Source organism: Felis catus, chromosome A2, assembly GCF_018350175.1.
Source record: "Felis catus isolate Fca126 chromosome A2, F.catus_Fca126_mat1.0, whole genome shotgun sequence".
NCBI classification, from domain to species: Eukaryota; Metazoa; Chordata; class Mammalia; order Carnivora; family Felidae; genus Felis; species Felis catus.
The window spans coordinates 156551217-156621990 of NC_058369.1; the positions used below are offsets into that span (position 1 = coordinate 156551217).

The window sequence follows — 70774 nt, forward strand, 5'->3', positions numbered from 1 at the left end:
CAAAGCTTCACTTGTAAGCTACAAGGTGCGATGAGGTAGGTGCTTGGGAACTGGGTGCACAAGCCTCACTAGCTCAGCAAACATCTAGGGGTGCTCCTGGTTAGTGTCATACAAACTTATTTTATTTTTTAATTAAAGTTTATTTATTTATTTATTTATTTTGAGAGAGACAGAGACAGCACAAGTGGGGAAAGGGGCAGAGAGGCAGAGAGAGAATCCCAAGCAGGCTTCGCCCTGCCGGCACAGAGCCCGATGTGGGGCTCAGACCCACGAAGCCGCGAGATCATGACCTGAGCCGAAACCAAGAGTCAGACGCTTGACCAACTGAGCCACCCAGGTGCCTCAGCATCATACAATTTTAAAACTGGGAAAAGACCTGGAAATTATTTATTTCAGCTCATTGTTTTATAGATAGAGGAAATGGGAAGTCACGTGAAGGATAGTTTTTAACTGTGTTACTGCTGAATAGATTCCTAACTTCCATATGACATAGATTTTTCTATCTCTAGTCTAGAGTAGTCTGTGAATTTCTTTTTGCTCCTATCAGAGTATAAGCATCATGAGAGTGAGCATATTGCCTTACTCGGGCTTTGCACTAAGTAGCCATTCAATGACTGCAAACAAACAAAACATGCTAAAAATTCCAGGAAGGATGGTAGTTGTTTCTGTTTTGTTCACTACTGTTTCCCTGGTGCTTGTTCTGTGTTCAATGAAAAACAACAACAACAAAGGAACCACTTGTCTTGGAAGAAGTTTCACCACTAGTTGACAGTGTTGCCGGTTTGTGTGTGCGTGCGTGCGTGCGTGCGTGTGCTGCCTCTGTCGCAGTCGTAGCTCCCTGCTCCAGTGCCTGGCCCTTGCTGATTTCGGTTTCTTAAGGGCTGGCTGGAGCCTGGCCCGGGAGGGCCCTGAGGTCTGAGAAGTGTGCTTTGCTGACCACTAGGAGGCGCTGTGGCTTTTCCAGAACCCTGAAGCGGGGGTGGGGCGGAAGGAGGGAAAGAATCAAGGGGGCAGTGGTTCTCACCAGGGCAATTTGGTGACTTAGGAGACATTTTGTTGTCCCAGCTGGGGCTGGGGAGTGCTACTGGCGTGCAGTGGGTAGAGGCCAGTGCACAGGACAGCTCCCACGGCACAGAATTATACGGGGGCTGCTGAGCAAAAATCAGACATTCAAGGGAGCCAAGATTGGAGTGGGATCACCCTGAATTATTGTGAAGAAGAAGATCCAGAGAAGAGAAACTAGCCAGACTCTGAGACCAGATCTGGAGGAGGGAAAAGGCAGGGAGGCAGAGAAACATCCTTTTTTAAAAATTATTTTTATTGTTTTAGAAAGAGAGAGCATGAGCAGAGGGGCAGAGAGAGAGAGAAAGAGAGAGAGACAGAGAGACAGAGACAGAGAATCTCAAACAGGCTCCATGTTCAGTGTGGAGCCCGACTCAGGGCTCGATCCCACAACCCAGTTGGTCGAGTCTGGTGGTCTGATCCCAGACTCTGTTGCTTGAGTCTGATGCTCAACCAGCTGAGCCACCCAGGTGCCCCGGCAGAGAAAGATCCTTAAGGCAACATGCCTGCCCCATTCAAACTACCCCCAGAAATTCCCAACTCCTTTGAAAGGAGTAGGAATGAAAATGTCTTTGAAAGGAGTAGTGCAAGAAGTGAAAAACGAAGAGAGCCCAAGAATGGGGAAGTCATTCTAGGCTGTGACATCACAGGCAGGGCACCAGGAAGGGTGTGGACAACTGCAGCCTGGCTCTTACCTCTGAGGACTGGAACCCCTGGTGGGTCTCCGCCTGTCTCCACCATGGGCTCCGGCCTCCTCTGCTGTGTGGTCCTCTGCCTCCTGGGAGCAGGTGAGTCCTCGGTCCAGGTGCTGTGATGCAGCTTTGAGTCTCTAAGCCTGTGGTCACCAGGTGTCCAGCAACAGGCTACCTCCTGGGACTTGTCTGAATTCTGCTTCTTTCCTTCTCAGCCCCCCTGGACACAGCAGTTTCCCAGACTCCCAAATACCTCATCGCACAGATGGGAACTGAGAAGCTCCTACAATGTGAACAAAAGCTGAGCCATGATGCTATGTACTGGTATAAGCAGGATTCCAAGAAATTGCTGAAGATCATGTTTGCCTACAATAATAAGGAACTCGTTCACAATGAAACAGTTCCAAGTCGTTTCTCACCTAAATCTCCTGACAAAGCTCATTTAAACCTTCGTGTCAGAGCCCTGGAGACAGGTGACTCTGCCGTGTATCTCTGTGCCAGCAGCCAACACAGCGTTGCAGAGTCACTGCCTCCCTGTGCACAAACCCCCTGGCCCAGCCAGGAAGCTGCGGAAGGGGCTATGTCTTGACCCTGAGGCTCCATTCACCCCCGTGAGACCCCTAGACGGGAGTTTCCAGTCTGTAGTACAGGCTGCCCATACACCCTGTGAGGTTCTTCTTTATTTATGCCCACAGAAGTCTCCCAGAATTCTACTTATCAGCTAGAGCAGGGGTTTCCAGTAAATTCACGGAAGTACTCGGGATTTCACAAACAAGAAGATCTTAACTGGTGGAAGAAGCCCTTCCTTGAATTTCTTTGCCGGTACTTACTGTACAAACCTTGTGACTGAAAACACGCTATTCACTAAAAATGTTCCCTGAGCAAAAGCCTAGAGGAAAGTGGGGCGAAGACAAAAGTTTCTAAGACCACAGGGAACTTCAGATTATTAATGAGTGCACTGGTGAATAGAAAAATATTTGGAGAAGCATGAAAGTTCATGGCAATAGGTAAACTAGAGAGAAAGAAAGACAATATAGAATAGAAGCTCTGGATTGCTTATGTTCTCCTGAACACCCACAGGGGTAGGTTTGTGCACTACAGACTCCTCCTCCAGGAGGGCTGACCGGGGCGATTCTTCCCAAATCTGATCGAGTAGCATCTTGAAGATTCCTCCAGAGCAGGCAGTACCCAGGTGGCAGAGGACATTGAACATTGAAAGGACTTTCTACACAAATCTCTATGCGGTAGCTAGTTGCTGGCCCTACCTTAAGCGAGATAACATGAGCAAATTTGTATTTGGTACAGCACTGGTACCAGTATGGATCAGAAGAGAGATGTTTCGGGGAGGAAATAAACAACTCGGAGACTTTGAAAATATTCTACATGATGCGGCACCTGTGTGGCTCAGTCGGTTAAGTGTCCCACTTTGGCTCAGGTCATGATCTCATGGCTGGTGAGTTCGAGCCCCACGTCGGGCTCTGTGCTGACAGCTCAGAGCCTGGAGCCTGCTTCACATTCTGTGTCTCCCTCTCTCTCTGCCCCTCCTCCACTCACACTCTGTGTCTCCCTCTTTCTCTTAAAAATAAACATTAAAAAAATAAAATATTCTACCTGAAAGATTATAGACAATACAGAAGAGAAGCTCTGGCTTATTTATGTTATGATCTCCTGAAGAACGTTAGGTTTCAACCTTGCAGTTTCTAATGTAGGATTTGCTAGGATCTATTTCAGTTTTGCCCTCCCCTGTAGGGAGCCCTAGCATGCGGTCATTATTACTAGCGCCTGGCCTTTCAGCGGACTCCGTGGGCATCACAGAACATCCACCAGTGTCTCTTATCCTACCTGGGTCTGAATGCCAATGTCATCCAGCTGAGTGCCTTCTGAAATCTCTGCTCAGCTCTCCAGCCTACTACGTGCCCTCTGCTCAGCCTTCTGGAGTCCCACCCTGAGCATGCACATAAGGAAGTAGGCAAGAAAAAAAAGGATTTCCTTACACTCAGCCTTGGGGTTCCTTTTCAGTACTCTGTGCCCCGATCCAAGCTGTCTTGGGATCAGTTATGTCTTTTCTCTAGATCTTCAAGCAACATACACTATTCTACGTTATACAGATAACGTTTATTTGAATTTCCTTACATGTTTACCATTCTACTTCTTCACTGCAACTCGGATTTTCTTTACATCATTTTCCCCCTTCAGGCACATCCCTAATTCAGGTACCCGAAACTCCCCTTTCACCCACCCCTTGCTTTGGGAAATGCTTATGTTCGCTTTTGTTCTCAGGGCAACCCCGCCTTTCTCTTCCACTTATTGCTCCAGGTTTCAGTTTAAATTCTACTGTCTTTTGTAATCCTTGGGAGTTTACTTATTGGGAGCCAAACAGTCCCAAGTTTTTGCGGTTTCATTGTAGAGGAGTGTCTTCTTGCTACGGTGGATGTCCAGCGTAAGAAATACAACAGTAGCAATGCCAGCCTTTGAACTAAGTTTAATTTTAGGTTCTTGCCTAAGAATGGAATGTCTCCACCTGTATGAATTAGAGGCCCCTCATATCCGTAACCTGTTCAGGAGGAGAATATCCAACGCCTTTGCTTAAACTCTCACCCATACTACCCTTACATTTTTTGTTTTATGGGCCACCCGGAAACTCTGATAGACTTTATTCCGTTAGAAAAATGAGTAGGAATTGAATGTCCTAGGTATGCGGATGAACGGCAACGTTGCCAACCCTTTTTGTTGTTTCAGAGGCTTCTTTCGTCTTCACACTTCCGTGGATCTGGTGTCATCACAGCCCCAACCCCTCCAGCTCCCCATCTGTGGAATGAGGGATAGGGCGCCCTCTGCAGCGCCGCCACTGGTCTGGTTCGAAGCCCGCAATCTGGGAAATGTGCTGCCTTGGCCACAAGGAGGCGCTGTGGCGCCATTGAAAACTCTGAGGCTGAGGTGAAGGGAAAGGATGGGATTGAAGGGAGGCAAGGGGTCAGGAGGGAAAGAGTGCATTGGGGCTCCATCCTTGGGTCATTTGGGAGCATCAGTTGAAGGTCCCTCAAAGATACTAAACTAAAATCATTTTCAAATTGATTTCCCTTCGTCCTGCACAGGATGCCTTCTGTTGTTCTCGTTGAGCATCCTGTTTGCTCTCAGCCCAGCCAAGCTTTGTACCCTCAGTGCTGGGACAGAGGATGGCTGCTCCCTCGTCCTCCCCGCCTCCCCCCCCCCCCCCCCCCAGCCAGTGTCTGGCTCCTGACTGGCATCCAGTCCTGCCTTTTTAGTGGTGGGCACTGGGCCCAAATGGAACCACAGCCTTCCTATTTCCCTCCTCCATGAGGTGGGCAAAAGGGCTCCATGGGGCTTAGACACTGAGGGAAGCATCTGCATGACTGAGCGGAGAAGGAAGGAGATCTCTTGAAGCGGAAACGGTCTGTTGCCGAGGGGTGTCTTGGAAGGAAGCTGGATAGAGAGAGAGCCTAAAAACGAGGATGGAAGCTAATAGCAGGGGAGCATCTGTCAGAGGAATAGCTCATCCCAGTCCATTCAAATCCACCTTCTGCCAGAATCTGTACAAAGACAAGGTGTGAAGCTGGAGGAAGAAACACCCCCCTGGGTCTGGGACAGTGACATCACAGGCAAACCACCAACCAAGGCCAAGGAGACCAGAGCCTGGCTCCCTGCCCAGAACACCTGGTTACCTGGTGCTCACCTTGGCCCTGACTCCACCATGGGCTTCAGGCTGCTCTGCTGTGTGGCTCTCTGTCTCCTGGAAGCAGGTGAGTCTTGGGTCCCGATGGGCAGCCCCTGTACCCCATGCTAAGTCCCAAGGGCTGCAGCAATACTCTCTGTGTGAATTCTGCTCCTTTCTTCCAACAGTCCCCGGGGACACTGCAGTTACCCAGACACCAAAACACCTGGTCGCAGCGACAGGGAGTAAGAGGACCCTGAAGTGCGAACAACGTCTGGGACATAACGCTATGTACTGGTACAAACAGAGTGCTCAGAGGCCACCGAAGCTCATGTTTGCCTACAGCTATAAGGAACTCGCCGAAAATGACAGTGTCCCCAGTCGCTTCACACCCGAGTGCTCAGACAGCTCCCACCTGCACCTTCACGTGGCCGCCCTACAGCCAGAGGACTCCGCCCTGTATCTCTGTGCGAGCAGCGAGGACACAGCCCCGCACAGCCAACTGCTCCCCGTGCACAAACCTCCTGGGTGCAGCCGGGGAACCGTGGGGGCGACCACAGCTCAGCTCCACATCTCCGGTGGGACCCCAGACGGACAGAAACCCCAGGCCACGACGTGCCGGTCGGTTCGCTGGATGCAGCAAGGCCCAGTTCCCTGCACAGACGCCCACAGCCTGTGGCCTGGCTCTGCCCGGGGCCGGACTGTGCCCGCGGCTGTGTGCGGGACGGAAAGGGTCTACCTCAAGTTCCTCCTGTAGCTTCCGATCGGCACGCGGCCCCGGGGACTCTTTCAGGAGACGCGCTGCACTCTGGCCGCGGCGGCCCTGCCAAGCCTCTTGCCAACGGGTACCTTTCTCCGCCTGTTCCTTCCACCCAGGTGAGACCCTGGATCTCAGCCCTGGTCCCAGCTCCAGACGCGCTCCGAGCCCCTTTGCAGAACACCTGCTTGCCTCACCACAGGGCCCTGTCAGTCCCTGCCACGGAAGATAGTGGCTCCCTCGTGAGGTTCGGATCGCTGTCCTCGAGGCCACTCTCTGCTGCACACCCGGGGACTCAGCTCTGCGCAGGCTCCTCTTCGTCTCGGGCTTTGACACTTTGAGGCTGGATTCTTTTTCCTTCTGTCCCTTTAATCCTAATTCTTCAGGTCTCCACATCCTGCGTTATCAGCCAGAGAGCCTGATGGCCCTGGATCGTTGCCCACAACAGGCAGGAAGGGGAGAAGGCCCCCAGCGTTTCAGAGCAGGACCGTATACTCGGGGTTGTCTGTACTGAACCCCATATTTTCTGGCATCGCCCCTTGCAATGGCCCCAGTGCTGCACACACCTTGGGACCCCAAGGGCTGAGCGGAGCCCTGTGTCCTGGGGAGTCCAATGCTGCACTGACACAAAGGCTCCCTCCTCTCTCCTGTAGGGGGCAGTGAGGACCCCTGAGCAAAGTTTCAGACCAAAAAAACCAGGTGCCCGTTCAACTAATGTGGCAACTCTCTTATCAAGGCACATCCTTAGACTGTGGGGTTTCTTTTACCTGAATGCGACTCTTCCCTGTCAACTGGTTGAAAGAGATAAACACCTCTGGATTCGGTATTTTTTAAGGACTGTTTTATCATGAAATAAAACTAGCCTGCTGTAAAGTGCATTGTTTGGTTTAAGGTTTGACAGGGATCCTCTAAACAAACACTGTGTCCCCACAAATCATGCCCTACAGAGGACCAGAGGAGAAGAACGGGGTCCTCACGGGCAGTGTCTTGCTCCGGACCCGGCAGGCCCACGGTTTCTGAGCTGTGGTCCTCAGGAACCAAGGGGTCCCTGAGTCATGGCTGTTTGACACTCAGGGTCAGCACTGAGCTTTGGGGAATCGGAGAAGGGGCTTCCAGGTGAGGTCCCGGTGCCCAAGCCAGCTGCAAAGGGAAGGGGGAGACCAGCCTTTGGGAAATGGGTTCGAGACATAAGTGTGTGTGTGTCTTCGCCCGTTCTTTTATTCTGTAACCCAGCTGTCCTTCTCCGATTTCTCCTTTCTTCTCACTCAAGGCTCGACCTGGAGCTTCAGATCTGCAGAGACACCTGCCCTAAACCACACAGGCAGCAAACGGGCCTCTGCTGCCACCAGCTCAGAGCCAGTGGACAATGAATGGGTTGGGCACTTAGTGTCCTCGTCCATCCTCCTTCCCTTGCGCTGAAATGTCCTGTCAGGCTTCAGGTCTCTCCTCCTCACGTGCGCTCCTCTCCACACTGACGCTCCCAGGTTGTTTCTTTTTTTGGTCCCTTTATTCCCAGCGTTAAGTCGTCAGGCTCCGAAGTGCGAGTCACAGAGTCGACGCGCCACCGGACTGTGGCTGCGATGTGGCCGCGGGGAGGAGAGCGGGTCCTGCCGGACCCTTGGCCTGGTGCCCTGAGGCCCTTACTCTCGGAGGGTCCCTCTGCAGCTGCCATATTCCAGTAGAGCGTGAAGGCCAGGGGCTGAGCCCCGGGGCATCGCGTATGGGCGGCGGGGGGCACTAGGGCTTCCCACTCCCTCCTGCAGGGGTGCTCCTGAACCTGCGGGTGCCGCCCCACACTGTGACATCACAGGGTCTCCTCCCTGGGCTACTAACGTCCAGATGCCCAACGGGGAGAGGCCTCCCCTCACCCTGCCACGGGCAGCAGGATCTTCTGCTGGGTGACTTTTGATCACCTACTCCTGGGAGCAGGTGCGTCCTGGGAGTGTGGGGGACATTCCTTTCCCACCCCCTTTATCTAAGACCGGTTCCAAACTTCTGCCTCATTCTCTTTCTGGCCTCTGTCTCCACCCACAGGGCACAGAGAACCCAGAAGTCACCCAAAACCCTAGCTGCTACATCCCAGAGATGAGACAGAGCACGGCTCTGCAGTGTGAGCCCGTCTCTGGTCGCTTGTACTGCCTGTCGTACCGACAGAGCCTGCAAAGCGGAGCGGAGTTACTGATTTCCATCTGTAACAAGCCTCCTTCAGAGAAGACAGGCTTTGTGAAGAACTGATTCTCAGCTGAGACTCCTGACAGATCGTACTTGCTCCAAAGACCCTGGCCGCGCAGCTGAGAGACCCAGCCATGCACCCCTGCCCCAGCAGCTCAGCCCCGGCTTTGCAGGTGCTTCCTGCCCTTGCCCCGAACTCGAGGCTGCTCTGCCCCCAGGCTTTCCCGCAGCCCTTCCTGCCCACAGGGGCGGGGGGCCGGGCTGCAGCGTCTTCCCAGGAGCAGAGGTCAGAAGCTAACTTTAATTTGCAGAATAGGAAATTTCCACGGGGATATCCGGGGCTGTGGTATTAAGGAAATATTGTCAGGTGCCACGGAATGTGGCTGTGGACCCCAAGGGTGGGACAAGTATGGCCAAGTGAGCGACCAGATGAGGCTACAGAGGAACCTGTAAAGGACTGACTTTTCAGAAGCTAAGACCCGAGGGTTCTTGAACAAGCAGCAGGAGGGATGATGTAGGGGACACTTTATGAGGGAGATACTATGTTTCTTAGGAATAAGGCAGATAGACTTAAGTTTTCAATTAGATAAATCAACATTAGTGTTCAAGGCTAGTTGCATTTATCATATTGGTTATACACCTATTTATTCATTTACTAATTCATTCATTTATTCTTTTTTAAAGTTTTTTATTTATTTGGAGAGAGAGAGTGTGTGAGATCAGGGAGGGGCAGAGAGAGAGAGAGAGAGAGAACCCCAAGCAGGTCCCGCACTGTCAGTGCTGAGCTGGATGCAGGGCTCGAACCCACGAATTGTGAGATCATGACCTGAGCAGAAATCAAGAGCCAGACATTTAACTGAGCCACCCAGGTGCCCCCATTCAATTATTCTTTAAACAGACAATATCCTACCCCAAGATACGGAAAGTATAGTTAGTGCGCTGCAGGGACCCCATGGGCATTAGAGGAAGAGTGAGTCACAGGGCCGTGTGTGAATCAGGGCTCAGACTTCCCCAGGCAGTGAACTCTCCTTCACGCCATGAAGCAGCCAAGTCCTCTAGAAAGGGTGCTGGGGCTGCGAAGACAGAAACGCCATGGAGAGAACATGCAAAATGAAGAGGAGAACTGTAGGAGGGGGAGCCAGAGAAATGGTCCTGGGAACAGTGGCCATGGTCCCCCAGGGAATTTTGCAGGGGGATTTCCCTGGCAGGATGGCCCTGAGGATGCTGTCCCTTATTCCCTGAGGAACCACTAAGGGCTGAGCCCAAGGGCACCAGGGAGGATACCCTGCACCAGTGGTTACAAAAGCAGAGCACAGGGCAGCGGATGGTATCTTGTGGCAAACACCCCATCTCCCCCAGTCCTGACCCCCGGAAGCAGCAGACAAGGCCTTTTCCTGGTATCTGGGAAGAAATGCAAGTCCCTGGTGCAACTCAGCAGATGGAAATCTTCAGGAGTTGACCCTGGTTGGGTTCAGCCTCAGATGGAAGGTGATTCAGGAACAATAAACAGTAAATCTTGGGGCTCCCTAGGGACTTGTAGGCAATCGAGCCAGGCACACACCTGCACTTCAACATTGGTAGGTTAATGCCCAGAAGTGGTGCCTTTTGGATATGCACGAATATGTGTTCTTCCTTTGTAAGGACAGTTTAGGGAGTTCTGTGAACATCTGATAACATGTAGATTTCACAAGTAATTTTAGAAAGAATTCTGTTTGGAAGAATGATTAAAAAATATATTAACAGTTGTTGACACTGGATCGCGGGATACATCTTTTATTACACGAAGTGAAATGCATAAGATAAATGTTAGTTATATACATTTTGTCAAATGGAAAAACTAGCAACACCACCCAAGATACAGACTCGTCATCACCTCTTGGTCTCAGTCCTCTTGCCGTCGATACCCATCCGACAGGTAATCAATCACTGCTCCATGCCTATCATCATAGATCAGACGTGCTTGTTCTTGAATTCATATAAATGGAATCATATGCTCTTTTGTGACCAGCATCTTTCACCTAACACGTGCTTTTGTTATTCATCCTTATCGTTAGGTGTATTAGTAATTCATTCTTTTTTTATTCTGTGTATTTTTTTTATCGTGTGACCCTGCCACAATCTGTATATCTACTTACATGTTGATGGACCCATGGGTTGTTTCTAGATTTGGGTTATTGCATTCTGGTACGAGACTTTGGTGTGGACATATACTTTTATTTTCTGTTGGCTAAATACCCAGGAGTGAGATCGCTGGATTATATGGTAAGTACTCACTTCACTTTATAAAAAGGGGCCACACTGTTTTCCCACATGGCGATACCATTTAGCCTTCTCGTCAGAAATGGGAGTTCCATTTGCTTCCCTTGTTCGCAGTGGGGAAAAAAGTAGAATGTGGGGAAGAAGCCAATACAGTCGTTCAAAGGAGTTGGAGTCAGTACTACATTCTGCTGGGAAATACCACACAGGAAACAGGGAGGGCTCCGGGGACAATGAGGATATGGGACCCAGAGAATTTACTGGAAACCTTCCTGGCACAGCTGACAATATAAACACTTTCAGTTCATTGAAAGAAGGCACTGTGGTTCCAATGGGACACAGAAGATGCAGGAAGGCAGAAAGAGCGGGGGATGACTGGGAAAGGGGGTTAGAAAGGCTTTGTAATGTGTCAGGCGGATTAATTACTTAAGCCACTACAAGAATACGAGTGCTAAAAAATAAAATTCAACCCAAGTGAATTTGAAGGTCTAACTGGCTTTATTAAGCAGTTAATGCATGGGGCAGCATCCCATTGAGCAAGTACAGCAGTGCTCCGAGGAGTTGTACAAAATCTAAGGTTGTTCTAGAAGGAAGGGTGGGGAAAGGAAGTTATTAGCAAAAGAAAGGAGAGTGGTGTGAGTTCAGGGTACTTTCTTTTTTCTTTCTTCTTCTTTTTTTTAATTTTAATTCCAGTGTAGTGAACATACAGTGTTATATTTCTTTCAGGTATACAGTATAGTGATTCAACAGTTCTATCCACTTCTCAGTGCTCATCAAAATAAGTGGACTCTTCCTCCGAGATTCACCTGTTTCACCCGTCCCCCCACCCACCTCCCCTCCGGCAACCATCAGTTTGTTCTCTATAGTTAACAGTCTGTTTCTTGCTTTGTCTTTCTCTTTTTTTCCCTATGCTCATTTGTTTTGTTTCTTAAATTCCACGTATGAGTGAGATCATATGGTATTTGTCTTTCTCTGACTGGCTTATCTTGCTTAGCATTATACTCTCTAGATTCATCCATGTTGTTGCAAATGGCAAGATTTCATTCTGTTTTATGGCTCATATTCCAGTGTGTGTGTGTGTGTGTGTGTGTGCACGCACACACACACCATTTCTTCTTTATCCATTCATCTATCAATGGACACTCGGGCTGCTTCCATAATTTTGCTATTATAAATAATGCTGCGATAAACATAGAGATGCAGGTATTCCTTCGAGTTAGTGTTCTGCAAAGTGAAGGAAACAACCAACAAAACTAAAAGACAAACTACTAAAGGCAAGAAGATATTTGCAAATGACCTCCCCGGTAAAGGGTCGGCATCACAAATAAATAAAGACCTTCTACAACTCAACACCAAAAAATCAAATAATCCAATTAAAAATGGGCAAAAGAGGGGCGCCTGGGTGGCTCAGTCGGTTGAGCAGCCGACTTTGGCTCAGGGGATGATCTCTCGGTCCGTGAGGGCTGTGAGTTCTAGCCCCGCATCGGGCTCTGTGCTGACAGCTCAGAGCCTGGAACCTGTTTCAGATTCTGTGTCTCCCTCTCTCTGACCCTCCCCTGTTCATGCTCTGTCCCTCTCTGTCTCAAAAGTAAATAAATGTTAAAAAAAAATTTTTAAAAATGGGCAAAAGACAGGACACCTTTGGGCAGCAAGGGAAGACAGAGTTTTTATCATGCAGATGACCTCCTTCTCAGGGATCAGGACATTTCAGAGACTGTTAAAGATCATATTCCTGGGACAGGTTGAAACTGTAGTTAAGTCTTCGTTTGCTGTCCAGGGACAAATGGCTCCATTTGGGGCTTGTTTCCCTTTTTAACACGAATATAGCTTTCTGTAGGAGGTGGGGAGTCTCTCAAAACTGGAGGACAGTGAGGGAGTTCGAAGGAGCCTACTGGATCCCCAGGGGACGTGTACACAGAGGAGTAATACCCTCAAAGAAAAATCAGAGAAACTAGGGTGTGAACCTGTCCCCTGAACCCAGTTCCACTGGGCAATGCCCTATTGTGGAAATAAGAAAGAAATGAAGAATGAGCCAAATAAGGAGATTCTGGACCTAAAAAGCCTGTAGGAAGATTGGCATCCCAGGAAGACCTGGCTAACGGCTGGTGAAGAGGCTCAGAGTGCTAGCTTTTCCCTGAGAACGCCAGAGCATTGAGCTGGAGAATAGTCCCTCACTCCCTGACCTGCCATGGCTACCAGGTTTCTCAGTTTTGTGGACTTTTATCTCTTGGGAGCGGATGAGTCCAGGAAATAGAAGCACACTCCTGATGTGGGCTTTTCAATTCCAGATCCTGGACATTTCCTTCATTTGGACAACTGTCGCTTCCCTGTCTCTATCTTAGTTTATTTATTCTTCTCTGATGGAACCCGCGGATGCTCAGATACCAAGATCCTTATCATAGAGATGGAAGAGAAGCTGACCTTTGAATGTTCTTAACAAATGAAACAGTTTTCAAAGTACTGATAGCAACAAGACTGTGGACTGAACTCCAAGTCTGATTCATTAGTCAGATAGGGCTGAGCTTATGGTCAAAACAAATGTGCGGGAAGGGGTACGTGTCTCAAAAAGATACAGAGAATTTCCCCTTGACTCTCGAGTCGACCAGCACCCGCCAGACCTCTCTGTACTTCCGTGCTCGTCTGTGATTCCACAAGACTGCGCTGTCACAGCCACTCAGCTCAGAAAGAGCAGGTGGCCTCTTGCTCGTGAGGCCCCTGCCCTACACAGAAGGAAGCCCAGAAGCCCTTTCCGGCCCCCTCTCACCCACCAGCTGCAAATTTTAAACAAGCCCCTGTTGAATTTCAGTTGGTGCTCTTTACTTCTTGTAGAATCACGCTCCAGGTGAGCTGTGGGGTGACCAGGGGCTAGCATGTGCCCTGCGCTCCCTTCATGAAGACTTGTCCCCAAGGCATAATCTGATTCACCGGATCCTTACTTACAGACTCTAGCGAGACCCAAGCTAGAATCGTGTTTTTCTAATGGCCAGTTCATGTAAGGAAAGACTGTCTAGTTTTCAAAAAGGTACAGAGTGGATTTTATAGATGAAGTCTACCTGCCAAAATTTTGGAGACCAATGTTGACTTGACTTGAGGTTTGAAAAATAGTACGTTTAAAATAACAGCAACAGTAAAAATAAAAGAGAACCTCACTATGCATTCCCATTAATTTCAAAAATTCAAGAACATCATACCTATTCGTGTGGATAATGTTAAAGGATAATATTGAAGGACAATATTAGTGTGGATAATAGTAAGTAAACAAGACAGAAAATAATGAGTGTTGATGAGGTGGTAAAGATACGGGAACCCTTTCGCATTGCTGACGGAAGATAAAAGAGCGCGCTATTTTGGAATAGCTGTGGAAAATAGTATGACAGTTCCTCAAAATTTTAAACATGAAATTACCACATGATGCAGCAATTCTACTTCTGGATATATTCCCCAAAGAAGCGAAAGCAGGGATTCGAACAGATCTTAACGCACCAATGTTCATGGCAACATTATTTCCATTTGCCAAAAGGTGGAAACAACCCATCCAAGCAACAGGTAAATTGATAACATAATGTGATATACACATGAAATGGAATATTCTTCAGACTTAAAGTGGAATGAAATTCTGTCCCATGCCGCAACATGGGTGAACATTGAGCACATTATGGTCAGTGACATAAGCCAGTCACAAAAGGACACATAGTGTATGATTCCACTTATGAGGTATCTGGGGGGGGGAGGGGTCAGATTCATAGAGACAGAAGGTACAATGGTGGGTCCTGACCCAGAGTGGGGGAGGGGTGGGAGTGAGTGTTTAATGGATACAAAGTTTCAATTGGGGGAGATGAAAAATTTCTAGGGAGGGATGGTGGGGACAGCTGTGCAACAATGTCAACATAGTTAATGCCACTGAGCTGTAGATTTGAAAATGGTAAGTTTTACGGTATATATATTTTAACACCACAATAAAAGTAAAAAACACGGTGAATTAAAAGTTAGAAAACATGTATCATGCACGTAGAAGAACTGGAAACCCTGGAAAGTCTTGGAAGGGGCCATCTCGATTAAGGATGGGACGGAAGTGGTGAAAATCAGTGTTCTGCCTCACATGATTCCTTTGCAGCCCTCCCCAAATCTTCATCAGCTTCTACTAAACTCTCCAATGTTTGATGTGCATGATTTTGTTGAAGGAGTAAAAAAGACCTCTGCTTTATAGTCAAGGTTAGAGAAGACCAGAAGAAAACAGTCGTCCATGGGAATGGTCAGAAATCTCAGGAAGGGTTTTGGATTTCTATAGTTTTTAGAAGCCCTAGGCAATTTATAAGCTCTAGGAAATTCCTCCTAGTTTTTCCAGAAGAGAGAATTTCCCAGGTCTTATCTGGATTATAAATGTATTAGCCAAAATCTTATTTTTATAAAAACAGAAAAAAAAAAAAAAAAACCCAACCGTGATGATGAGTCATTACTTTAGGAAAATAATATTAGTTCCTATTGGACAAAAACTCTCAGTGTTTATATGAGGCATTGGTTTCTCTTAGAACATTCTTCCCCATAATAAAACACTTGGACATGCTGATGTAAAATATGTGAGGTATGCTGCTGTTAAGACCTCCAATAAGTTGGCCCTATGTGTTCTTATGTGCTAACATCTTTTACATTCCTGTTTATTTTGCACATCTGCATATTTGTCATGCTTGCTTTAAATTCTTGGTTCATATGGTTTAATAATTCACTTCCTGGGGCTATATATTGTCCAGTTAGTTATCTTTCTTTTGGAGTCCAGCCCAAAATGGCTTCAGTCCTTCCAGAATATTCGCTTGGTTTTTGGATAGTCTCTAGTATTTCTATTTGCTTTGTGCCCCACAAGGTTCCTCTAGCGGGGTGGGGGGGGGATGGCAGGAGATGATGCCAGTTTGCAATACCAGAAGGATCCAGAAGCCAATGCTTCATATTTCATATATCTTTAGAATATCAGCTGGGCTTCTCTTGTCTGAAATATAATGGCTATGTATCATAGGGTCTCAGGCATCTCTGAAGCAATCTTCTATATTCTGTTTGGTTTTTATTTATAATTAAGAATTGATTGGCGGGGCGCCTGGGTGGCTCAGTTGGTTAAGTGTCCAACTTCAGCTCAGGTCATGATCTCACAGTTTGTGAGTTCGGGCCCCGCATCAAGCTCTGTGCTGACAGCTCAGAGCCTGGAGCCTGCTTAGGATTTTGTGTCTCCCTCTCTCTCTGCTCCTCTCCCGCTCTCTCTCTCTCTCCTCTCTCTCGCAAAAATAAATAAACATTAGAATAAAAAAAAAAAGAATTGATTGACAATCTAGGAATTTTATCTAATTGAATAAAAACATGCCAGGTATTCCTTAAAGCAGAAAATAAATTTTCTTAGTGTGGTTTATACCAATAGTTTATATTTCTATGTATTGGTGTGGAAATTTCTCCCTTTCTACCGTCAGAAATTCCATAAGACGCATCAGCTGCTCTGATAAAAGGTTTTAATGAGTTTCACGTGCACAAAATTCATAAAAACCGTTCAGTTAAAGAACATTGCCATCTGGGCTTGAGATAATTTTATCTGGTTTATATCCATGGAGATTCACTCTGGCTGGGATTTTCCGCCTCTGGGTGGCATCTGAGAAGGGGTCCCTGGTCACAGCTCGCTGGCACTGGGGCTGGTGACCGTCGGTGCCAGATGCAGTTGCACCAAGGATCTCGTCTCAGTGGCACCTGACATGGTGCTTTGCCATGGATTTAGAAAGTCAAGAAATAGATTAGAATAGTCCATAGACTATTGGACTGTTGGACTAGTCCAATAGATTAGTCCATATTCACTTTATACATTGCACTATTCTTTTAAAAATGTGTTCTTATTTATTTATTTTGAGAGAGATATCACAAGTGAGCAGTGGAGGGGCAGAGAGAGGGAGAGAGAATCCCAAGCAGGCTCCGTGCTGCCAGCACAGAGCCCAATGTGGGGCTCAAACTCACGAACCGTGAGATCGTGACTTGAGCGGAAATCGAGAGTCAGCCACTTAACCGACTGAGCCACCCAGGCGCCTCTACAAATTGCACTATTTAAAACTTAGCAACACTTGGGGCGCCTGAGTGGCTCAGTCGGTGAAGTGTCTGACTTCAGGTCATGACCTCACGGTTCGTAAGTGCCAGCCCCAAATCTGGCTCTGTGCTGACAGCTCAGAGCCTGAAATCTTCACATTCTGTGTCTCCCTCTCTCTCTGCCTCTCCCCCACTCCTGCTCTGTCTCTCTCTCTCTCTCAAAAATAAACATTTAAAAATAAATAAATAAACAAACAAACAAATACATAAATAAATAAAATTTAGCAACGCTTAGGTCAAATGTAAATGTTTAAAGAAATTTATGCTGGCAGTGAACTAAGAAAGTAGCAAGTGGATGGATGTTAACTGGTTTAGGGATTAAACTTCCTCAGATTCTGTTTTCCCGAATTCCTGTTTATTTATTTATATTTTACTGTACATTAATCCAGACTGGCTTGCTTCTCCTTCCTAGCATTCTGTACAGAGGGTTAGACTATTTATTTCCTACTTGGGCATTGAAGAAAGTTTAGAGAAATTTAATCACATGCACACATGCAATCATATGTGGAGAAATGGGCATTCTGGTAACAATGAACAGAGAAAAATAGCGTTTCTACAAGAGTAAGGTTAGAAGAGGAAGAAATAAATTCTCCAGGAGCTCCTGGCTGGCTCAGCAGGTAGAGCAAGAGACGCTTGACCTCGGGGTTGTGGGTTTGATTCCCACATTGGGTGTAGAGATTACTTAAAAATAAAATCTTAAAAAGAAAGAAAGAAATTCTCTAGCAATAGAGTAATAGTGAGTATTGTTTCCTTTATTTTGGGGAAAGCTGATCGGCAGACACCTTGCAAAGAGACCTGTCTGAATTGTCTGCCTCGAGCGACTGTCTGGGGTCAGCAGAGCAAAAACAACGTCAGTTAATTATTCGTCATCCCAAACTCCTTGGCGTTCCATCCGCAATCAGACACAGGCTGTCTCTGGGTGATCTCGGCCACGCTTCCTCCTTAAGCAGCGCCATCTAACTTAGGCTAGGTTTACTGGGAATTTTCTCAAAACCAAAACATTTCCTCCTGCCACCTTTATTTTTATTACAATGTAGTTAGGGCTGGCTTTTTTCTTTTTTTTTTTTTTTTTTTGGTCTGCTGGGGGTGGGGGCAGAAAACAAAAATAGTGCAATAGACAAAGGATGGAATAGCTTCTAATTTATTAACCTTTACCTCTTGTTAAGAGGCAGAGACAGAGCATGAGCAGGGGAGGGGCAGAGAGAGAAAGACACAGAAACCGAAGCAGGCTCCAGGCTCTGAGCTGTCAGCCCAGCGCCCAACACGGGGCCTGAACTCACAAACCGTGAGATCATGACCTGAGCCCAGGTCGGCTGCTTAACCAACTGAGCCACCCAAGTGCCCCAGAATAGCTTCTAATTTAAACATACCCCAGGACTCACATCACGGTGGAGGCGATCTCTTGATTACTGCCCAGTAGGCCACATGGGGGCACTGTGGAACCGCTGAATGCCAAAAGTCGCCTGGGCAGAGCAGGGGCATAGAGCCAGCTATCTGGGACCAGGAGGGTTAAGGAAAGCCTTGCTTGGAGCTCTTTTCCACTACAAGGCTTAATGCTATCAACACTAATTTGAGGTTGTGCAGTCCCGTCAGGGGGCCAAACCTTCAGCTCGGCAGTCATTAGGGAGTCTCTCTGAGCTTGCAAGGGGAAAAAAGTGCAGTGTGGTGCTGGGAGGGGGCAGACTCCTTGCCCTAGCAGGAACAGGTAGAGGAACCCCCGCCTGAAAGGAAAAGGTGAGGAGCTGTGGACACGCCTGTGGCTTAACCCCAGCTAGCCCAGACCGTCCCAGCCCTGCCCTTCATGTGAGGGGCTTTGCGGAACAAAGCAGAGTTCCTGGACTGGCATAGCCGGGGGCCTGGCAAGGGAGGCTCATGAGAACCAGGAGGGATAATGACATCGGAGCAGTGACATTACTGCCTAACCTCCAGTCAGAGAAGGGATGCCCAGATCTTCAGCTCTTGGAGACCCAGAACTCTGAGCGGGGAGAAACCTGCCCTCCCCGCTGCATGCTGTGGGCTGCAGCCTCCACGTGGACCTTTGTCTCCTGGGAGCAAGTGTGTCCTTGTTCAGGTAGGACATCTCTCCTCTAAGCGTGACAGCACCTAAGTGCATGGCACCATCGGGCTCCCTCTCGTGTTTGTTCCCCAGCCCCTGTGTCCTTCCCTCACAGGCCCAGTGGAGGCTGGAGCCACCCAAACTTCAAGACATCTGATCAAAGCAAGTGGACAGCAAGTGACTCTGAGATGTTCCCCTCTCTCTGGGCGCCCCAGTGGATCTTGTTACCCACCGGCCCTGGGTCAGGTCCCAGCTCTCCTTTGCATATTAGGATGAGTTACAGCGAGCAAAACGACCCTTGCCAGATTAGCTCTCAGTGCGACATTTGGGTGACCGTCTCTCTGATCTGCACATGAACTTCTCGGAGCCACAGGGCTCGGCACAGCCCTGCAGAGTCACGAGAGTGGCGATGTGGGAGTGGTGACGTCATAGGCAAATACTCCTTTCAGGGAAATGGGAGGTTCAAAGCTTTAGGCTGCTCACCCCCGGGGCCCCCACCCCTGAGCTGGATGATATCTTGGCTTCCCAGTGTTGCCATGGGCTCCAGGCTTCTCTGCTGCGTGGCCCTTTGTCTTCTGGGAGCAGGTGAGTCCTGGGCACCGCGTGGAAGCCTCCGATATGCGTTTGCCACCTGAGTAATACAGACTTGCTGATGATGGCCGCAGCAGGAGGCGTCCCCCCAGCTCTGCCCTTGGCTGCTTTCTCCCTCCTCCCCCGCAGGCCCAGCGGATTCCGGACTCACCCAGACTCCAAGACACCTGGTCAAGGCAAGAGGACAGCAAGTGACGCTGAGTTGTTTCCCTATCTCTGGACACCTGTCTTTGTACTGGTACCAACAGGCCGTGGGCCAGGGCCCCCAGTTACTCATTCAGTATTACAACAGGGAAGAGAGAGGCAAAGGAAACTTCCCGGAACGATTCTCGGCTCAACAGTTCCCTGACTCTCACTCTGAGCTAAACATGACCTCCTTGGAGCTCACGGATTCGGCCCTCTATCTCTGTGCCAGCAGCCCTAACACAGCCCTGCACAATCCACAGCCTACTGTACAAAAATATCCGCCCCCTCCCAGCTCAGGAAGTGGGCTCTTGTCCTGGTAAAGAGACAGGCCTCTCCCAGACGCTCGTTCTGCTGTTTATGTGTGTGACACGTCTTAATGCTCACAGAAATCATGCAGGGTTAAGTATTATTTTACCCGTTTACCTGAGGAGAAGTGGCTTTTCCCGGGTCTCAGAGCAAGAAATCAAACTCAGTTCTGTTCCTCAACACCTGTGGTTCTCCCCTGCCCAGAAATGTCCCCTGATCTGGCTTCCCTTCCCAGGTCCAGATTAGCAGGACGGGGAAGATCATGCATCCATATGTGATCATCACAGCCTCCTCCTGGGAAGAGGAACAGACGCAAACAGTTGTGGGTCCCTTGCTTTGTACAAGATACCGTATCACATAAAATGCAAAATGAAAATCAGTATGTTTCTTGCCTTTGACAGTTTTAGCATCTGCAGTATTCAATGCATAATATTCGTCTTAAATATTTGACTATTTCTATTGGATTCACCGGTCACACAAGTGCAGGAGAATCACAACACTGCAGGTGCTGGGTACGTGAATGCACGACCACGGTTCAATTCTGCAGCAGGAGAGACTCACAGAGGAAAATAACACTATTACTTACTGACAACCCACTATATGCCAAATAAAAGTCCTTTATTTGTAAAATTTCAATTAACGATGAGAAAAAAAAAAGCCTAAGAAGCAAATGCAATGACTGCTCTCATTTTAGAGATGAAGGGATTTGCCCTTAAGTTAAAGAACTTGACCATATTGAATACCAGCTGGTGAGGGGCAGATGTGGGACTCAACCCCCACCCCCACCCCCCACCCCCGTCTGACTGCCTCCTGAGCGCTGTTTACAACTCTCTGCTATCACGCATATTCGTGGGGACATCTGCCCTCAAAGCCAGAATTCTGCTGCCTGTTCTTCTCAGCCTGGGTAGCTCTAATGACGTCGTTGACAGAGATCAGTTTACCCGGGAGAAAGGGGCGTGGGAAAGACTTCCGGCTGGCCACCGTGTGTGCCTGGCTCTAATTCCAACTCCAATACAAGCCGCTCGTCAAGACCTGAAGCCAGCTTCTTGACATGGTAGGCTGAGAATTTTCACGTAGGAAATGAGACTAATAATATCTATCAGCATCACTCAGAGTACTCCAAAGAAACAAAACAGACTGTGTGTGTGTGTGTGTGTGTGTGTGTGTGTGTGTGTGTAACTTATTTATTACAGAGAATCAGCTCACACAACTGGGGAGGCCAGTAAGTTCAACATCTGCGAGCTGAGCTGGTTGTGCTGGAGACCCAGGAGGAGCTGATGTCCAAGTTCAAAGGCTGTTGAGCATGAAGAGTTGATGTTCCAATTCGCAGGCCAGCAGCTGGACAATTCTCTCTTACCTGGGGTAGAATCAGTCTTTCTGTTCTATTCAGGTCATCAGCTGATTGGATGAGGCCCACCTACGTTATGGAAGGCAATCTGCTTTACTCTACTGTCTAAAATGTTACTCTCACCTAATGTTAAAATCTACCTATGTAAATGTTAACCACATCCCAAAACACCCTCTCAGGAACCCCCAGAATGATATTCCACCAAGTGTCTGTGTACCCTGTGGCCCAGCCAAGTTGACACATAAAATTAGCCATCATACTAACTTCTAGGTTTGTATAAAAGATTTAGGGGTGCCTGGGTGGCTCAGGCATTTAAGCATCCAACTTTGGCTCAGGTCACCATCTGACGGTTTGTGAGTTCGAGCCCTGCATCGAGCTCTGTGCTGACAGCTCAGAGCCTGGAGCTGCTTCAGATTCTGTGTCTCCCTCTCTTTCTGCCCTTCCTCCAGTCTCTCTCTCTCTCCTCTCTCTCTCTCTCTCTCTCTCTCTCTCTCTCTATCAAAAATAAGCATTTAAAAATATTTTTTAACCACTAATAAAATTTAATAAGCCAAGGTACCTAGCACATAATAAGAATCTGGATATATTGATTCCTTGTGCTAATCCCTGACAGCTTTTTCCACCATTTCCTATGTGCAAAGGTAGATATGGACACATTTTACCTAAAACTCCTATAGCTGTCACAGAAATGGTAATATTTATGCCTGATGATTCATTTTGAAATTATCTAGAGCATGTAACATACATCCCTTCTCAGCCATTTTGAAATAAACTTTATTGACATAAGAATTATATACAATAAGCATTCCACACTTTAAAATTTTTTTTCAACGTTTATTTATTTTTGGGACAGAGAGAGACAGAGCATGAACGGGGGAGGGGCAGAGAGAGAGGGAGACACAGAATCGGAAACAGGCTCCAGGCTCTGAGCCATCAGCCCAGAGCCCGACGCGGGGCTCGAACTCCCGGACCGCGAGATCGTGACCTGGCTGAAGTCGGACGCTTAACCGACTGCGCCACCCAGGCGCCCCGCATTCCACACTTTAAATCAACAGAGCAATGATTTTCTTTTGCAATTTATATGTATGTACCCATGTAATACACACCCTACTAAGACACAGAACATTTCTATCGCCCAGAAAGTCCCCTCATGCTCCTTTCAAACACCTCTCTCCATCTCTGACAAGTTAGTGATATGATTTCTATTGCTATAGATTAATTTTGCTTAGGCATCTTTTTAATGGACATTTCAAGTCTCTACCCGTTACAATAATTCACAGATAAATATTCAAGAGAGTGAGGTGCTTCTAGAAAGTTCTGTGGATAAGGAGTGCTTGAAATCATGTGAGATACCTGATCCGTGTCAGGGACAATTCTATCTGGAGACAGATGGTTTGAAAAAAGGATCACCGAAAGCTCTTTTTAGCTGTTTGCAGCTGTTTCTATAAAATGTACTTACTCATTTGAATTCATTGCTTTTTCTCATGTGTCCCTTCATTCAAATTATTTTATACTAGAGTGTTGACACAAATTCATCATCTCCAAGGACATTATTTTGAGTTCCTATCAGATGCATACATAGCTGGGTTTCATGTTCACACACTGTGTGCTGGGGCCGAGCAGACCACGGGCAACTGTGGCTTTGTTGAGAGGTCATTCCATGTTGGAAGAAGGGTCCCCTTTGTCTGGACCCAGTGCCGAACCCTCAAAACACAAGCGTTGAACTGGAAGATCCCCCTTTCCATTCCGGCCTGCCACCATTCTGCACTGTGTGTTCTTCTGTCTCCTGGACCGGCGACGTCCCAGGCACAGACGCGAAACCCACTCACGGGTTCGCATGGCCCCAATTCAAGGCTCGACGTTGTGGTTATAACATCAGGCTCCCCTTGGGTTCCAGCTTTAGTGCCTGTGTCCTTCTCAAGGCCCCAGAGATGCTGATTCACTGAGCCTCCAGACATGTGGTCATGCTAAAGGGAAACCAACAGACAGGAAGGTGACCACAGACAGGAAACACAAAATTATATACCCAGGACCAGCTACATAATTTGCAGAGCTCATGGTTCAGATATTATTAAGAATTTGAAGATCACAACAGCAGAGCACTGAAGCCGGGGTGTGGGGTCTTTCTAAGTGGGGGACTGTGGGCACCACGATCGTTTCTGAGCTCCGCTGTCCTTATCACTTAATTAATGCCAGCCGTTCTCCACAAGAAGCTATTCCCCGCGGAATGCATGTCTCAGATGAAAATAACAGAGCACTTTTCACTTACCCTGGAGGCGGCCACTTCCCCACAGTCCCTCACACACGTGAATACCTCTGTGCTAACACATCATCGGCACCACCGAGTAGCCATCGTCCTGCCACGAGGAAAGGTCACTCACAGGTGCGACGTGTTTCTGCTTGCCGCTGTCTCAGCCCAAACGAGGGAGGCGGGTGCTCTGCTACCTTTGGCAGGTGTCCTGACTCGGTAAGAAACAGAGCAAAACGGTTCCCCAAGAGTTGATGAGCCGGCCCTTGAGGTTTGGAAACCCAGTATCAGGAGAACCGTCGCTGGAAGGATGTTAACAGGACGCTGGTCAATTAAGCAAAGCGGAAACGGATACTTGGAGGAGGAGTTGGGACGCACAAGTCATAAAAGGCATCGGGAAGCCCTTAATGATTTTTCCCCAATTCAGCACTACAGAAACACGCAGACACACAGAACCAGTGCATCGATGAAGAATTCTGTCACGGGAGGAAAACATTACATAAGGTTACAAACTGTTTCGCAAAAAAGTGAAGGCTTGTGTCAGTTCAGACAAGTCCTTTCTTCCCATCCTCAGCTGTTCACGTGTACGTGGAGCTTTTTATCTGACCCTCTGGGGAAGGGCTGCGGCCCCCTGCGAGGGTTGGCTCGGCCCAGGCAGGAAGAGTGACGTCTCAGAACGACTCCCCCGAGAGCCTCCTTCCCCGTCCCTCAGCACACATTCCCAGAAGAGCCCTCCGTCCGCCCTGCCCCTGCCATGAGCCTCGGCCTCCTGTGCTGTGTGGCCCTGGGTCTCCTGCAGGCAGGCGAGTCCTGAGCAGCGTCCCTTTCCTGAGTGCAAATCTCAAGGTCCCCGCTCTAGGCCTCTCTGTGGTGTCTGTGGCATCAGCTTTGTCTCCTTCTCCACAGGGCCCGTGAATGCTGGCATCACTCAGACCCCCGCATTCCAGATCCTGGGGGCAGGACACAGCATGACGCTGAGATGTGAACAGGACAAGGACCACGACTACATGTCCTGGTATCGACAAGACCCTGGACATGGGCTGCGGCTGATCCATTACTCCGTCAGTGCTGGTACCACCGAGAGAGGAGAAATCTCCAACGGATACAACGTCTCTAGGTCAAATACAAAGAACTTCCCTCTCACGCTGACGTCTGCAACTCCCTCCCAGACATCTGTGTACTTCTGTGCCAGCAGTGACTACACAGCGCTGCACAGCTGTCTCCTCTCTGCACAAAAAAAGGCAGGGGGAGGGCCTGCGCCCCGGGACTCGGCAGAGCCCTCGGCACACTCCCAGCCCCCCCGCCCCGACCCGAGCCCCAGAGCCCCGAGGGGCCCAAGCGCCCAGAGTGAACCTCGGTGTGGGCTGAGGTCCGTCTGCAAGGCACTGACAGCCTGGCCTGGACCCGACCAGACCTCAGGCGGCCATGTCTCCACCTCTGGTCTGTGCTCTGAGCCGCCTGGCTGGCTGCGAAGGTGCTTCCCCAGCTCTGACTGTTCTACCCCCTGCCTAAGTCTGATGCTTCCGGGATGGAAATTGTTCGCACTGGGTAAACAGCACAATGTGTTATTAACAATGTGTTATGAAATCAGATCTATCTAGACGCCCCCCTCCTTGTCTCCCCCTGGCACCTCAGGGCATTGCTCTCCGATGCCCGGGGGGGACCCTGCTCCCCCCAGCCTTTCCATAGGGGCAGCCCCAACAAGGCCCTGCTGGGTCTGTCCTCTAGCTGCCTCCGGGCCCAGCTCGCACAGCTCGCTGGCCCTCGGCTCTGGCCACACTGCTAGGCCCTCAGTTCTGCCATGTCCCTTCCCATCTCAGGGACATCCAGGGCTATTTCCTCTGCACTGGGCATGAGTCCTTCCTTCTTGCAATGGCTGACGCCCACTCATGCTCCTGTTCAAGGTCACCCTGGGTGGCCTGCCCTTTCTGGGCCCACCTGTTTCCAGGGGAATGGCGGACACAGCTGGTGTGTCTCTGTTCTAGATTTTCCAGACTTTTCTCTCAATCGGTTTTATTTTTTTTTTTCTTCAACGTTTTTATTTATTTTTGGGACAGAGAGAGATAGAGCATGAACGGGGGAGGGTCAGAGAGAGAGGGAGACACAGAATCTGAAACAGGCTCCAGCCTCTGAGCCATCAGCCCAGAGCCTGACGCGGGGCTCGAACTCACGGAGTGCAAGATTGTGACCTGGCTGAAGTCGGACGCTTAACCGACTGCGCCACCCAGGCGCCCCTCAATCGGTTTTAAAGTACTGGTATCATAAAGACAAACTTCTCTGACAACCGTACATCGAAGGCTGAGCTGCTTCAGACTCTGTGTCTCCCTCTCTCTCTGCCCCTCCCCTGCCCACACTCTGTCTCTCTCTCTCTCAAAAATAAATATTAAAAAAAAAATTAAAAATAAATATATAAATTTCAAAAGCAGAAAGGAGGTTACAAATACTTATTTAGTCATCCAAGTATGCTACAACATAAATCCTGCTCCCTGAGGTTGAGGGGATGGACAGAGAGGGTGATGTCACTAAGTGAACTCCCTTGCGTGGATGAGGGGCCTCCCTCCTCCTCCGCTCGTGCTCAGGAGAACCTGATGTGGTGAACATCCTAGCCCTGTCCTGACCCTGCCATGGGCACCAGACTCCTCTGCTGCGTGGCCCTCTGTCTCCTGGGGGCAGGTGAGTCCTCAGAAAACCGAGTGAGTGCATGTGTGTGAGCGTGAGGGATAAATACATGCAATGATTGCAATCGATTTCCTCCTCGCTGTTCCCAACTTTGTCTCCACAGGTCACACAGGAGCTGGTGTCCTCCAGTCCCCCCGGCACAAGGTCACAAAGAGGGGCCGGGACGTGGACCTCAGGTGTGACCCAATTTCTGGTCATGTTGGCCTCTACTGGTACCGACAGGCCGTGGGGCAAGGCCCGGAGTTTCTCGTTTCCTTCCAAAACGAGGACAAAGTAGACTCCTCAGGGATGCCCAGCAACGATCGGTTCCAGGTGAACAGGTCCGAGGGGTCCTACTCCATTCTGCAGATCCAGCGTGCGGAGCCGGGGGACTCAGCTGTGTACCTCTGTGCCAGCAGCCCTACCACAGTGGGGCACAGCCACCTCCTTCCTCTTCACCAACCTCAGACTTCTCTCTCCCTGCACCTGAAGACCGTAAACAGGCTGTCCCTACTCATCGTTCCCCAATCACAAGAAGTAGATTTGGATATCAGCTCTCAGCTGTCCTTGGGTAGAAAAAGACACTAAACTCCTGAAGGGAATGTAAATGAGGGTGGATCAAATAATTATGGCCCATAGGGTTGGAAGACTCCCAGGGCTGGCTCCGGGCTCCAAGGCCAGGACTGAACAACAGGGACACAGTGGTCCTTCTGCAAGACCTGAGGCTTTCCGTGTAGTGGGCGGTGCCTCCTTCTCTGCATTTGTGGTGCCATCTGGGAAGTTTGTGTCATTCTTGACATATTCTTACTTCTTTTTTTTTTTCATTATTAATTATGTATTTTGAGAGAAAGAGAGAGAGAGACCATGGAGGGGCAGAGAATGAGGGAGAGACAGAATGCAAAGCAAGCCCCAGGCTGCCAGCACAGGGTCCAATGTGGGGCTCGAACCCACAAGCTGTGAGATCACGATCCGAGCCAAAATCAACAGTCAGACGCCCAACGGACTGAGCCACCCAGGCACCCCCATATTCTTACTTCTAAAGCCTCTCTGTCCCTGAAACTTTGGAAGCTTGAGCAACACAGGAGCAAGTCTGTCTTCCTGTATGAAGCCAGGTCTTTACTGCTTTCGTGGTGGTGACGGGACAAGAAGGATCATAACGGCAAGATGTCCCATCCTCTGCCCAGGTTGGACACGCCATTTTCTCTCTCTGTTGTCATTTTCCCACGTGTGCGGTCCTAGTAGTGAGAGTGCAGCACATTTGAACAGCTTCCCCAGGCTCGCCTCGACGCCCTGAGTGAATCCAATTTTTAGAGACGCAGCGTTTTCTTTGATGCACTGGCCTTTTCATTTGAAAAAATTCCCTTGAATTCTTTGATTCAAGAAGACAGGATATTTTCTTGATAATAATGCCCCTATTTCCTTTTTACTTATTTTATTTGCTGCATTATATATCATGATATGTTACTTGTTATAAATATAAATAATTATGCAGTTATAACATCTTCCACTCACCCGCCGGTGAAGCTGTGGTTTGTATCTATGAAGTCAAAAGCCATGGTCAGAGCTCATAGACTCATGGATGGATCATGAGTTTCTGGGTGTCCTAAGAGATGGTCCAGGACCCTGAGTCTGGGATAGACTGTCACAGACTCAGCAATGATGGAGGTGCCCTGAGCCTTTCACAGCTGGTAAGGGGGTTACAATCATCCCAAATCCACTTTTCAGAAACTGTGGTGTCTCAGGATACCAGATTTGTTTCCCCATAGAATGGGTGTTCTTGGAAGAGAGTTTTCCTGGTCTTATTTTTTTTTTCATTTTTATTTATTTATTTTGAAAGAGGGAGAAAGAGAGAGAGAGGGAGAGAGGGCATACAAATGGGGAGGGGCAGAGAGAGAGGGAGAGAGAATCCCAAGCAGGCTCGACACCGTCAGAGCAGATCCCGACGCGGGGCTCGATCTCACAAAAACGTGAGATCGTGACCTGAGCTGAAATGAAGAGTCCAATGCTCAACCATCTGAGCCCCCCGGGCACCTCAATCCTGGTCTTATTTTAATGTGGCATCAGCAAAGCACTGCTCAGTCTGCTTCCCTGTGTCTCCGGAAGTGAGCCAGGCTAGGGCCCCGTTGGGAATCCCTTATCCTTGGAAGGCCATGCCAGAGACTTCCTTCCCAGGCCCTGTTTCCAACTGTGCCACCATTCTCCACGTGACCCTGGCAGTCCCATCTTCCCTCCTTGCTGCCTAAATCAGGACACGCACGTTGTACAAGCTCTCCATTGAGTGTCGCCTGTCCCTGGCTCACCTTGATTCCGTCCCTCCTTATTTTCCCATTAGACGCTGTATCTTCCATGACTGCCTATTGTCTTGTAAGATGTTCCATATTTTTCTTATATTTCAATTTTACTTTTTATTTGCACACACGGGACCCCATTGTGAAGGTAGTCTCGTTATAGTCCTAGTCCTCAGCTGATCTGTATTTTGGAGGTACGGTTGGTTGATTGCCCCCTTGGTGGTGGAAGAGGGGCGTTTTTGTTTACTTTTAGTAACAGAGATAAATGAGCCTTCTTATATTTCATCTCCCATACTTTTCTTCCTATCTTAGACTAAATACTATTTTCTTCCATTCCTCCCATTTTGTCCCTCTCCGTCTCAGGAGATAGTTTTAAGGGAGAAGATTTTGGTTGGACTCTCACTGCCAGATGTGTGACAGCAGTTAAGTAGAATGAGGGCGGGAGATTAAGCATGGCATCTCAAAGGAGTAGAGTCAAGGTTCGGATTGGTGTTGGGATTAGGGTTTAAAGAAGTTGAGCATAAAATTTGCAGGATGCTGGGTTTCCTGGCTGGCTCAGTCAGTTGAGGGTCCAACTTCAGCTCAGGTCATGATCTCACAGTTCATGGGTTCAAGCCCCATGTTGGGCTCTGCGCTGACAGCTTGGAGCCTGGAGCCTGCTTCACATTCGTGTCTCCCTCTCTCCGCCCCTCCCTCGCTCGTGCTCTGTCTCTCCCTCTCTCTCTCTCGGGAATAAATAAACATTAAAAAAGTGTTTTTATTAAAAAAGTTTGCAAGACGCTACTTCTGGAATATTCTCCCTGTTGACTATGCAGACACTTCCCAGCATCCCTTGGGCCATCGCAGAAGAAACAATGATGCAACTTCAGTTACTGGCCACAAGATGGCACTGTGATGCCACTGAGATCTGAGGGGTTCGGAAAAGTCTGGGAGAGCAGCCTGGGGAGGGAGAGGGTTAAGAAAAACAGGCGTGGATCCAATACCAGGCAGATGTTGAAGTTTTCCGTTATTGCTAGGCTACCTACAGCTATGGAAGAGGTGGGAGGTCCCTCTAAACTTTAATGAGCTCCACAGTTGAAGGATTTGGATGAGGCAGGCTTGATGTCAGGGGCAGGTGCAGACAGAGGAGCAACTGTCTCAGAGGAGTATGGGAAACCAAGGGGGTGGGTGCACCCTAAACTCAGTGCACCGCGGCCACACCCCGTTGCCCCTGCAGGCCTTGCTAAGCAACGTCTACGTGAGGAGTAGCTGACCCCTCCTGAGCCAAGTCAGAAGGGACCCTGGGCCAGGCAGAGTTGGAGAGGTGGGAGGCGATGACATCCCAGGCAGACCCGTTTGTCCACTGAAGAGCTTCCAAGCTCGCTCTCCCAGTCCTGCGGATGACAGCATTTAGTTGGGACAGCACCCTTCTCACCCTGCCCCTGCCATGAGCTGAGCTCAACCTCTTTTGTGTGACTCTTGGTCTCCTGGGAGCAGGTGGGTTCTGGACTCAGCTGGAACCCCGAGCCATGATTTTGCCAAGTCCCAGCTCCAAGCCTTTCCCTTTGCTTTGCAGATTCAGGTCACACCTTCAGCCTTGCCTCGACCCTCTGTCTCCCTCTCCCGCAGGCCCCGTGGATGCTGCAATCACCCAGACGCCAAGACACCATATTATACAAACAGGAACCAGGATGATCCTGGAATGTACTCAGGATGAGAACCATTTTGCAATGCACTGGTATCGACAAGACCCAGGACAGGGGCTGAAGCTGATCCATTATTCAAGTGGTACGGGCAGCTCCGTCAAAGGGGGTGTCCCAGAAGGGGTACAGGGTCTCCTGAGGGAAGAAGGAGCATTTCTCTCTGACCCTGGAGGCTGCCGGCACCAACCAGACCTCTCTGTACCTCTGTGCCAGCAGTGAGACCACAGCACTGCATGGCCAGCTGCTCTCTGCACAAAAAGCTCAGCCGCAGGCATGAAGGACACTCCTGCCTGAGGCCTTGCCTCAAGAGGGAAATAACAGCCCTTACCGAGGCTTCCGAGGCTTTCGCCTGACTTCCCAGCGATGGGATCTCAGGCCGAGGGGCCTTCTTCCAGGGACCCGTGGTGTGAACTGAGGTCCATCACTACAGGAGGGGGGTGTGTAAGTAGAAGCAAATAGCACCTAATGTTATTCCACTCGATCTGGAATATTCTGGTAATTGAGTCAAGCACAGAAACAGTAGCATCTAACATGAAATGTATATTTCACTTTCTTTTCAATGGAGAGGAACAAAGCAGAAAGCAGCTAAGCAGGTTGAAACTCCCTGGATGGTCTGGGATGCTCCAGATCTAAAACTACTACATAAAATCTCAGGCTTCAAAAACACTGCACACCCTGCAAAAATTCTCTGGAGGAAAAAAAAATTGTTAATAACAATTTATAAAACACATAAGGGGAAATTTCCCGCTCAGGGGAAATGTTAAAGGCTTTAAACAGCAGCGTTACAGCCAAAGGGACTACAAACTAAGTTTCTGTCTGTGGTTGTCGCCTAGTGTTCTGAACCTTCTGGGGCTCGGGAGTGTTCGAATTCTTAAGGAAGGAACCGAGTTCTTACCATCTCTTTGGTTTACACTGAAATCCACAAGCTCCTCAGGGTTTTTCTTGTAAAATATTACAAAATGATATTGGGCAATCATTTTATTCTCCCCACAGTTCATTTCCCTCCTTGGGTCCCTGTAGGTAAAAGTCCGAACCCAGGAACGATGTGGCCTGGCTTGGCATCCATTAACTCCCAACAGTGGGCAGTCCATGGTTGGGCTTTACAGGAAGTGCAGACCCCAGGAGGATGTGGTCCTGCACTGCCCTTGTCCACTCTGAACAAGGTGACTGTACCTGTGATTTGCTGCAGGCTCACCCATGACGTGCTCACAGAGAGGGGAGAAGGCTGCTTGCCTGGCAAAAAATCAATTCACTGATGGGACAATCTGCTGAAAGCTGAAATGAAATGCTGGGTGGCAAAACTAACAAATGACCAATTTCCCAAACTATGGGGCTTACAGCACGTTAGGGTTCGTGGAATTTCTAAAGCGTTGGAGGATATTTTTTTAAGTTTTTGACCCTTGGATCCTCAGCTGTTTCTTAACAAACTTGTTAGTCAAGCTTATTTTGATGCCAAATTTGGAGGCTTATATATTTCATTCTTGGAGAACTTCTAACATTTTCAGTATTTCATGTACGTGAGTGCTCTTGTCTTCTCTTACTTGCGTGTGATTTATTTCCAAATCAGACTATGTGGAATGCAAGCATAAAATTGTGTAGGTCTCCCACCTTTTATGAAACTTACTTATGCTTTAGTAACGCTTTATTAAAGTACAATTAAGAGAGAGTAAAATACTGAAATTAACACATGATACAGGTACAGCTTGGTAAATTTGGACAAATGTATACACCAGTGCGACCTTGACCAAAATCAAGATAAAGAACATTTCCATCACCCAAGAAAAGTTTCCTCATGCTCATTCCCAATCAATTTCTCTCCCAGAGCTAACCACTTTTCTGATGTTTATCACCATAGTTTTGCCTATACTTGAACTCCATGTGAAGTAATTTCAATCTAAAATGGGACCAGAGGATATAAATTGAAAAAATCTCATGCATGTGAACCCTCAGAAAAACAAAACGTAAGGACTGAGAGACTGATTTCCCACAAATGCCTCATTTATAGAAAAGTGTTAATGTTGGAATTTTCTTAATAATAGGGAGTTGGTCAGGACTTGCCTCATATCGCCCTCGGGAGATTTTTGCTTATGGTTTCCAGAGGCATAACCGAGAAATGACCCAGGTCATGTTGGTCTCGCAAAAGAAGCTGAATTGAGCTTTGTTTGCCTGACTGGACTGGTTTTTGTCTGTATTTTCAAAGCTGGTCTCCCTTTGTTTTCAATTCTAACAGACCTAACTGAGCTCTCTCCCCTCCCCATCCCCTGCCCATGGGAACAGCCCATCCCCAACCCTCGGCGGACTCCCCTGGAGCTTGCTTCAGTCCTCCTGTCCTGAACAGTACTTCCTCTGCTGTTTCCCCAAGCTCATCTTTTTGACAATTTTGATCTGGCCTCAGTTTTCCTTTTTATTTAGGTTGACAGCTACATAAATAGAACCACATAACGAATGCTCTTTTTTAGTTGGCTTTAATCTTCCTCAAAAATTAATATTTTTGAAATGTACTCACGTTGTTGTGTTTATCAGCAGTTTATTCTTTCTTATTACTGTGTGGTATTCCATTGTATAAATGTAGTGAGATTTGTTTTTCCATTCTATTCTGCTTGGATATCAGGCTTGTAACAGTCTTCAGCTGTTATGGATAAAGTTGTTCTGAACATTCTTGGGCAAATAATTGTGGATAAACGCGTTTATTTCCCTCAGGTATAGACAAAAGAGTGAATTACTGATTCGCAGGGTGGATACACATTTGACTTCATTAGAAAGAGTTGAACGGTTTTCCAAAGTGGCCAATTTACACTATCGAGGGATGGGGGTCCCCTGGCTCCACATTCTCACCAACATTTGGTGACCTCCATCTTTTGTTATCCATTCCGTGGGGAGTGTAGTGGTATCTCGTTTACATTTCACCACTGAGTAATGATGTTTGCTTTTGGGCCATTTCTATGTTCCTATTTTCTTTTGTAAGTGCCTGCTTTTATATATGTTCGTTTAAAAAAAATTGGGTGGTTTTTATACTATGGATTTGTGGGAGGTATTTTATGTTCTAGATAGGAGTTTTTTGACCATTGAATATGCCGAGTCTGTCTTCCTGGAGTGGCTCTGCCTTGTGCTTGCCTGATGTTGCCTCTCAATGAGCTCAAGTTTTACATGTTTGTAAAGTCTCATTTACAATTTTTTACTTTTGGGACACCTGGGTGGCTTAGTTAGTTAAGCGTCTGACTTCAGCTCAGGTCATGATCTCAAGGTTTGTGAGTTCAAGCCCCGCATCGGGCTTTCTGCTGTCAGCACGGAGCTTGCTTTGGGTCATCTGTCTCCCTCTCTCTCTCTCTTTCTCAAAAATAAAATAAAACATTAAAAAAATTAAAAATAAAACATATTAAAAAAAGAAATTTATGCAATGTTTTTACTTTTCCATCTCGTGCCCTTTGCATCCTGTCTAAAACATGTTTGCCTACCCCAAAGTTGAGTCTTTTCCTTCTTTTTTTTTTTTTTTTGAGGTTTATTTATTTATTTTGAGAGAGAGAGAACATGAGCGTGGGAGGGGCAGAGAGGGAGGGAGAGAGAATCCAAGCAGGCACCACATCATCAGTGCAAAGCCTGATGTGGGGCTTGATCCCATGAACCGTGAGATCAAGAGTTGGGCCCTTAACCAACTGAACCACCCGGGTGGCCCGAGTCTCTCCTTTCTATTTCCTGCTCTGCTCTGCTGTGGCTGCCCCATTCCTTGTTCTCTGTCATCAGCTGAAAATGCTCCACCTCCAAAATCACAAGGTAATGACCCCACTCTCTGCCCACAGCTTCTTATCCCTCTTGTTCCTTGACGTTATTGGGATCTCCCATCCATTGGTATCCATGCTTCCTTCCTGTTCCCTGGGGTCCTTCCAAAGTCTCATTACCTCACACTAGGGTAAATTCAATGATGTTACATTCTTTTGATACAACCTTACAAACCATCTTCACTCTCCCACCAGGATCTTCTTAGATTGCCCTTACATCGCAGAAACCAAGCCAGAGTTGCATGCACTGATCTCTGTTTTTCACAGCGACAGCCGAGTGCCATTCTAATGAGCCACACACCTGCACGAACCAGTATCGCGATAAATCACTGGTTAATAACCTTACCTGCCTTTGCATCCCTGCTTTGAGATTCCAGTGTTCTTGTTAGCCTTCAAATATCTAACATGTGTCTAATATTTCAAACCTTTCTCACTCACCTTAAAATTTGCGTTTCTTTCCTTCTTGCTGTTTAAATCAAAAGCCAAGGGCACTGTCCCGTGAAGGACAACAACCGTGGGGGGGGGGGGGTCAGAGTGAGGGTCCTGAAGAGGGATCTCCCCAGAGCACCATGCTGTCTACCACATACGTGAAGAAACTGGCCTGCCTTGAACTTGCCTAGGTGAGAGTAGGTGAGGAATATAGTCATTCTTCCCTGAAGCCTCTGGATTCTTTGTCCCCGAGTCACACTGTTCATTTTCATGTTCACGTTTCTCTACGCTTCTGCTGAGTATCTCAACAGTGCTAATTGCAGAATGTTTGGGCTTTTGTTGCTTTATTTTTTTAAGCCAAAATACCGTCTCCAGACCTCCTTCTCCCTTGTTATGTCTATTAGTGCACAGGTGTGGCGGGGCTAAGGGAAACTAGTAAGGGAAGAAGCATCATCCTAGGCCTGGGGTAAGTGGGTGGCTCTTAATCCCTGAGCCAACTGGGCCCAAGGAAATGACACGTGTGGGTCCCTGGACACTCAGGCGCCGTGGCTAAGCCCGTTGGTGCTGTGGCCTCTGGCAGGGAAAAGAACTGACTGTGAGACGTAGCCCCGAGAAGGAAGCTGAGGGAACAGATCTTGCAAAGAGTCGGTGACCCCGTCCCCTTTTCTCCCCTGCCGTTATGTCCCACACACACAACCCAACTGCAAGGTCGAAAAGAAAGGACCCCAGTAAGTATCATCCATAGAGGTCAGCCTCTTAGGACAGGGTGGATCTGAAGGGATAAACATAAACTATCCAGAACATTACACCTGGGATTGCCTCGAGGGTGAGAAACCCCAGGGTGGCTAAGCCTGTGCTATAAGCCGATAAAGTCACGGAATGGTTTCTGGGGAATCTTCACTCCTAATAATTTATAGGCCACCCAGGCCCCTCTGGATCCAATCAGATGGACTGGATCGTGGTGACTCTGCAGCACCAGCTACTCAGGACGAGGGGCTGGGAATGCTGTCGGGGAAAGGCACACGCAAGGACAAAGCTTGGTTTGAACCTAACATCTGACAGGGGATTTGAGGACACACAGGGAGGGTGGGGACAGAGTTTACTCACAGCCCGTCACCCCAGCCGGTGCGATGGTGGGCGAGCTCCAGCCGGAGAAGAGGTGGGGTAGGGAGGGCGGGTCGGTGGGGGGGAGGGGTGGTCAGCAGGTGCATCAGAGGAGGCCAGCCTCAGAGAAACATCAGCACAGCCCCGTGGGCCCGCCCTCCTGCCCGTAGGCTGAGAGGGGAGTCTGGTGTGCCGGGCCCCGCTGTCCGTGGGGTGATGCCAACAGGGCAGTGCCATCACAGAATCATCTTCCAGCCAGGAAAAGGGAACCCGAGAGCTCAGCTCTTACCCATCAGGACCAGAACCCTAAGCACAAGAGCCACGGCACTGCCATGGGCTCCAGGCTCCTCTGCTGGGTGATGCTTTGTGTGCTGGGAGCGGGTGAGTCCCGTGAACAAGGACAAGCATCAGTCTTCCGAGCTGGCTGACTCCTGAATCCTCCACTTTAGCTTCTGGGTAAGCCATCAGGCTCTCTCCCATGCTCATTTTATGTCTGCATTTCCCACAGGGCCAGTGGAGGCTGGAGTCACCCAAACTCCAAGATACCTGATCAAAGCAAGAGGACAGCAAGGGACGCTGAGATGTTCCCCTATCTCTGGGCACTCCAGCGTATCTTGGTATCAACAGGCCCTGAATCAGGGTCCCCAGATCATCTTTGAGTTTTTTGAGTATGCACAAAGAACAAAAGGAAACTTCCCGGATCGATTCTCAGGGCAACAGTTCCACGACTACGCCTCTGAGCTGCATGTGAGCTCCTTGGAGCCGACGGACTCGGCCGTGTATCTCTGTGCCAGCAGCTTGGCACAGCCCTGCAGAGTCACCAGCCTTCTGTGCACAAACCTCCCTGCTTGCTCCAACAGCGACAGAGCACACAGGCCTCCACCCAGGGTTCACTCCTTCCAGGGAGCTTTTCAGTCGTTTCGAAGACCTTTCCTGCATCCCCCTGAGCTCAGAGCACGACCCACACAGAACCCGGGCTCACAGGCATGCACGCGCACTGAGCATTTCCACATCTGTCCCCACAGTACCAGGCGCTTGTCAAGTCCTGGGTGACTCCAGCATAGGAGGGGCAACCGAGCCCTCAGCGTGGGCTAGATCCTTTGTATATATTCAACGTTTTAACACTTTGTGACGATCATCCAAATCAAATACTCCTCTACCTTTTTTGTAGATGAAAAGAGGTGAGGAGGCTAAGTGGTTTCCCACGTGTCTCCTGGTCTAGAAGAGGCAGAACTGGGAAGTCAGCTTGTCTGTGTTTCTCAAGCCCCAGCTTCCCCCACGTACCCTTCCCCCACCCATAGCCTCTGAGCCTCCCCATCAGTAGTTAGAGGCCCAGGCACCCCCAGAGCCCCCTGCGGCCCCGCTGAGCCGCGATGGAAAGTCCAGGCACCATCGTGGCCTGTTCCGTGGCAGCACTGGGGGACGTATAATTCCACACGGATTCCTCGTCATCTGTACCCATTCCTCATGTCTTTTCCTAATCTGTCGTTTACGTTTTCATTTTTACGGGGTGCTTTGCTGCACGCGAGTTTGATGTAATGCAGTTGAAATGACAGTTTTCTTGGTGTCTCCTCGAAACAAATTCTTCCTTAAGTGAAAGCCTAAAAGTATTTTCCTTAATTTATTCCAGGAAAGTGACAATTCTACGTTTCACAAGAAAGAATAGGTGTACCTGGAATATATTTTCACGTGAGGAATGGAGTGGAGATCCAGGAATAAGACAAAGGGACGTATATTCACTCGGGGCAGAGGAAATAGCCTGTAACAAAAGATTCCGAGGGACGAAAGGAGCACAGCACGTGCAAGGAGAAACCTGGACCCGCTTGGGCATGGCTGAGACACAGAGAGCCAGGGGGGAGGTGGGGGGCAAACAGTATAGGACCTTATAATGCTATAACCTCACAGAAGAAAGGCAGTCAGGAGCAGAGACCATATGAGTGAAGGTCTACGTCTGGATGTGGAGGGTGGTTGAGGGTAGACGAAGGTGGGAGGTGAATGAGGGAGTCACTGGCTGGCTCCACTGAGAGCCAGCTCTTATTTCCCCAACACCCAGGCTGGAGAAATGTCCCCTTCGTCTCCCATTCTGCCGCGACTCTGCACGGCCACCAGGCTCCTGTGCTGTGTGGCCCTTTGTCCCCTGGGGCCGGTGAGCCCTCTAGAGCCCTGTCCTGGGGCACACTAAGCCCTATTCTAAGCCTTTACTTTGAGTCTACCTTATCAGGGTCCCTCTTGGGCACTGGCTCCTGCTTCGGCTTCTCTCAACCTCAGGTGCCACGGATACGGGAACTACCCAGACCCCCAAAGTAACAAGAACGGGACAGAAAGGGACATTGAGATGCGTATGGTTGTCGTCCGCACTATATGTATAGGTATCAATAGGACCCCGAACAGAGCTAAGCTGATCTAGTATCGCACCCACAAAGGAGAAATCCCCGACAGGCCTGTGACTTTCTGTCACAGCCACAGGTGTTGTCCTCGTGTCTGACAGTCCATCCTTGACCTCTGTGTCCTCTTGTTCCGGCCGTCACCCCACAGCCACCTCCCTGCACAGACAGGCCAGCAGAAGACACAGGTGGGCCTGTCCCCATCAGGGAAGATGTCGTCCCAGGGAAGCCTCTCCTGGACTCCCTAAATGGCAGCATGATCAGAAACAGGATGTCAAACACTGGTATTCAAAGGTGACGGAGAAGAGAGAAAAATGGCTCCTCTATTCTGTTGGGGGGGGGGGGTGATTCCCAAGGCACACATACCCATGGGAAAGGTTAGGGGCCAAAGTAACCAGCCTAAAACCCTGAACCATGGCATGGATGTCCACGTCCACGTATCCCTGGGCAACACCAGAGTCACCGAGCTGAGGGTCCCTCAACCCTGCGCCCCGGCGTCCCCCAGCTAGCACCCTGACAGTGTTGTGGACGGGGTGCAGGACCCTTGCCCGGCTCTCCTTCCTTTGCCAGATGAGTAAGGCTGTTTGTGAACTCAGAGGCTCTATTTATAGGGAGAGGCCCTGTATTAGTCCTTGAAGAATTGTAAGAGTCTTTCTGGGTGGAAATAATGAACCGCTTGCCTAGGATGGCCCAAGGAGAGACTGAAACCCCAGTTTGCCTGAATGATTCACATCAAAGCTTTAAAGACTAATACAGTTTCATCTCCTAAGGCAGGGGAAGACCAAAAATAGACTATTTATTTCAAAGAGTCAAACCTGACAAAGACCGGAGTCAGAACATCTTCCCTGGGGACAGCCCCTCTTCCCACTCATTTGCAAAGACTTTATTTGAGGAAGCTGTGACCTGTTGACAGACCCTGGGACAACATCACAATCAGCTTGTAACAATGCTGCTTGAATTAGAAGCAAAGAACAAACTGAGGATTGCTGGGGGGTGTTGGGTGGGGGATGACTGGGTGATGGGCGTGAAGGAGGGCACTTGTTGGGATGAGCACTGGGTGTCCTGTGTAAGCGATGAATCACTAAATTCTCCTGAAACCATTACTACACTATATGCTAAACTAACTTGAATTTAAATTAAAAAAAAAAAAAAAAAAAAAAAAAAGCATTTCTAGCCTGTAAAAACGCCAACTTATTTTTACTGAGTTTGGAAATGCAGGCACTAGAGGGCGCTCATGCCCCTTCTTTTTCAAATCAAGGGCTTCTTCAAAGCTTGTTCTGTAATGAGGAGTCAGGACCTCCCCTCCGTGGCGGTGGTCAGTCTTTCAGAGATAGGAGCCGTGCAAATTCACAGTCGGCACCAGCTAAAGGCAACATCAAGTGTGCGAACCTCACTGCCCACCTTCCTCGCCAGGGAGAGGCCATTCATGTGCACCGAGGGCTTGTGATCTTCTACGCAACAGTCTCCCCTTGGCATATTCAAAGAAAATGGGCATTTATAAGTGTTCCATGGCTCGTGCCTTTCTGGACTTTGTCCATTTAGACCCCACACGTCTTGCAACCCGATCAAGGGTCTGAATGTAAAGTTGTCACGCGGTTAAGCTATGTTTTGTAATTTAAACACCAACAATGTGTAAAGAAGATATTTAAGGTTAATAACACTCTCTCCTCTCCAAACACACCTCTATCTGTCGCTACCTCAGGTGGGAAACCAATATGAACACCCCGGTGTGTTTCCTACCAGCTCTCTCCTCTGGGCTCATGCAAACCTGTCCACCCAAACACATCTACAAAAAGTGGGACCGCCTGTTCACCTTCATTGCCACATGCGTACTTTTCCCCTTTAATCTACTTTGGACTCTATTTGTCCACGTTGATAGACACCTAACTGGCTCCTATTTGGTGCCATCTTCAGATTGCACGATGGGGTGACAGATACGTTGACTCTGTCATCATTGTCCTACACCTTTCCTGATTGATCTTTCCCAAAGTGATCGGACAGCCCCTTTAAAAAACAACAAAAAAAAATTATTTACTTGTTATGTTTAGGTGGGGGCCAGAGAGAGAGAATCCCAGGCCGGCTCCAGACTGTCAGTGCAGAGCCTCAGGCGGGGTTCGAACTCACTAACCACGAGATCTTGACCTGAACAGAAACCAAGAGCCGGCTGCTTAACCAACTGAGCCACCCAGACGCCCCAGAAGAAAAGCTTCCCTGACCGGGAACAGAATAGCCTCCTGATGCTCCCACGTTCTCGACTCCAACTCCTTCTTGATGAGTACAGTGTTTCCATCACTCACAGTCCTGGAGGTCTGAGAGCCCCAGCCACACCCCCTCACAAGACAAGACCGGAGGGAGAAAGGGGTGGGCACTTGCTAGAAACTACACAATCTCTCAGTTCCTCCTCATAAGACATTGTGAGGGGGTGTTAACCCGCTTTACAGATGAAGAGGCTCAGGTTTGCGGGGGTTGATGGCCTTGTGCACAGGCTGAGCTAACACATGCTGGAACCAGATTATACAGGACAGTCTGTTCGTCCTTGTGTGGGAGGAGGGGCAGGAACCACAAGGTCACTGGGAGGACCATCTTCAGACTGGAAGCAGTGCTAGGAAGATCTGTGGAGCCTGACATCACGCAGCTCTGAACGGTGAATTGGCAATGTTTTCCGGACAAAGATGTGGCCACCTCAGCCCCCACAAGTCCCATACCCAAACCGTGGATTCGACCAAGCAAACGCAGGGTGAGGTCAAAATAGAAGCATGCAGGGGGAGGTGATGAGGCCAGCATTCCAGCCATCAGGTTGGAGGTGCCATGCACACACACACACACATACACACGGAGAAGTCACAAGACAAGGGGAAGGCCACACACCCGGCGCGGGTACCAGCAGCTGAGTGCTGTGGCCAGAGGGCTCACGACCAGGGGACTGAACAGAATCCACGTATCCGTGTCCATCTACTTTCGAATGACCAGTTTCCATTCATTCTATGCCTCACAGTTTTTTCCCTTTTAACATTTCTGAATATGAGCGACACTCATCTTTTTTCTTCCTTAATGGTCAGGATAGAATGGTGCATCTCGAGGTGGCTGGAACCTTAGATTTAATTCATTAATAGCAGCTGAACGTGAGGTTCAGTGATGTCACTAAGCCAACTCCCTTGTGTGGATGAGGGGCCTCCCTCCTCCTCCGCTCGTGCTCAGGAGAACCTGATGTGGCAAACATCCTAGCCCTGTCCTGACCCTGCCATGGGCACCAGACTCCTCTGCTGCGTGGCCCTCTGTCTCCTGGGGGCAGGTGAGTCCTCAGAAAACCGAGTGAGTGCATGTGTGTGAGCGTGAGGGATAAATACATGCAATGATTGCAATCGATTTCCTCCTCGCTGTTCCCAACTTTGTCTCCACAGGTCACACAGGAGCTGGTGTCCTCCAGTCCCCCCGGCACAAGGTCACAAAGAGGGGCCGGGACGTGGACCTCAGGTGTGACCCAATTTCTGGTCATGCTGGCCTCTACTGGTACCGACAGGCCGTGGGGCAAGGCCCGGAGTTTCTCGTTTCCTTCCAAAACAAGGACAAAGTAGACTCCTCAGGGATGCCCAGCAACGATCGGTTCCAGGTGAACAGGTCCGAGGGGTCCTACTCCATTCTGCAGATCCAGCGTGCGGAGCCGGGGGACTCAGCTGTGTACCTCTGTGCCAGCAGCCCTACCACAGTGGGGCACAGCCACCTCCTTCCTCTTCACCAACCTCATGTGTCTACTTCTCATAGTTCACAGAATCCCCGCACAAAGGAGTTGCCTGCTTCTTCTTCATCAGGGGCAGCATGTGGATTTGGGACTTAGGCTCTTCTTCTGATAGAAAAAGGTCAAGAAATAACCTTCAAAATACCAGAACATCTATTGGGTTACAATAATTTTGGCTCCTGTGCTTCTGGGATTCCTTCATACAGTTCAAAATTCTAGGGGCGCTGGGGTGGCTCGGTCAGTTAGGCATCTGACTCTTGATTTCAGCTCAGGTCATGTTCTCACAGTTCTCACCGGCTCTGTGCTGACGGTGAGGAGCCTGCTTTGGATTCTTTCTCTCGCTCTCTCTCTCTCTCTCTCTGCCCCCTCCTCCACTAGCACTCTCTCTCTCTCTCAAAATAAATAAACTTTTTAAAAACAGATTCTATAATTGGGATAGAATGTCAGAGCTTAGACTCAGGTATAGTGACATAGCCTTTTGTAAAACTATGAAGTTTCAGCACATTTATAATAAACTATTACTCAGTGTCACTAATTCAGGCCACGCTCTGCCCAGGGGTGGGCCAGCCGATATGGCTAAGGCCATATGTAGCTACCAGCCATAAAGATAAACACGTTAGAATCCTTAGTAACTATTGCCACTGATATCATTTGTCCAGAACAACCGTCAGCCGCAACAATGCACATTAACATATGTTCCTCTGTTCCTTTTTTATTTCTTGACGATTCTGTGTTTAATTTCTTTCTTCTCTAGTTTTTTTTTTTAATAGAAGCCCAACTTGGTTTTCGTAAAATATAACTCCACTTGAGAAGGTGGTGAAAGGAAGTGATTCAGAGAAGATCTGAATGACAGTTTTATCAGCCATTTGGGACTCTGAGGTTTCCAAAGTAGCTTTGCCACATGATGCCCCCACCAGGGCTATCGGAGGGTTCCAGCTGGTGCGCACATGCACGTGCACCCCCCCACACACACTCATGCTCACCCATGCATGTGCACATGCACACACGTGCACATATGCACACACCCTGTGGGTTGCTCTGCCACTCTCTTAATGGTATCTTTTGATAAACAGAAAATTTTAATCAAAAATCATTCCATTTTGTATTCTGGTGTCCAGTTTAGGAAATCTTTGCCTACTTCAGAATGATCATGCTTTCTTATATTTTCTTCTAAATTCTTTCTATTTTATACCTTTTACATTTAGATCTGCAGCCCAACTGGGATTAATTCTTTGTGTATGAAATGGGGAAGGAGTCACTATGTTTTTCCATATGTTTTTTCCAACTGACCCAATACTGTTTGTTGAAGAACACTTTCTTCACTACTCTGTAATACTGCTTTTGTCATAAATCAGTCATTGTATATGTGTGGGTCTGTTTTCTTACATCTCTAATCTGTTACGTTGGTCTGTTTTGTCGGTCCCTGTGCAAATAACACACTGTCTTGATTACTATAGCTTTATAATAGTGCTCGATATCTTGAGGTCTAATTTCTCAAGCTTTGTTCCTTTTTAGTAAGAGTTCTTGACCACTCTTGACCCTTGTGTAGTTTTCATACATGTTTAGAATAATCTTGCCAAATTCTTCAAGAGTAAATGCCTGCTAGGAATTATTTGCTTTTTGTTTCCAAGTAACTTAACTGAATCACAGAGTAAAGCTAAGAATGCCATGGAAGTATAGAAACATCTAGCACCTAAAAATGTTAAATACGCAATGTTTGGCATCTAATCAAAGATTATAGGAATGCAAAGAGGCAAGAAAATATGATCCATGATGGGAAGGAATATCAGTGAACAGAAACAAACCCCCTTATGACAAATTGGTAGACAAAGATATTAAAACAGTTGCTATAACTATATCCTATGTGTTCAAAATTAACTCAAAATCCAAATCAAATTTCTGGAGATAAAAATATATTTCTGTGATGAAAAACACAATCGATGGAATTAGTAGCAAATTAGACATGATGGGAGAGAAGATGAATGGTCTCGAAGGCATAATCGTAAACGATTCATCATGAAATGGAGAGAGAAGGGAACTGGTGAGCTACCGGGAAACTTCAAGGAGTCCAATGCGTAATGACCCAAAGGCAAGGTTTTAAAAACGTAAATGTCTTTAAAGGACAATTGGGTGTATCTGCCCAAATAATTCCGACGTGGGGGGAGTTATAATATATATGAATGTAAAATACATGGTAACATACCATAAAGATCGGGAGGGAGAAAATGCGTAATTGTCACATTATTGTCAGGTTTTCATAATCTATGTGAAGTGGTATAATAGCACTTGAATACTGTATACCACAACCCCTAGGGCCACTAAAATGACAAAACGCATAGCTAAAAAGGCAACAAAAAAGATAAAATGGAATTATTACAAAAATGCCCAGTTAACAAACCATAAGAGACTCTTATTAAATACAGGGGACAAAGTGAGGGTTACTGGTGGGGTGTTGGGCTAAACAATGGGCATTGAGGAGGGCACTTGTTGGGCTGAGCACTGGGTATTCTTTGTAAGTGATGAATCACTAGATTCTATTCCTGAAATCATTCTGACACTATATGTTAACTAACTTGGATTTAAATAAAAAATAAAAACAAAAATAAAATAATTTTGAAAATGCTCAATTAATCTATAAGATGTTTAAAAAAGAATAAAGGAACAAAGAAGAGACAAGACTAATAAAAATAAATAGCAACATGATTGACATGACCATAACCAGATCAATAATCACATCAAATCTAAATAGTCTAAATGCCCTAATTATAAAGAATAAATTGTGATATTGAATGAAAAAACCCATATGCTACCTTCCAGAAATGCACAATAAAGACTCAGAATGTAAAAAGTAAAAGGATAGAAAAGGTGTACCATGATAACACTAATCAAAAGAAAGCTGGAAAGCAATACTGATATCAGACAAAGTAAATTTAAGAGCAGAGATCCTCTGGAATAAAGCAGCTTCATATTCTAATGACCAAGGGGCCATCTCTTAAGAGGATGTAACAACCATAAATGTTTATGCTCCTAAAAACAGAGCTTCAAAATCCTGAAGCAAATGGGTAGGGCTGCAGGTCCACAACTAAGACCATCATTGTAATACTTTTCAGTAACTGACTAAACAAGTTAACACGCGCATGTCAGTAAGGTCAACGCTCTGAACCAACTTGACCGAACTGGCATTAATAGAATACTTCACACAACAGCAGCAGCAGAATATATCTTTTTTGCAAATGCACATGACCATGTACCCAGATGGACTATAGACTCTGGGCTTGAAATAAGTGTCAATATGTTTACAAGAATCTAAGTCATACACAGTATGTTCTCTGACCATGGGACAAAGAGTGAAAGAAAAGGGAAACTATAAAGTGTTTATAAATTATAAAATACTAAAGTCGTCCTTGGGGGCACAATGGAAGGATAGGGAACCCTCCTGTACTCATTCTGAGGCCAGGGCTACTCTGATACCAAAATGAGACAAAAACACTGCAAGAAAACTACAGGCCAATATCCCTCATGATCACAGATTAACAATCCTTTTAAATTTTAGTATAAGGAATCCAACAATATCTAAGAAGGGTAACGCATCATGACCAAGTGGAGTTTGTCTCAGTAACGTGCAGTTGGCTAAACATTTAAAAAATTATCAATGGGGGATCCTGGGTGGCTTAGTTGGTTGAGTGCCTGACTCTTGATTTTGGCTCAGGTCATGATCCCAGGGTCATGGGATCAAGCCCTGCACGGGGCTCTGTGCTAAACATGGAGCCTTCTTACGATTGTCTCTCTCTCTCTCTCTGCCCCTCTCTAAAGATTTCACTCTCTTTCTCTCTCTAAAAAAAAATTAAAAATTAAGAAAACTATCATTGTGATTTACCATATCAAATACTAAAAAAGGACAATCATCTGATCACCTCTATAGATATTCAAAAAATAGTTGAAAAATCCAACATCCATTGCTGATAAAGAGTCTTCACAAATAAGGAGAATTAGAAACTTCCTTCCCCTAATAAAGGGTATGAATAAAAAGAAAACAATTACTGCTTTTGCAGGTAGACTATGATAAGTTAAAGATGGCCTTCTGTAATCCCCAGACCAAACCCTGAAAGTAGCACAGAGAGGAAAACAGTCTTTCCAACAAATGGCGCTAGAGGCGCTGTAAATCCACATGGAAAAAGGATGAATCTCAACACTCTTGTCACACCATAAATTCGGAGTGGGTAAACTAAGGCCCACAACCCAAACATGGCCTTTGCCTACCATTTTTTTTAAACTTCTTTTTAATGTTTATTTATATTTGAAAGAGGGGCTTGAACTCAGGGACCGTGAGATCATGACCTGAGCCATAGACGCTCAACAAGCTGAGCCCCCCAGGCGCCCTGTCTGCCTGCTTTTATGTGACCCCAAAGCCAATAATGGTCTCTGCATTTTTTAATGGTTAAAAAGAATAAAAAGAATGCTATTTTGGGACAGACAATAATTACATGGAATTCAGATTTCAGTATCCATAAAGCAAGTTTTGTTGGAGGACCAGCCATGCCCTTTCCTTTACAGACGTCTCTGCCTGTTTTTGCACTAAGATGTTGGAGCTGAGTGGTGAGAACGGGGACCTTAGTGCACCACATTGACGCCATGTGCTCTCTGACCCCTTACAGGAAAAGCTTACTGGCCTTGCCGTAAAGGAAAATTATTATGAGCCGGGTCAATATCCTCAATGACCTCTACAGCTTCTGAACTATACAGCTTCTGAAAGAAAACATAGCACATTCGCTCCCTGACCTTGAAGGGGGCAGAGATTTCTTGAAGAGGACAAAAAAAAAATGTTCTCTTCTTGAAAAAGTAAATTTTTCTTTATCAAAAAGTTAAAACTTCTGTTCATCAAAAGATATTAAGATAGATAGATGGCTATCTGAGAGAGGACAGGTATCCACAATGTATAGAATTCCTAGAAGCCAATAATATGAAAAGCCAATAATATGAAAATACAAGTCATTCAATTTTTAAAAAATAGCAAAAGATGTGAACAGGGTATTTAATATATATATATATATATATATATATATATATACACACACACACACCATATATATATATATATACACACTATATATATATACACTATAGGCACTTCCCTCTTCATGGGATTGATGGGTTTATTTCCCCAGCTGCTTAGATTTTTTGGCTGCTAGAACTCTACCGTCAGCCACTTGCAGGAATTCTCTTTGGTTAAAGACAGCACTTTGCCCAAAGTCCTACCCCTCTCCAGGGCAGCAGGCATCCAATGACTGGCTGGTATCCCCTTTCCTAGAACACTAACTGATGAGATTTAGAATATTTATTCTTTTCTCGGAAAAAGGTTTGCTTCATGCCTCCCACGTGGACACGTGCAAAGGGTGAGCTTGATACAGATGAACGTCCAATCCCCCAGAGCTGTGCTGCCCTAGCGGATCCTGGGGCCCAATTCTGACAGTACGTGGCCTGCTTGGGCCACTTGGGGGCGCTGCGGGTCCACTGAGGGAGCCGCTGACGGCAGCAGGTGGGAGAGGGAGGATTGAGGGGAAGCGGTGCCCTGGTGGGCATCAGGAGATAGCGGGTGAATCGGAGTTAGTGCTGGCACGGGAAGGGCTGATCAGAATCTTCCCACGGGAACTGATGCCACAACAGGGAGCTACGAACTCCACGTTTCTTGGTGTAAAGGCATCTCTCGGAGCCTCCACTGGTGCAGTGTGACCGGCTTCAGGGATGCACCCTGCATAATCCAAGCCAGGTGCAGAGAGAGGAGCACAGAGGACAACAGAGAAACTGCGGGGGATGGCCACCTGGCCCGACCCTGCCCGGCCCGGCTTAGCACGGCCAGCACGCCTGCCCAGTAGGCCTCTGGACAAGACGGAGGGGGCCGTGCATCCGCTGAGCCCGTCCAGGCAGTGCAGGGTGCCTGCCGGAGCCTACCCAAGGACAGTGACGTCAGAACAGTGACGTCACAGGCAAGCCCTCCAAACAGAGAAAAGGGAGGAGACCGGAGCCCTGAGTAGGAAGATGGCGGGTCCTGTCCTGCCTGAGTCAGCCAGGGGCATCCAGCTGTTCTGCTGTGTGGCCCTCTGTCTCCTGGGGACAGGTGAGTCTTGAGCTCAGGTGGGACACCCCCTGAACTGCTGCTAGAATCTTCAGACTCCTTCCTGGGCCACGTTGTCAGCCGCTATCTCCTTCCTCCACAGGTCCAGCGGGTGCTGGAGTCACCCAGTCCCCCAGACACCTGGTCAAAGGCAGCGGGGGGAAGGCCGTCCTGAAATGCCGTCCTATGTCTGGACACAGAAGTGTGAGCTGGTACCAGCAGGCCCCGGGGCAGGGCCCCCAGTTCCTCATTGAGCTCTTTGACCAGGAGACGAGAGAGAAAGGAAACCTCCCCAGTCACTTCTCCGTTGAACAGTTCAGTGACTACAGCTCCCAGCTGAACATGAGCTCCCTGGAGCTGGGAGACTCAGCCTCGTATCTGTGTGCCAGCAGCTTAGGCACAGCCCTGCCGCATGACTGGCTCTCCGTACTCAAACTTTCCTGTCCCAGCTGAGGATGTAAGAGGGAGGGGGGAAGGGGGCCTCAGCCAACTTCCAGGGATGCTTCCAGTTTTTTCCCAGCACTCTGCCTTGCTGAGCTCAGCTGGAGCACTCCTGAACATTTTGGGGCCCAGATTCCATGAATATTCTCACGGTCCCTAGCCAGTGTGAGGAGCTGCAGCGTTTGTGCTAGAGTGTCTGCGTACGATACATGTTTTAATGCAAGCTAGACGTTAGTGTGTCCGTTTCACAGATGAGGAAATTCTCCGGATGCCATATTATACATAAGAAAGAAACAGTAGCTCATGGGCTTTCCATAGATGTCGTATTTCAAGTAGCAGAGGTAGGAGTCAAATCTATGTCTCCGTGCCTCTGAAATCAACATTTCCCTAAAATTCCATGGCGTCTCCTGGGCCTTGGTCACTATGACGTAGCAGAGCACCGTCTCTTCCACTTCAGGACCAGCTGAGCCGTGGTGGGGAGGTCGCACGTCACGATGTGGGGTGACCGTGGCTATTGCCTCCCCCGCTTCTAGGACTAGCTTCCAGCCAGAGAATGTGTGTTTGCCCTGTGTTAGTCCTGTCTTAGTTCCACTAGAGTGGGGCCAGGGTATCCCCCAGTACAGGAGCAAGTGACTAGGGGGCTCCCAGCCTATCAGAGGATTCAGCCAAGAAAACAAGAGCTCTCTGGGAATTTTAAGCAGAGCGAGAGTTAACAGGGGAGGAGTGCTTTTAAGCCATTGGGAGTTCTGGAAGGCGGGGAGGTCTCCGGAGGCTGCCGCTCGCTCCCACACCTAGCCCTTTCGGTCAGAAAAGCTGAAATTGCGACTTCTGCCCAGGTCGGTACCTGCAGAAACCAGAAAGTACGAGTGGGGCAGGGGCAGAGAGTGGGCGGAGAGAGAGAATCCCAAGCAGGCTACGTACGCACTTTCCGTGGAGAAAGTGCATCAGTGCATCCTGCATCAGTGCAGGGCTCGAACTCACGAATCGTGAGCTCATGACCTGAGCGGAGGCTGGGTGCTTAACCGACTGAGCCACCCAGGCGCCCCAAGGTGCCCTATACTTAAGTACATTATTTCAATTATTTTTCTTAAGACCCACGTGAGATAGAGCAATTTACCCACATTGCAGGTGAAAATGCCGGTTGTTAGAGTTCAGGTGATTTGCTGAAGGAGGCACAGCACGCAGATGGCGAATTAGCACACCAGCCTAGGCCACGCCGACCCTACCGCTGCCCCTTCTGCATTTTGGTAGAGGGAGACATCTTCACGACTGGAACATTGGCCCAAAAGTGCCTTTCAGAAACACCGGTATTGACAACAGTCCTTGACTCGCCTTTCAGCTGGGAGGCTACCTGCCGAGGAGGACTTTGGATGCTTGTTACTTTCTGTCTGTTCGTATTCCGACCTGCCTTGGACGGGCGACCTGGGAAAATATTTGGCTGGGTTTTCCCACTTGTAAACTGACGCCAATAATATGTGTCTTGCAGAGACTTTATGCAAGGAAAAAAATAAAACAAATTCCCCAAGACAAAGCGTAGGTCCAAGAAGTCTTAGTTCCTCTGCTAACTCTGATAAATCTCTGGTCTGGCACAATTATTTACTGGGTGCAATTGTGGGATCATAAGGCGGGCACGGATTACTCTTGCCTGACTCACCTGTGTTCCAGACACAAAGTCATCTGAAACGTAAATACAGTCGTCTGAACATTATTATGTGAAATTCGCTGCAAAGAGGTGCCACTTAAGGGAATGCAAGAATGAGGCCTATGACAGCACTTGGTGTTTGATATTAAGTCTGATATGCAGGAAGGTATGGTGCTTCCAAAAAGCTGTGGCTTCGGTGGCCACACAAAAGGTCTGATAGAAGGGACAGTTTCGACAGTTTCCAGGGGTGCCCTGGTGGCTCAGTCGGCTAAGCGTCCAACTTCGGCTCCGGACGTGAGTTGGACCCCCACGTTGAGCTCTGTGCTGACAGCTCAGAGCCTGGAACCTGCTTCGCATCCTGTGTCTCCCTCTCTCTCTGTCTCTCTGCCCCTCCCCCACTTGTGCTCTGTCTCTCTCTGTCTCTCAAAAATGAATACACGTTAAAAAAGAAAGGGACAGTTTCATTCAAGAGAGTCCGGTATGGTGGAGCCTCTAGTGCCTTCTGCCCCGCCTCTGATTTCAGCCTCCACTGCTGTGCACAGTACGTTCATGCAAGTCTGCCTCTGTTCACCTTGTGCTGACGGCACCCCTCATACGCATCCCGGGATCCCTCTGCTTTCTGCCCCAAGGCCTTCTGACATCACAGGAGCCCGCTTAGCCCGTACAGAAGGGCAGCCAGGGCTGCAGGGGTGCCGATACTCCTGAAGCAACACGAGCCCAGACATGAAAGCTCCAGTGTCCGCATTCAGGGGGAAAATTTAGGGAGGCATTTCATGGGCTTCTCAGAAGGTCCCGGTGCAATCCGTCTCCTCTTGCCCCAACACATCCTCAATATTGTACCTTTATCCTGTTTCATCCTGCTGCTCTCTGACAATGATAGAATGAAGTGACCATCACAAGACCTTTCCCTTTGGAAGAGATGGCCATTTTTCTTTCATTCATATTGCCATCCATCCGTTCAAAGTCTTATAGTAACATATAGGAAAGAATCTTTTCCCAGTTCATTTCGGTTCATTTTGAACTCCCAACAGACTCATATGGGTCTCTGCTCCCTTGAAGCTCCAAAGCTATCAGAAACTGAATAGACTAGGGTTATGTTTATAGGAGGAGAGTCTGCCTGGACTTTCTTCATGAATTCAACAAATACTTATTGAATGCCAGTGCAAAGCAGATCCAGGTTTTATAGAGCCTAAACCTTATACATTTCAGGGTGCTCTTTGCAAAAGAGGATAGAAATTTTTATTTTAAGTCTCAGAAAGGTCCTGGGCAAATGAGAAGGGCCTGAAGTTATTCATTAACTTCACAGACAGCCCACCCTTGACTGTTGACCATGTGTACGAAGTATTCCAGTGTTTGGGAAACACAAGTGCAAAACAAAACAAAAACACAGACAAAGCTTCGAGATGAGGTCTATATTTTTAGCAAATTTTGTGATGAATTCGTGACTCAATATTTAACTAATTTAAAAATAAATTTGAGAAGAAATATTCATGGTAAATGCTTAACTCCCCAAAGACATTAGGTATCATTGAGAATACCGATATTCTGGGTGGACCATACTTTATCGTAAGAACAATCCTTAGATCTATGGGATTCCATGTACCCTACGCCCAAGAATGTGAGTCCTGATGGAAACACTCCCCCTTTTTGCACTGACCTAGCCATGGGAAGTAGGCTTCTTTGCTGTGTGGTTCTTAGGCTAACGGGACCGAGTCCTGGGCGTAGAGGGGAAAGTCCTTCCTGGGTTTGCCAGGCCCCAGCCACAAGCCTTTCTGTGTGGTACTACACAGCCTCCACCCGTGTCTGATTTCTTATTCCATGTCCTTTCTCGTTACTGTGTGACTGTAGGAATTACCCACCAAGAGTATGTAAGACATGCAGTCACAGAAATAGGGAAGCTTCGCACCGAGAAACAACCGACATATGAAATAACACTACGTACTGGTGTTGACTACCTATAAGTTTTACACTGCAGCAAATTTAGGATCCCACCAATATTCACCCATGTGGTGGGTGCAAGACCTTCTGAATGGAGACAAAACATCAAGCATGTGTACTGCTTGATGAGGATCTCATCCATGCGGCTAATGAGCTCCCTCTTTTTTTCAAAGAAAGCACAGCCATGGAACTGAAGTGGTCCAGTGCCCCGTGGCCTCCTCTGAAACAAAGGAGGAATCCTACTCATGACAGCACAAAGACCTAGATACAGATGGCAGGGCTCCCATCGATCAGTGATCTGTGAGACAACATAAAATAATTCTTCAAATTCCAACGACCCTGACCTTGATACTTTGGAAACTTTCCAGGCAGGGTTATTTTAAACAAAACAAAACCAAAAAAACAAAACAAAACAAAACAACCAAACACCATAGGCTGACACCCAATTATCTAGAGTTAAGGCAAAGAGAAAGACTAGTGAAAGGTGTTTGGAGGCAAATTTTGAGCAGAAAAGTCACAAAAGTACCAAGAGCATTATAATACTATTTCTTAGTCTACAGAAATTGTATGAAAAATTGCTACAATATACAAGTAAGGAATTATATCATTTTTCATAGAAGAACGAGTTTCCTTACTAAAAGGCAGAGGAAAAGCATATACACCTGTAAGGCTTCTTCAAAAGGCACACTTACAAATCCTTCCCTTTCTGAGACATTCAACTTCGTATATGTTAATGATTTGCTCCTGTGGAGAAGGGGTGGGGCAGGGTAGCTCTGCAGCTTGAGCATTTGTCAAGGACAGTGACGTCACGGAGTGACCGAGAACCCCAGTTCTATCTCCCCAACACAAAACTGGGAGACAGAAGATCTTGCCCTTCACCAGAAATGGTCACCAGGCTCTTCTTTGGGGCTGTTCTTTGTCTCCTGTGGGCAGGTGAGTACGGGACGGCTCCATTCCCTGGAGTCCCCGACACCCAACACAAGCCTTCCTCCAGAGATGACTTCAGTCTGTATCACTCTCCTTTACAGGACCCATGGATGCTGAAATCACCCAGAACCCAAGATACAAGGTCACAGGGACAGGAAAGAGGGTGATTCTAAAATGTGACCAGACTGAGAACTATGATTATATGTATTGGTATCGACAAGACCCGGGGCACGGGCTGAAGCTGATCTACTATTCAAACGGTTTTGACAGCATTAACAAAGGAGATGTCCCCGATGGGTACGCTGTCTCTAGAAAAAATATGGAGGATTTCCCCCTCGTACTGGAATCGGCCACTTCCTCCCAAACATCTGTGTACTTCTGTGCCAATAGTTACTCCACAGTGACACACAGCTGCCTCCTCTCTGCACATAAAGGGTGGTTAGAAACACTGAGTTACCCTGAGCTCGCAAGGCCTGGCCCAGACCTTAGCATCCAGTGTTGCCGTCCATCCCTCGGCCAGTCTCACCCCGACTGGAAGTCACCCTAGCATCCTTGGTTTGTTCTTTCTCTCTCCTGCTGGTCTCCCTTTCTGCTGGCAGAAAGAAAAATACACCTTTAGTTGAGGTACCTGAAGAGTCTCTTGACAATCTCAGAGCCCCCACATTCCTCCCTCCCGCTATGGGTTTCAGGGACTTCCTCACTCTTTTCCCCACCCTCTACTACCCTTCAGCTTACAGTCATAGACCTTCACTCATATGGTCTGTGCTCCTGGCTGCCTTTCTTCTGTGAGGCGATGGATAGCACTACAAGGTCCTATAATGTCTGTCCTGCCCCTGCCTCTCCACCATCAGCTTGGATGATTTTCCCCCGGCTTTCTCTCTACCCAGTCCACACTCATGTACATTCCGTTGTTCCCTCATACACGCCACGTTCTTCTCCACCATAGGGATCTGTTTTTTACAGGCTATTTCTTCACAAAACATATGTCCCTCCCTCTTATTCCTGGATCTCTACTTCATCCCTCATATGAAAATATATTTCAGGTCTACTTTTAACTACAAAAAGTAAGACTTAAATTTTATTAGAAGAGATTAAGAAAGATATTTTTAGGCATTTATTTGAGGAAAGATCTTTTTTTTTTAAGTGGAGACACAAAAGAACACAAACCACAAAGAAAACTAGAATTTCAGTTGCATTAAATTAAACTCTTTTCCATCAAAAAACACCATAAAAATGAAAAGGTAAGGCACAGACTGGGAAAAGACAGGAGAAGTACAAACAAATGATGAGGAACCCATGGGACAGATACCATTCCTGCTCCCCAGTGATTCCCAGCCTCGCCACTGGGATTCCCGGCCTCACTTGCAGTTAAGGGGTTGGGGACCTACAACCACGTTCTGAACAATGAGATGTGTATAAAAATGACTTAAGTCAATTCCAAGGCTTGCCTTGTAAAATATCCTGCGGCGCTGTGTTGGGAGTCCCCAAGTATACACCCATGTTTGGAGATTCGCTAAGAGGATTCACAGGAGCTGTATGTAGTTGTAGTCAAGGCTAAGAGTTATTGGTGACACAGTAAATAGTCAGTGGCAGATCACAAGGGGAAAAGACACAGGCAGAGTTTGAAGGAATCCACAGGCAAATTTTCTTACGCTCTCTTCCTCCTTGGAGAGGTCACCCAGAGCCCACACTTTCCCCCGACAAAAAGGCAGTAATGTTTCTGCCACAGGAGCCCCTTAGGGACTTGATACCCAAGTTTGTTTGTTTGTTTGCTTACTATCTTTTTGTCTTTTTTAATCTTAAAAAACATTTTTTTGAGAGTGTGTGCACATGCTCATGAGCAGGGGAGGGACAGAGAGAGAGAGAGAGAGAGGGACTCTCAGGAAGGCTCCACCCCTATCGCAGAACCTGACGCGGGGCTCAATCCCAGGACCCTGGGATCATGACCTGAGCTGAAATCAAGAGTTGGACACTTAACCAACTGAGCTACCCAGGTGCTCCCGCCCAAGTTTTTATTGGGGGCTGTTTATATAGGCACCCACTGCTCACCACGTACTAAAAATGTGGTTCCCAGAAGTTCATGGTGCTCAGCATAAACTGTGTGTTTCCATTAACAGTCTAGGCATCTTTCTCAGCTGGGAAAAGTCGGTATCAGTACAGATAACTGTCTACCTGTTAAGTTCCCAGATGCCAGCCAGAGACCCATCTTATAAGGCTTTCTGAGCACGACTGTCTCAGGCTGTGTTAACTGCTTTCTGTGCGGACACCCTTCATGTCTCTTTCCCATGCCATGGTGAACTTGAAAGGTACAAGTTATAGATTGTCTAATGATAATATTAGAAGCAGTTTGGCTCACTCGATCATAATTTGGTGGACAATCACTGAAGAAAGCTGCTCATAGCACACTGGGCTTTACAGTCATGGGAGATAGAACTTCATAGAGTTAAACAACTGAAATGTTAGGATCTCTTTCGCTTTCTGTAGCATAGTTGACTTTGTCTGATAGTATCCAGAAGGAATAAAGAATTCTTATTACTTAATAAAAAAGAAAACCCAATAAAAATGGCAATACTTAATCTAGGTAATTCGCAGGGGCGCCCAGGTGGCTCAGTTGGTTGAGTGCCCAACTCTTGATTTCAGCTCAGGTCGTGATCTCATGGTTTGTGAGACTGAGCCCCGTGTCAGGCTCTGTGTTGACAGCATGGAGCCTGCTTGGGATCCTCTCTCTCCCTCGCTCTCTGCCCCTCCCCCACTCCTGTGCATGAATGTGCATGCTCTCTCTCTCTCTCTCTCTCTCTCTCTCTCAAAATAAACTTTGAAAAAAATCTAGGTAATTCACAGAAGAGTAAACATGAATTACCACTAAACATGTGGATAGATTCTCAACCTTGCCTAGAATCAAAGTATCGCAAACTGAAATAAGTTATGACTTCAAACTTACCAGACTGGAAAATTTTTAAAAGACTAACAGTCTGAAATTCAAGTAAAAATATAGATTAGTGGAAACCCTCTTACTCTACACTAGACGCATTCACAATATTGTGCAACCACTACCACTATATTTTTCCAAAACTTTTTATCACCTCAAACAGAAACTCTGTACTCATTAAGCAATAGCTACCCATTCACTTCTCCCTCCTACCAAGCCCTAGTAACCTCTAATCTAGTTTCTGTCTGTATGAATTTGCTTGTTCTAAATAGTTCATATAATGTCGAAACATACACTATCCTTCCTTTCGTGTTTGGCTTTTTTCATTCAGCATAACGCTTTCCAGGTTTGTCCATGTTGTATCAGAACTTCATTTCTTTTTATGGCCAAATAATATTCCGGTGTATGGATAGACCACATTTGTATATCCACTCATCAGCTGATGGATATTGGGAGTGTTTCCACCTTTTGGCTATTGTGAGTGATTCTGCAATGACCATTGGCCTATGAGTATCTGTTGGAATTCCTGTTTTTGATTCTTTGGGGCATACACCTAGAGGCAGAATTTCTGGGTTATATGGTCATTCTATGTTTAACTTTTTGAGTAACTGACAAGCTGTTTTGCTCAGTAACTGCACCATTTACATTCTCATCAGCAACGTACAAGTGTTCCAGTTCCTCTACATACTCACCAACACTTGTTTTTCTCTTCCTCCCCGTCCTCATCCTCCTCCTCTCCTTCCACGGCCATCCTAGTAGGTAAGAAGCAGAATCTCACTGTGGTTTTGATTTGCATTTCCCTGATGACTAAGGGTGTTAGGCATCTTTTCATGTACTTATTGGCCCTTTGTAAATCTTTGGAAGTAATGTCTTTTTTGTCTGGTTGTCTTTCATTTCAGAGTTTCTCTTTGTCTTTATATTTTAGCACTTTTACTGTGATGAGGCTAAATGAGATTGATGACGAAGTTCACTTGGGAGATTTGTTCCCAATGTTTTTAGTGCACGTGGTACTTCTGAAACATTTGTAGTATACTGTGGAAGACACAAAAGAGTAAATTTACTGATACTGTGGGAAACCAGGATTCCTACTAAGAGAAGGGAGCTGTAATGAAAAAAAACAAAAAAACAGGGAAAGATGAGGAAGAAATCTGTTCTGATTTGAATTGGAGGTATTGGTATGAACTTACGATTTTATTTTTTATGTTTATTTTTGAGAGAGACAGCACGAGCAGGGGAAGGGCAGAGAGAGGTGGGGACAGAGGATTCAAAGCAGACTCTGCACTTAGAGTAGAGAGCCCAATGCAGGGTTTGAACTCACAAACTGTGAGATCGTGACCTGAGCCACCCAGGTGCCCCCGGTATGAACTTATGATTTTAAAGATGATATAGTTCCTGAAGCGCCTGGGCGACTCGGTCAGTTAAGCACCGACTTCAGCTCAAGTCATGATCTCTCGGTTTGTGAGTTCGAGCCCCCTGTGGGCCTTGCTGCTGTCAGTGCAGAACCTGTTTTGGATCCTCTCTCTCTCTCTCTCTCTCTCTCTCTCTGCTTCTTCCCCTGCTCACACACTCTCTCTCAAAAATAAAATAAACATTAAAAAAAAAGATGATCTAGTTCCTAATTCTATCCATGGAAGGGTCTAGGAAACAACTCAAAAGCCAACTGGCTAATTGTTTTATTTTCCTCGTGGTTGTGCTTCCAGCACCAATGAGCAACACTGTTGCCAAATATTTGATCTCTAAATGTTATTCCCCAATAGAAAGAACAGAGCTGAAATTGATTCTTCCAGATCCAGGGCAGGAAAAGTACCAGGAGCATCATCTACAGATCATCTATAGTGTGTACTTGCCAAGATATTTAACAATAGATAGATATTTAACAATATCTAACAATGGAGGAATTCTGATTGTGGATCATTTTACCAGTCAGCTGGCCTGGACTCTTCAAAATCTCAAGGTCATAAAAAACAAAAAAGGTGAGGACAGACATGCCTATTTTAAAAGTGACTAAAGAGACCTGGCAATCAAGTGAAATAACTGATCTTTGATTTTTGTCCCAGGAAAAAAGTCAAAATCTATAAAATGGGACACTTTGGGGACAGCTAGAGGAAGCTGAATGTGAAGTGTATATTAGATAATGATATTATGTGAATGTTAACTGTTTTAATTGTAATGATGGCATTTGTGATTATGTAGGACGATGCCGTCTTTATATAGGAGAGGCGAATTGAATTATTAAGGATAAAATGTTCCGGAAGTTAAAGGTAAAATATATACAAAGAGATAAAACAAATGTTACAACATGTCAACAAATGGTATTGTTGTTCCATTTACTATTCTGTTGGTTTTACTATTCTTTCAACTTTCCCATAGGTGAAAAGTTGGAGGAAAAATCTTAAGATCCCATAATATTGGCATTATTTTAGTGTGATGGTAGGTATTTCTCATATTCATTGATTTATGTATTTATTTGGGGGGCATGGGGGGAGAGAGAGAGAGAGAGAATCCCCAAGCAGGCGCCTCACCATCAGCACAGAGCCTGATGCAGGGCTTGATCTCGTGAACCGTGAGATCATGACCTGAGCTGAAATCGGGAGTCAGACGCTTAGTTGACTGAGCCACCCGGGCGTCCCATATTCATTTTTAATCTCTATTATATCCTATAGTGACCGTAAAATAAAAGTGTAAGAGAAAACCTCTTACAGCCCTATAGCGCACTTTCCCCACAGGAGACAGGCTATGATTGAAAAGATGTCCTGAAAGGCAAGACAGTTCATAGTTTGAGGACAAAACAGCTCTATGTCTCTGAGATGAGCACAAAATTTAGCCAGTGGTGAATGCCAAGAGGCCTTTCAGCAAATGTATAGGCTTCTCTGTGCCAAGGGAGTCCAAGCATGCTGAAGGTTAGTGAAAAACTCACAAAGTGGGAAGTTCATTGACTGTAGACCGAAGAAAAGAAGCCTGTCCCCAACTTGTGGTTGAACAGCATGCATCTGCCTAATATGGGAGGGACAAGAGAATCAGATGGAACTGGAAGGATTTACCCTCATCAGAAGTGTCCCTCACAAATGCTGTCCCTCATGAACACTGTCACCTCATGAGCACCGTCCAATACTAGCCTGATTCTAGTGCAGGTGGTGTAGTTACACTAGGCTCCCTGAGCCGTGGACGAAGGACCTCAGCCCAGCGGCCCTGAACCAGCGGTGGTCAGGACGCACATCGAGGGTTGGATGGAGAAGTTTCCCAGACGTGAGATCACAGAAAAAAAGACAGGCTGTCGCTTTGTGGTATGATCCTATTTCTGGCCACAGAACCCTTTACTGGTATTGACAGACCTTGGGACAGGGCCTGGAGCTCCTGATTCGGTTTGGGGATGAGGCCATGTTAGATGATTCACAGTTGCCTGAGACTCGAGAGAGAGGCCCAAAGGAATAGACTTTATTCTCGAGATCTGGCCTCCGAGCTGGGCTTCTCGGCTGTGTATTTCTGTGCCAGCACCTTGGCCACGGCATCACAGAGGCCCTTCCCTTCTGTGCACAAAACATTACGATTCTTGTCTCTATTCAGCTCCTGGAGGCTCTGAACAGAGGCCTTACCTTATTCCTCATTATGCAAGGGATAGAAGCAGGTTTGCAGAGATAAGTTATGATTCATATAAAGGGAAGACATGGCTTATTTGAGACATAAGGACTGAAAATGTTGTGTGAAAATAATTATGACTCAGGGTTCAGAAGCACCTCTTGGTGACAACTCAAGGATCCCGAACTAAAAGTGACTAGTCACACACTCAGCCACCAGGGGCCAGTGACGGCTGTTCCCCTATAAAATATGCAATCACCAAACACGTGCAATAAACTTTAACAATACAGATGGCGGGTCTTCGAGAGGAGCGAGTAGCAGGCTCTCCCTCTGTGGTTCTTAAAACCGTCTAAATGATTCGAATTGTCTCCAGCTTCTCCTCTGCCGTGGGAAGTTTTCTGCATCGAAGTCTCAACGCAGCGTGTGCTCAGAAAGCATCTTTTTCCTGTTTTCCTGATGTTGTTAATGATGATGGTAATGATGATGATTTCAGCTGTTCTCTTCAGCCCTTTCCCAACTTGAAAGGAATACGCACAAACGGATATCCTGGCATCTGGTCCCAAAGCTTAGCTCTGAAACGGATTCTTTCTCCAGAGTGCTGTAACTCTTCAAAGTGACCAACACAGTTCAGCACTGTGCCCAGGCTTGAGCCAGTCAGCTCAGGGGCTTTGAGGGCATTTCCAGCTGTCCGCCTTAGTACATTAAAATAGCTCCCCCAAGGGGTGCCTGGGTGGCGCAGTCGGTTAAGCGTCCGACTTCAGCCAGGTCACGATCTTGCGGTCCGTGAGTTCGAGCCCCACGTCAGGCTCTGGGCTGATGGCTCGGAGCCTGGAGCCTGTTTCCGATTCTGTTTCTCCCTCTCTCTCTGCCCCTCCCCCGTTCATGCTCTGTCTCTCTCTGTCCCAAAAATAAATAAACATTGAAAAAAAAAATTAAAAAAATAAATAAATAAAATAGCTCCCCCGTGCATTCAATATTCCTTAGTGAGAACTTCTGAAACAGTCAGTTGCCCACTTATGCCCTCTGATGAACTCTCTAATTAATGCCCTTTGTGTTGAGATTCATTTCCTCTACTACAAATTCTGCTGGATTCTCTAAGATAGCTTTCTGAACCACTGGTTGGAACTGTCGGGAAAGCAGTTAATTGAGATTTCCCTGAAATTCCCTGCCCCTCCGCCCCTGCTGGCTTCGCTTCCTTCTTTATCCAACCAAGAGGCAACTCATCAGTTGTGTCCGTTTAACTACTGCATACCCCTTCACCTCCTCTGCCTATATCACCTCCTCTGCCCGTATCACCTCCTCTGCCCGTATCTTCATCCAATTTACGTGGCTGAGAAAACCGCAGTCATTGATGAATCCCGCTATCCACCATATCCTTGCCAGAATTTTTATTGGGTTCTTTCTCTAGTCTGCTGTTTTATATATTTGTATTTATAAATTTATTGTCTATATATTTATGTACATTTATACTATAAATATTTAATATATCAACTTATTTATATATAAAAGTGTGTAAATCATATATATATATATATATATATATATATATATATGAATAGTTACCATATAGTGTTACATTTGTTTCAGGTATACAACAGTGATTCAACAATTCTACACACTACTCAGTGCTTATCTTAATAAGTGTACTCTCACTACCCTCCACCTCTTTCACCCACCGCCCCACCCACCTCCTCTCTGGTGACCGCCAGGTTGCTCTCTATATTTGAGAGTCTGGTTTTTTGTTGGTCTCTTCTTTTCTTTGTTTGTTTGCTATATTTTATGGTTATGATCACCCTAATAACATGTCTTTTGTCTCCTCACACCTAGGAAATCTAGTTGCTCCTGAGTCTGCCTGATAATTTTCACATCTAACGTCTTTGTCGGGCTGTTTTTGTTGATTTTTTCTGCTGCTTCCCAAGCCATGATGTTTGTATTTTTCCTTATGAGCCTGATTCTCTTTGGCTCTGTGCCAGACACTAGATTTGTGGAAATAAATTCTTGTCTAGGATGGATGGATCTTCCTCCAGAGAGAATTTCATTTTGCTTCTGCCGATTGCATGTGGGTATAAACAACCTGGGGCTGCTGATTCAGAAGTCAAGGCCCGAGGTGGCCTGGATCACCTAGAGAACAGATTCCTCTCTCGCTCATCTTTACATTGATTCTGTTAATGTTCCACATTTGATACATTCTTGACTTTGACTTCTCCTGGCCTGTGAGTCAGCTTCGTGAGTCCTGAGTGAGGGTAGGCAAGTGACCCCAAAGGCAAAGAGGTTATTATGCTCTCCTCTTCAGCTGTTCACTTTCTGCAAGGCTCCAGCCTTGTGTCTCTCACTATATTGGGGGGACATTAATTAACTGAGGTTTTTGATATTGTTATTTGTCTCATCTGTTTAGATAACAACAGAAGGATTGATTTGAGCGCTCTTATTTGTAATTACAGGATTGAGGTCAAGGAATTTCAAATAAAAATTCATTCATGTTAGATTCTCAGTCTGTAATTTCTTTGTATTTGACTTACGTGGCATAGAGATGTAACACTTAAACTTTAATTTCAATCAGAGAATTTTTTAAGAACTTAAAGAGTATTGGGGCACCTGGGTGGCTCAGTCAGTTAAGCATCCGACTTCTGCTCGGGTCATGATCTCATAGTTCGTGGGTTCGTGCCCCGCGTCAGGCTCTGTGCTGACAGCTCAGAGCCTGGAGCCTGTTTCAGATTCTGTGTCTCCCTCTCTCTCTGCCCCTCCCCTGCTCACGCTCTGTCTCTGTCTCAAAAATAAATACACATTAAAAAAATTTTTTTAAGAAAAAAGAACTTAAAGAGTATTTACAATCAAGTTGAGACATTTGGTTTTTGTCATTATATTATTGGAGTCTTTTTATGTTCTTTTTTACTTTTATTGCATAATCTCTGACATGCCTTTGAACCATATGGCAGGATGGAAAACAAAATAGGGAGTGAATATTTAGATTTGGTCAGACAGCACAAAGTGGACTTGGAATTCATTTAACTGAGGTGCTGTCGTGACACTTTTGAGCTGTTTTTTCATGAGTACTCCCAGGAGCAGTGGTTGGAATTGAGAGAATAACTGATAAGTGACTCTGTCTTCCCCACTTAAACCAGTCTCCTGGGACAACACTTTATTCCACATTCCCCATTTTGGGAGTCTTCCCTAAAGTAATTCTCCCGTTCTAATCTTCCTATTCCTTACCAAGCTTTCTCTATGGGAAGGGAAATGAATGATCTTGTTTAATTTCCTCATCTTTCTTTAGTCTCTCTTCATCTTTGTGGCTTCCTCCTAGTACCTAGGGAAGAGATCAATTCCTTGGTGGTTTCTCAACATGCACTAAGATTAGTGGCGAACTTTCTTTTCCATACATGGTAGCCTGCAGTGTGGAGGGGAGAGAAAATGGGTTAAATTCTGATTCGGTATACTGCTAGCCAGCCCATTGGGTTTCACATCTGAGTCCCGTTATTTACCAAATCAGAAAGGGCATTATCATGTCCACCTGTGTGACTCCAATGTCTAACTCTCAGGTGGTTATAAGACTATATTATTTGTTGACCCTCTAAGGCAAGCAAATGAGAACACCCATACTCCCTGTACTCAGTGACACAAAGCACAACTCCCCTTACGTCCTGGCAAGAGAGCACATCGGTGCTGTTTCCGGCCGTTGGCCACTAGGAGGCACTGTGGCTTCGCTGTCATCTAGAGTCTAGAGGGGCTGAACAAGCTCCCTGGAAGGAGGGGGCTTAAGAGTTAATTAAACCAGGGGGCTGGGTTTAGATTCAGGGAGCTGCAGATGCCCTGAATGCTGGCTAAGAATGAAGGAACTAGAGACCAAGCCTTCTTCCTCTATTTTGTGGAGATGACTTTTGCTCTGGATTGGGCTCTGAACAGAAAGCATGCCTGCAGTGGTTTGCTGACAATGTGGCGACTCACAGAGCTGGCGGTGGTGAGGCTTGCATGTTCTGGGCTCTGGGAAAAGCTGAATGTCAGAGGAGTCTTAGCGAGCCTGACCCAAACCAGCCCCGGCCAGCCCACCTGCTCTGTGGTTCTGCAGAGGATAAAGCAGGGAGACCTGCAGGTGATACTTTGCACCACATCAGAGGGACCTGTGCCCCAGGGAGCTGGCAAGTCACAGGGACGCCACCAGCAGATCCACTTTTCAGGCAGGGACTGGGGTGGGCCAGAACAACAGAATTTCTCCCCAGGTCTTTTGTTCTCACCACTAAGAGGCCACAATGTAGTTCTGACTTTGCCATTTGCCCCAGACTCCCATGTGTCCCTTGAAAGCAAATGATGTCTGGGGATAAGAGATAAGAAGGCTTTGCCTGGACTTCCCTCTGCCTGATTTCAAGTTCTTTCTGTGTGATTGTGTGTCAGTCTCTCCCCTGCCCGTATCTTGTATCCAGCCACTGCCTCTTCTGCCCAAGGCTCATGGACACCGTAATGTATTCCATTCCTAGGCTGCTCTAACAAACGACCACACATTTTGTGGCTTGAAAGAATAAAGATTCATTATCGTACAGTTTTGAAAGCCAGAAGTCCAAAATGGATTTAACTGGGTTAAAATCAAGGAGTCAGCAGGGTTCTAGAGGCTCTAGAGACACTCTGTTCCCTTGCCTGTTTCAGCCTCTAAGCCACTGCCATTCCTTGGCTCATAGCCACTTTCCATCTTTTAAGCCAGCGATGACCGGTCGAGTCTGTTCTCACACTACATCACCCTGATCTGACTCCTTCTTCCTCTTGTTGGGACCCTTGTGATTCCGTTGGGCACACCTGAAAATTTCCATATACACTCCCTATATTAAGTTCAGCTGATTAGTAGCCTTAACTCCATTTGGAACTTTCATTGCCTCTTGTTATGTAATATAACACAACCACAATTCCAGGGATGAGACCTGGACATCTCTGGGGAGCCATCATTGTGTCTATCACACCTAGGTACATGGTAGCAAGGAAGGAACAACCAATGATCTTTTTGGAAATAGACTGATGGCCACAGTTTTATGCTCTGGGTCCAACACACCCCACAAGGAAAACAGATACCTCAGGTAACAATCCAGTCTATAAACAATCTGCTCTTTAAAATTAGTATATGGCCATCAGGTTCAGAGGACTCAGCAGGATGTCTCTTTGCTAACCACAAAATAAATATGGGCTTGAATGGGTCCTTCTTCTTGGTTAACAAATAACTTAATTGACCAACCCCCGAAACAGGCTTCTCTCTGCTCCCCATAATCTCTACCATGAGAGGAAGTGGGTTTGAGGCATCAGACCCCTTTTGGAGGGAAAGGCTTGGGTGTTATTGATCTAAAACCAATGAGCTTTTCTAGAAGCAAGAATAATATTTAAATAAACTCTAGAGAATTTTATTTGCAAGTCTTGAAGAACAAGAAAATCCTTCACTTATTTCATGGTGGGGAGACAGCAATATGGGAGATTCTATCCTATGGGCTTTGAGAATTTAATAGAGCTCAAGGATGAATAAGCTCGGTTTTTCACTGCAAATAAGAGCTTTCAAATTCAATCAGTCCTGGGAGCATCAATTCAGCCCCTGGAGCCCTAACCACGCAGTTAGTATTCTTGTTCTTCCTGGGGAGCTCAGAGCCCAGCTCCTAACTGATGGATGGTTTTGAGCGTGTGTGTATATATATCCTGGTCATATGACCAGGAGCCTTTAGCCACCAGTGAGGGGAATATGAGAGTTTGCAGAGAAGCTAGCTTGCAGGGAGACCATGCAGTTATCTTTAAATACGTGGAGTGTAGGTTCAAATGGGAATAGTTGGCAGACTCTAATGAAGACATAGTATAGAGAGGGCATTATGAATTGATAGTTTCAAAACAAACCTGTGAGTAGCTTCTGGATGTGTGAATCTGTCTCTCGCATCAATTGTAATTGGGTCCAGGTGTATCCGATTCACTTCAAGTGAGCTTCTGACTTGGAGGGGGGGGTGGCTTATTTAGTGATGTCACTGACAGACACATCTTGTGGAGATAGATTATCCCCAAACTCACTGCTCTGCTCATGCTCACAAGGGCCCTGGTCTGGGCTGTTCCACGTGTGTTTGTCACCCTGCCATGAGCATTCCGGCCATCTGTCTCCTTGGGGTCTTTTGTCTCCTAGGGGTCGGTGAGTCCCCAGAAAATTTAGCATCCTCATTCTGGGTTTCTCCGTTGTGACTCCAATATTTTTCTTATTCTGTGCCCTTCCACAGAGCCCACAGATGCTGGAGTCACCCAGACACCCAGGCACAAGGTGACAATGAAGGGACAAACAGTAACTCTGAGATGTGAGCCTATTTCAGGCCATGCTTCCCTCTACTGGTACAGACAGACCTCAGGGCAAGGACTGAAGCAGCTGGTTTACTTCAACAATCAAGCTTCTATAGATGACTCGGGAATGCCCAGTGACCGCTTCTCAGCCAAGATGCCTGAGAAATCACTCTCCACCCTGGAGATCCAACGCACAGAACCCGGAGACTCGGCCACATACCTGTGTGCCAGCAGTTTAGACACAGTGCTGTAGAGTCATCCCCAAACTGTGCAGAAACCGTCGCTTCCCCTTCTCCCTCCTGAGTAAAGGTCTTTCCTGCTCCTCCTTCACGAAAGCAATGAGTGGGTTTGAGGCACGACAAGGACAGAAAGTGATAAGGTATCAACGTAGAAAATCTTACGTAGGAAATGACATAGGAAATGGGTTTCAGGGATTCCTCTCAAATCGTGAGCTCAAAACTCACCACACATGTAAGATAAACTTTAATTACCTGCCCTGTAGACTTCCCTGCCTTCCTGCCTTGGCCATCCCCATCTGAATGGTGGGCACTCCTGCCAATGGGTGTCTTCAGAGCTACTCGGTCTTCTTCATTCTTTTCTAGAATTTTGCCACCCACCACAAGTTCCCCTGATGGTGACAGAAACCTCTTTACTGTCATTGTAGACATTCCTTAGTGTTAATACAACTTAACATTTATGTGAGGCCTTTTCATTGCATTCAAAGAACATCACAAATATAGGTAAAGCAGCCAGGTTCATACATGAGATTCAAGCTACCACTCCTGGAATCTTGGGATTTGTCTCTGTCCTGCCAAAGGAGAGCCCAGGCCTGACAGAGGATAGACAGCAGAGGCCAGTGCCAGCTGGAGGCTGGGTGGGGCCTGTTCAGCTGCCCTGCTCTGGAACAATAAATATGGAGTCCACACCGAATATCTAAAAGTGTGCTGACCCGTATACACTTTTTTGCCTGCTTTTCTCCTTGATCATACATCCTGAACACCCAAACCTATATGTTTCTTCTGATTTATGCCAGAAACTCCCATTCCATTCTGCATGGTCATGATTACTTTCTTCCATAGTCTTATTTTACGTACTGATCCTTTCTCACCCCTTATTAAAGCATCTTTGGCAACCGGTGCAAAGATGCCTATATTTTGACTGCCCAAGGAAATTCAGGGTTACATGAATGAGTTCTGCATATACAGCCAAATTCCACTTGTCGCTATCCCACTTTTTGCCCTTCCAGGGTCCTGACTTTTATGATGGAAACCATGAAAAAGTAAATTCCGTTTCTATTGTGTTTACACTGACACAGAATCTGTTTCCGTGTCTGATTTCATGTGTTATTTATTCTTCTGGCTCTTCCCTGCTGCTCCCAGACTATTTTCTTCATCTGCCCTAAAACTCGGCTCCTTTATACAATATAGCATTAGAATCTCACTCTTGAGTGTTGCACTGACTTCTTTGCCATCAGGCCTTTCCTTCCCTTTCTGTTCGCTCTACCACGAGGCCTGTCATCAGTCTTGGTGACTTAGTCATCACATACATGATTTATATATTTAATAAGTATGTCACCATGTGCACACTTACTCCATGTCTCATCGTTTCAATGTTTTCATCTTTAAAGAAGGAATAATTGTGATAAGTGCCTTGTGGTGTTTTTTAAGAGATAAATCAATCCATGAAAAGTACATAAAAGCTTTCAACACCTATAGCCGTTTATTCTGACTGTTGGCTTTGGATAAAAACCCATATGCAAAAAAAAAAATGTAAAAGAAAAAGATGGAGATAGACTTACTGACCCCCAAATAATGGCTACACAATGGAGAAAAAGAAAGAACCCAGGGGAGTGGTAAAGAGGGGCTTAATTTTTTTTGCCATTATTTATCTTTTTTAAAAAAATTTTTTTACATTTATTTATTTTTGAGACAGGGAGAGAGAGAGAGCATGAGCAGGAGAGGGGCAGAAAGAGAGGGAGATACAGAATCAGAAGCAGGCTCCAGGCTCCGAGCTGTGAGCACAGAGCCCGATGCGGGGCTCGAACCCACAAACCGTGAGATCATGACCTGAGCTGAAGTCAGACGCTCAACTGACTGAGCCACCCAGGCACCCCTATTTATCTCTATTTAAAACTAAGTGGCCAAATGTTGCAATGTGTCCCATGTCAGTGATCAGAGATATATCTCATTAGGAGTTGAACAGACCGTGGTCTCTGCAGTTCCTGCTTGTGTATCAAATCTTATGAACTATTTCTAGTGTCTCTGAGTCATGCCTAAGTGTGGCCATTATCTTTTCCTGAGACAATTCATCATCCCTGGTAACTCTTTGACACGTAATTACAAATTCAACAATAATCCTTTTCCAAAAAACGCAATACAAAGGACTATTTGCCTTCACATGTAAAAAGTCATGCTCTTTTAATTTTCCATGTAGATTATTTGAATTTATGTATTAATAACATCCAACAGATTTATTTGGGTTTAGTAATAGAACTCTTCTCTTCCCTACTCCTCAAATCAAGTGCAGAATCTGTATTTTGGATGACACAGTTCCAGGCTCGGGGCTCTCCATTACACAAAAAACTATAAAATGGCAGGTACTCTTGTCTGGATATTTTCTGAGATCCTGGTTGATGACAAACTCCCCATTTACTGTTGAGAGATTAAAAATACAAGGTCAAATCTAATACTAATACTAAGTCTTTTAGACAGTGAGAAGGTACCTATTGAAATAGCCTCATTAGGTGGCTTGCCATGGGAGAATTTATATTTCCAAGGATCTTCTTGAAAGTCAGAGAGAGTGAACTATCAGTAACCGGTGAACTCTCAGACAGAAATACTTTGTCATATGCAGTAGGAAGCATAACTGGCCAGACCCTCTCTCTCAAAGAAAAAGTAATTAGGAGGACACTCTGGGAGAAATAAGTTAGATCACGTATACACAAAGGCCCCAAATCAATCAACATAATTATAGCAAAAGTTTAGAGGACAATTAAAAGGACTCTTGTGGGGCACCTGGGTGGCTCAGTCGGTCGAGGTCATGATCTCGCGGTTCTTGAGTTTGAGCCCCACCTCGGGCTCTGTGCTGACAGCTCAGAGCCTAGAGCCTGCTTCGGATTCTGTGTCTCCCTCTCTCTCTGCCCCTAACCCACTCGCATTCTGTCTCTGTGTCTCTCAAAAATAAATAAAAATTAAAGAAATTTTTTTTTTAAAAAGGACTCTCGTGTCCGGAACAATGTCACAGGGAGTTTAATTTGCTAAGAGCCTGGATGAAACATTACATGTTGTCTTTCCTCTTTGCCACCAGGATAGGAACAAAGGAAGACTATTTACAGTAGAAAGTTCTTATATGGTTCTTAATATATGTTGGGCATCCCTCTAGAAGCTGAAAACAGTCAATTAGTACATTCCATTCTACAGACAAGGAAATTGAGGAAGAAATGTGATTTTCCAGAAGTCATACGGCTAAGAAATGATGGAAGGGAGATTCAAACACAAGAAATTTGGCATCAAATTCTTTTTAACCGTTCTCAAACTATTGCAAACAAAATTAAAAATCCAGATTTACTCAACTAGAGAAAGAAAGAGATTTTCTTGGGAGAAGTGCCAAAATCTTAGGAGACTTCGTATTCTCATGTGAAATGAAAAGGGAGTCCGGAGGGCTAGGAAAGACAGATTTAAAGGGAAAAGGGAAGGCATTGGGGTTCAGTTGCTCTCAAAGGAGTTCTTGTTTCTGAGGCAGATCAGATAATCGGGCCCAAAGAATCCTAATAGAGGAAATAGTACAGGACCTCAGGGGACACATTGGAATGTCTCCCCAAAAGACGAGGATGACCTTCAGAACCATACCTGTAAGAATGGCTACATATGGGGGCGCCGGGGTGGCTCAGTCAGTTAAGCGTCTGACTTCAGCTCAGGTCATGATCTTGTGGTTTGTGAGTTCGAGCCCCGGATCAGTCTCTGTGCTGATAGCTCAGAGCCTGGAGCCTACTTCAGATTCTGTGTCTCAGTCTCTCTCTCTGCCCCTCCCCGACTTGTGCCCTGTCTCTCTATCAAAAATAAATAAAACGTAAAAAAAAAAAAAAAAAATGGCTACATATGATCTGGATAGTTCTGATGGAGAGGCCTAAAAGATCAGTTGAAAACACTAAAATTATTCTGTGAGTGCCAGCTATATAGTCTGGCCTAAAAGACATGTCTATTATGTATAAAATATATAAATATTTTAAAAAACATATTATAAATATAAAATTATGAATCTTAGCAAAGTCTTAGGAAAAATGGGGCATATTACAAAGGAAACAGGCAAAACGTGAGAATACCTTGTAGATAGGATTACTCAGCAGAGGAAATTGAAGATATGCAATATTTGTTTTAATGGTGCTTGTCTTAGAAGACCCAGACGTTGTTAATGTCACAGATCTCACTAGGAAGGATCACAGAGATAACATCAAGATTATATTAGAAAGATTTGGACCAGGATGCAAACATAGAATTTTGAAAACATATTCAATTCCGGTGATTATTACTAACATCACTGTGTTTGAGAAGGAACAGGATGAATTTTCAAAGCATTTTAAACTCCTGGAAATTCAACCCAATCTTTCTTAAAGGATTAGGTAAGAGCCGAGGGAAATAAAATGATTACATTTGTATCGTTCTTGTAGCAATAAAAAGGTGTAATGGAAATAAATACGAATCAAATCCTGGAACATTCCATATTTGAACAAGAGAGTCAGCTGATGAAAAAAAAAAAAACTGGATTGGACTTTCCTGGTCCCTTATAAGGAATTGTATAATGAAAGTAATACATATCAGATTCAGGGCATCTCTGGGATTTTATTACTGGTAGTTCATTACGATGTCATTTCATTGTGGCATCATGGGAAATACGGCAGGACGGATTGGGGAGGGAAGAGACAATAGAGAGCTAGTTCTCAGTTTTTCAGCCAGTGTGGACTTGGAATTAATTACTATACTGTTGTGAACCTTTTCCTGTCTTCCAAGGCCCAGCTTAATTGCACAGCCTTGGTTCCAGGAGGGTATCCTAAGGAGCAGGGATGATATTGGGGGAGATGCCTCCAGGTGGGAGCAGAACTGTCCTAAAAGATGCTCATTTCTTGCTGCTCACAGGCAAAGAGTTTGCACACCAGGCACCTTTATTCACCACTCTCTTTTACGGGGGCGGTCCTCCAGAGCAGTGCTCCCAGCCGCCACCCCTCCCCTCCCTCTTCTCGGTGTGGCAGGAGAGCAGAGCTCCCCGAGGGGGACTTGGGAAAGGAAGGACCCGAGCAGGCTCAGCTCACGGCCTCCAGCTTGGACCTTTGTATTTGTCAGCCTGTGGGGAAGACACGTTCTGTTTTCCTGCCTTGAAATTATAGTAAAATTAGTAGGCAGACCCAATTCAGGAAGTAGGAAG

At 46.7% G+C, this 70774-nt stretch overlaps 1 protein-coding gene, 3 long non-coding RNA genes and 5 gene segments (V, D, J or C); 6 read left to right on the plus strand and 3 right to left on the minus strand.

Annotated features, from left to right (window-relative positions):
* Nucleotides 1-5207: 5207 nt before the first annotated feature.
* LOC105260394 lies at nt 5208-7057 on the plus strand. The segment is given in 2 exon segments: nt 5208-5515; nt 5616-7057. Coding segments are annotated over 2 exon segments (618 nt in total).
* Nucleotides 7058-17454: 10397 nt separating this feature from the next.
* LOC123384067 lies at nt 17455-20088 on the minus strand. Its single transcript, XR_006594664.1, has 2 exons — nt 19977-20088; nt 17455-19407 (listed from the first exon to the last, which is right to left on the minus strand). It is a non-coding gene; the product is annotated as an uncharacterized LOC123384067 (long non-coding RNA).
* Nucleotides 20089-22270: 2182 nt separating this feature from the next.
* Nucleotides 22271-23618, minus strand: LOC109497662. Its single transcript, XR_002154014.2, has 2 exons — nt 23477-23618; nt 22271-23174 (listed from the first exon to the last, which is right to left on the minus strand). It is a non-coding gene; the product is annotated as an uncharacterized LOC109497662 (long non-coding RNA).
* A 477-nt stretch (nt 23619-24095) lies between these two features.
* On the plus strand, nt 24096-25529 carry LOC111559549. Its single transcript, XM_023250642.2, has 2 exons — nt 24096-24258; nt 24362-25529. The coding sequence occupies exons 1-2, from the start codon at nt 24210-24212 to the stop codon at nt 25054-25056; spliced, it is 744 nt and encodes a 247-aa protein (XP_023106410.1). The 5' UTR covers nt 24096-24209; the 3' UTR covers nt 25057-25529.
* Nucleotides 25530-26061: 532 nt separating this feature from the next.
* LOC109497660 lies at nt 26062-27005 on the plus strand. The segment is given in 2 exon segments: nt 26062-26128; nt 26238-27005. Coding segments are annotated over 2 exon segments (513 nt in total).
* Nucleotides 27006-35477: 8472 nt separating this feature from the next.
* Nucleotides 35478-36456, plus strand: LOC111557462. The segment is given in 3 exon segments: nt 35478-35773; nt 35901-36208; nt 36418-36456. Coding segments are annotated over 3 exon segments (396 nt in total).
* A 1276-nt stretch (nt 36457-37732) lies between these two features.
* LOC123384064 lies at nt 37733-38673 on the minus strand. Its single transcript, XR_006594661.1, has 2 exons — nt 38592-38673; nt 37733-38020 (listed from the first exon to the last, which is right to left on the minus strand). It is a non-coding gene; the product is annotated as an uncharacterized LOC123384064 (long non-coding RNA).
* Nucleotides 38674-40387: 1714 nt separating this feature from the next.
* LOC123384059 lies at nt 40388-41631 on the plus strand. The segment is given in 2 exon segments: nt 40388-41068; nt 41178-41631. Coding segments are annotated over 2 exon segments (483 nt in total).
* Nucleotides 41632-47495: 5864 nt separating this feature from the next.
* Nucleotides 47496-48092, plus strand: LOC109497661. The segment is given in 2 exon segments: nt 47496-47627; nt 47728-48092. Coding segments are annotated over 2 exon segments (429 nt in total).
* The last annotated feature ends 22682 nt before the right edge of the window (nt 48093-70774 follow it).

Excerpts from the sequence above, each read along its gene's own strand:
- LOC111559549 (XM_023250642.2), top strand. The coding sequence starts at position 24,210 with ATGAGCCTCGGCCTCCTGTGCTGTGTGGCCCTGGGTCTCCTGCAGGCA. Across the intron at positions 24,259-24,361 it reads CCTGGGTCTCCTGCAGGCAG|GGCCCGTGAATGCTGGCATC; the intron begins GCGAGTCCTGAG and ends CCTTCTCCACAG.